The 72,089-nt window shown below is 37.5% G+C and overlaps 1 long non-coding RNA gene across 3 annotated transcripts; it reads left to right on the top strand.

Annotated features, from left to right (window-relative positions):
• Positions 1-11,560: 11,560 nt before the first annotated feature.
• Positions 11,561-67,803, top strand: LOC140512579 (uncharacterized). 3 transcript variants are annotated; one of them, XR_011969842.1, is made up of 4 exons: positions 11,561-12,240; positions 36,801-36,854; positions 38,510-38,613; positions 59,848-67,803. It is a non-coding gene; the product is annotated as an uncharacterized lncRNA (long non-coding RNA). The 3 variants fall into 3 exon arrangements; XR_011969841.1 differs by lacking the exon at positions 11,561-12,240 and adding an exon at positions 12,258-12,672; XR_011969843.1 differs by lacking the exon at positions 11,561-12,240 and adding an exon at positions 12,258-12,672 and having other exon boundaries at positions 38,510-38,658.
• The last annotated feature ends 4,286 nt before the right edge of the window (positions 67,804-72,089 follow it).

Here is a 72,089-nt window from a genome sequence, read left to right as displayed (position 1 = left end):
GAAGCTGGAAATCTGTCGTTCCCCCACGATTCTCCCTCCCTCTCTAGTCTTTTCTCCTCCCTTCCCCCGAAGGCCCCCCCGCCCCCGGCCCCGTCCACAACATCTTAACTCTTAGTGTCCAGCAAAGACATTTGTGTTCCCTAAACGTGAGAACCGAGAATAGAATCTGGAGAGGAGGTGGAAAGGAGTGGAAGAGGGAATGAGGACTGAGAAGGGATAGGGGCTCGGAGGAAGGAGCAGAGAAACCGGTGGGGCAAAATAAATAATAAAAAATAATCACCCACCCTATCTAATAATCCATTCTGTCGGCACATAATTCCAGAGATTTCTAAAACACGCTGCTTAGGATGCATCACTGAAATAGATAATACCTATATAGAGAGGTGTTTTCGTCTGTTTCAAAGTTTTGCCATCCTTTCACCAAACCCTGACCCCCTCCCTCTTTTCGACTGGAGTGCTTGCATTTCCGAAAGCATTGGTCATGGCATGTCTCCTCCCTGATCGAAACACTGCAACTTTCCGCAATCCCCTTCACGCTGTCTGCAACCCCCTTTGTTTTAGTTCTTCGTTGCCATCGACGTGGGAAATCTCCTACTCAGTAGTAGTACTGTGCCCGCGTGTGTAAGGGAGAAGCCTATACAGCTCTCTCTCTCTCTCTCTCTCTCTCTCTCTCTCTCTCTCTCTCTCTCTCTCTCTCTCTCTCTCTCTCTCTCTTCCTTTCTCCCTCTCTCCTCCCCATTCACATTCTCTCTCTCCCTTTCTCTCCTTCCCCCGCCACAGCCCCCGCCTCTGTCTTGTTCTCCCTGCATCCTTCCTCCAGAATGGGAGCGAGTGTTTAGCCTACTCTTGCAACTTTGAGGGTTCGTGTGTGAACCTTACACTGTATTTGAAAACCAAATCAGCCCAACCTTTCCCCAGGTACCGGTAGTATGTGCATCAAACCTGAATGGCCTTCAGAAATTCCCGATCCAACAAGAATGGGGTCAAAAAAAACAGGAACCAATTGCCCTGCTCTTTACTTTGTGGCAGGTACATTCTTATTAGGGTTGTTATCATTATTAGCAACAGTAGTAATATTCCAATACTCTTCCCCGCCATGTTACGTGTGGTTGGAGTTGGAGGGGGTGCTCATATGTGGATGTGAATGTCGGATCTAATGTTTTATTATTCCTTAGCCTGGCTGAAAGAGTTAAGGGGAACGGGAGGGGGAGTGCGTGGGGGAGGAGGGAGAAAAGGAGAGGAGAGGGTGAGATGCGACCAAGCGGAAACGCTGCACAGAGGCAACCTCAGCGAACCAAGAAAAAAGAGAAAGTGGCAACCAAAACAAGGGCAAATTGAACACTCCTCGGGGATTTCCAAAGAAATAACACAATTCGGACATTCACTGCATACATCTTTGCTAATAATTGTATATATGGGGTGTATCCTATATACCCAGCACAACACAGAATGTGTACACGTACTTGCATACAGTGTGCATAGATGCAGACTGTAGGCATATTAATATGAGCTATGTATTCCTCGAGACCTATCTGCTCCTTTGCAGGCAAATACGCAGAGTGCATACATGTGTTGCATGGAGGTAGGTAGAAATTCACATGTGTATTACCACTAAAATGTAACCACAGTACCCTTCTCTCCCGGTTAATAATTTCACTGCAGAATACAGCTAGGTAACTCAGTTTACAGTACAAACTACATCCCAACACCAAGTGTGAACCAGCATATGCGTGATTTGAAGATTAACTGTAGAGCGGTAGAATTTAGTCCACCTCCAGCTCGATCGGTGAAAGATACCATCTTAGGTAGGTTTAGCCAAACCATCAGCGTGAAGTATATAGATCTGAAGGGTAACTAAACCTTAAACATAACGGTTTTTTTTTGTTCCCTTGCGTCCTCCAAAGGTTTCTTTTACATGTGTGTGTATGTATGTCTATAAGAAAGATCTAACACAGATTTCATTGAATAAATCTGAGATCTCCAGGTGCAGACGTTTGAATAAGTCAGTGCCAGAACCCCATGTTTTCCTTTCCAGCCGATTTTGCTTGGATCAGGCTCAAAAACCGAGTGAGTCTCGTGGTTTTGTTTACACTGAATGGGGAGGATAGGAACGGTGCCATGGGGCCGCCTTTCATTAATATACAGTGAGGATTTTGTCTAAATTACTGCTATGAATTTCACAGTACACGCTTTCAAAAGCCGTCTCAGGTGGCCTGATGAAACGTGATAGTGCCTCGGCAAACAGATCTACTTTCTTTTTCTTTCTTTTTTCTTTTTCTTTTTTTCTACGAAGGAGGGTGTGTATATGGGGGGGAGGATGACCCTAAAAATGCTGTGCGCTTTGATAACAGAAATATACTGTTAGATTTTTCCCATATCCCTTTCTTTTTACTTACTTCCTAACTCTACCCCCCCATGCACCCTACCCCCACCCCACCCACCCCCTCCTTTTGAGAAGTGTGATTGTTTTGTCTGGAAAAAAAATCCAAAGTATATAACAAGGGGAGAACAGTTAGTGCTGATTTTCATTTGCATAAATTTTCATATATTTTGGTGAAAATAATAGACTAGTGGAGAGCTAGGCTTAGTGGAGTCAGTGTAAAGGAAAGTCTTAGGATGGATGGTTTCGTTGGAGTTCAGAACATGCTCTTTTTCCCTGTCACCTTATTAAAACCTAAAATAAAGCTACTTAAAAATTCTAAAACCTGGAAGTTTGCTAGGTAAGTGTTTTTCATTTTCTTCTATTTTAATTAATTTGTTTCCTTTACAAGTCTCTGGAAATTATTTTCACTGCTTAGGAGAAGACCGAGTGTTTTGGCAGTTATTTGGAAGGCAAGTAGGCCTAGTCTGTGCATGTATGTGTGTGGGAAACAACCTCAGTGAAATATTACATAAAAAGGATGGATTAATTCCAAAGCTAAAGGCAGAAAAGGACCGTTTTCTGCTAGAAAGTCTGTGACTTACTACAATCTTTATGTCTCTGGGCATTATGCATTATAGTGACTTTTCAAAAAAAGGCCCCAGAAAAACAGTAGAGATATCAAAGTGCGTGTGAAATTATAAATATTTCTTATTTTTGAATGTTCCTTCAGAAAAAAAAAAACCCTCTTATGGATGTGTGTGTGTGGGAGGGGTGGTGGGAGAGATTATAGCTTCAGCCAGCATTGGGGTGGTAAACTACAATAGTGTGACCAGGCTAGAAAGCTAGGAGGGGAGGGTTGGACCCCTGCTGGGAGATGGGGAGTGAAATGAGGCAGCTTAAGTCCTGGAGGGGGAAGAAGTGGGGGGGGAGGGGATAGCATGAGAGAAAGGGCTAAGGGGGGTGCAGAGAAGAGGAAGAGGAGGAGAGCACTCTAGTGCACACATGGGGTTAATACTGTATCTAGGGAACAGACAGTTAAGCATAACATCTACAGCTCTGTAGTGAAAGTCCGTCAGAAAGAGTATAATCCATCAAAACTAACCAGGACATCCCTTCATTTTATTCTCAAAGGAGGTTGGAGCTTCAGAATTACAAACCAGATTTCACTTTGTTTTTCATTTTTGACAACTTCCCGTATCTCTCTCTCTCTCTTTCTCCCCCACTCCCCAATTCCTTTTAATAGAGAGGTGCAGGCTGATGGCTTGAAACTCTTACGGAGTGAAGTTAATTCCATAAATAAAATACAAGGAAATCAGTAAGCCAAATATGCCACGTGAATCTTTGGCCTGAGTTAAAACAGTCAGAAGGTAATTTTTAGGCTTTGTCGGGTCCGTGTGTTGTATTTTAAGGCATGGGAGTGGGGACCGAGTTGGGAGAGTGGATGCAGTGATATTTCATTGCCTGCTGGGACACAAAACATATTGCAATTTAATAGAATTAGTCACTTCTTCGGAAACAGTCAATGTCCAAATCAATAAAATGGCTTGTAAAAGTAGAGGGTTAGAGGGTACAGTTTTAGGAGAGAAGAATCGCTGTTTTCCTACTTTCTTGTGGACGTGCTCGGCAGCGTCTCTTTTGACTGGGGTTAACTCTGTGTGCTCCATTGGAACAGATGCCGTATAGAGCTGCTCCCTGAAGATCATTTGTTTCCTTGATGGGGAACATTTCTGAGCAGAACATATTGGTTGCCATAGAGAAAGAAATAAAAGGAAGAACACTAGTCACATTAAGCTATATGTTTGTGCACTGGGCTTTAGATAAAAGGACCTTAGTTCAGCCAAAGAGAAGAAGCCAAACCAGAGCTTTCTAGCTCCACTAAAACTAGCTTTATTTTGTTTTGGACTTTTACAGTTGAAACATATAAGCTAATTTTATTGGTTGTCGTTAATTTTATATGACACGGCTTACTGAACAAAATAAACTTTTGAAGTGTTCAGCTGTAGCACTTCTGGCCAGCAGGGGGAGCACTGACTCGCTTAAGGCAGAGCTGAGAAAAATTCAGCGAGTTCAACAGCAAGTCTGCTCCTCTAAACTTGCCAGGGGAAAGACCAAACGCCACTTTTATGCATATTCACATTGTGAATTGTACACATTGCACAATGTGTGTGTTTATACAAGAAGCAGGATGACCCCCAAACCATATCTGTGAAGTAGACCTGAAAGAAATACAGTTTTAAAGCTAATCATTTCTTTTTCTCAATAAAGTGGAATTTCCCTAGTTTGTCTAGAACTAGGGCACAGGGTTTAGCTTTGAAGACAAGGATAGTTTGGTGGGACTCTTTAATCTATTATCTAAAAGCTATCCTTCAAGCTACGGATTTTTGAAATATGTTGATGTTTAAAATCCGTAGCAGGAAGCAATCTAGGACAACATAGGCAATTTATTGCAGAAATAACCTGATGAATTGCTCGGTCTTTTACCAGCTAGAGAGCTCAGGGTGCAGGGGCTGGAGATAGAGCCAAAAAAAAGTACATTTTACTTCATTTAATATCTAATTGCTGTTCTAAACCTTGGTATCAGCAATGTTTTATGATAAATGTCAAAATTTTTTATTTAAAATCAATTGTCTTCCCCTTGAATAGGTTTTTTTTTAATTGAAATAGAATTATAAAACATTGACCTTTCTATTTTTGGATTGGGTATACAGGACTTATTTATCACATAGTAACACATTTGGGGAAAACTTTAAAAAGGGACACAAGGTGTCCCGTTCCATAGCTTTTGTAATTGAAATGAAAAGTACTTCATTGTGGGACTATTGTAACACAATGTAACAAGAGCTTTCTAAAATTCTGAAAAGGAAAACTGAACCTGTTCTGAGAAAAGAGTTAATTTATCTTCAACATTCACTCTCCCTCCCCGCTGGGATATATGTAGAGTAAAACTTAGGAAAGGAAGCCATGTATGACACTGAGTAAGAAGTTTCCTTCCATAGGTCAATAGTTGAACACACCTGTAAATGTGTCATGGAGCCCCTGTGAGTACACAGACACATTAAGTGCAGAACTATAATCTGCCTTTGGAAGGGTGAGAAAAGATAATTCATTCTTTCCAGTTGAAATTCAAATTAACCCGGATCAAAGCAGGAAAAGTTTTTATTAACTTTTAAACTCTGTATCTGAGACTAGGTCCATTAAGGACCACATTGTCTCATGCCAAAGCAAGATAGTTTGAAATAACGTGAATAATATTAGCAATGAAATCTAAAAGCATTTTCACTTAATCCTTTTCCTTCATAAACTTCTACAATTAATGTCAGGAGGGTGATGTCATCTATATGAGCAAAATGAAGTAGAGAATTGAGATAATTTTTTACTGTAATTTGAGCCCAAAATACTGCTTTTGCTTTGATTATGTGAAAATTTCAAATGGAAAGCCTTTAGGAAGATGGGATTGAACTGTCTTTAGACTTGTCTCAGAACTCTACTACTAGGAATACACTGCCTAACATGATTAAATACATTTTAAGCAATATTGGATATTTTTACATAGGAATTTATATAGGAATCCAGTATTGGATATTTTTACATAGGTAAAACTTTTCTTCTTTTACTTTTTAAGAACACGTTTGGCAACATGTTCACAAAGTTGTTGTGGTGTGGTGCATATTTAAAGAATGATTTTTTTTGCACAATAACTTGTTTATGCTATCTGGGTTATTATTTTAATTTTATACTGTGTATATACACTCATACACATATCCAGAGACTCGTATATATATTTTAGGGTGACTTGGTTATTTCTTTGATACATGTAACACTATTTTCTTTTGCCAAGTATACTTAAAAATAGAAAGAAATCACTTTTTAAAAACTTCACTTTATTATCACTGCCTTTGTTTTTCAAATAAACAGAAAATAAGAATTCCTCAAGAAGCCACAAGTTAAATTGAGAATGATATTTTATGCAGACTGCTTCGAAATACTGTAATTATTTGGGAATGGACCGATTTAGCCATGTATGAATTAAAAGACAAAGTGCTAGGGAAAGCCACAGATTTTATATTATTGGAGATTGGCAAATCATTTTTGCCAAGTGGTGGTGGGGGGGAGGGGGGAAGGGAAGACATAGCCAATGTAGTACCTGCCCCCAATGCAAAGTGAATATTTTTTCATTTGCTTCCATTTGAGAATGATAAGGTGCCGAGACACTATTGCAACAGTGAACAGCAATTGCCTGATTAGCATTTACAAATTAAAACATTAAGCATACTCACAATCTAGACAGGGAGCTCTATACATGGGGAGCAGGAGGGCTTTTAAAATGGGAACATTTCTGTGAAAATTCACCCTTGTCAGTCTGGAGGCTTCTATGGGATGGGTCCATGTGTTAAATGTTTTTGAAGTTTTCAAATGGAGAAACTTATAAGACTTTAGGCCCCCATTGATAGAGCTGCCCTATCTGATTTTCAGGAAAGTTCTCAGTTATTTTGCACTGATTTATAGGCTCAGTTATAAATACAAAGATATGAGATCTTGCCACCCAAAGTGTAATGTTTTCAGTCTCAAAAGCATTGGAGCTGCTTTTAACCTAACAAAATATTTCAGGTTCTGGAATTTAGGTATGGATATTGTACATTAAAGTGTTCTGGAAGATTAAAGTATACTTTTAAAACAAAATCATCATTATCATCATCATCATCATCATCATCATCATCATCATCATCATCATCATCATCATCATCACAGTCTTTCCACTCTCCTTGGGTCCGTGCACCTGACAAAGTAATTGAAGTCATCCTATGTAGTAGTAGTGTTGACATAATGTAGGCACATTAGGGGAGTGGTGCTAATATTCCTCCCCAAACTTTCATTCACAAAGATTCATAACTTTTAATAGAACTCTTTGACTGGAATATATTTCATCATTCTGATTTATGATGATACTTAGATAAGACGTAATGTCAAAAAACAATTACAGGATCAGTCACTTCTAAAAGTGGGGAGCATTGACTCAGCCTTAAGTAGGGGTGACTTTTTTCTGAGCTCCTCATCCTAATAGAATTTAACTCCCCTTACCCCACCCTCCCTAACAACTAAAAAAACAACAAAAGGTCTCTCTGTATGTGGAATGATTTTCCTTTTCTATGTTGGTGCCCGGCAGTCTCTCAGTGGATAAGGGAGTGAGTAATTGTGGTACACCAGAAAACAGTTCATGCAGTTTGGCAGTTCTGTTTTTTATTATTAGATTTTTTGACATTTGAACTTGTCTATTGTCTGAGGAACTGGGTGCAGATTGCATTAGGTCAGGTTTAAGGCTGCTCTTTTTGGCATTTCACACAAACATGCACATACTGTCTTTTTTTTTTAAGTGAATGCAGGACTTACGATTTTACTGTCCTCTCTTCTCCTTCAACCCCCCCACCCCACTCTATTTCCCCACCCTTTCCATCTTTGCCCATTCTCCACCTTACAATGTACAATATGGGAAATATTTTCATGGCAGTGTAAACTATTGTTTTTCTCTTTACTAACATAAATTTTCAATTGTATTTATTTATATTTGGTCCTCTACAGCATTCCATCCTTTACAGGAGTTCTGTAGCATAATTTCAGCGTCCAATTGTCTGATAAAGGGACTTAAGTGGTTGACGTTAAATGACCCAGTTCCCAGGAGTTTAAGCAAACTAGTCTAACTCCTCAAGTGAAAAGTTATAGGTACCCACATCATTTCTTTGATTGCTAACTTTAACATAGACTCTAACTTCTCAAAAAAAAAAAAATCCTAGTTGTGTGATAGGACTGAAGGAGAAGAGTCCTAGGCTTTATAGGAGCCTTTGATACACTTTCCATCCTAATTCTGTATACTCTGGGGGTGCAGAAAGTCTCTACCGTGCAAATGGTTGCTACTAAGCAAGACTTGGGCTGGGGCCTCTTTATTGCTCGATTAACATCGCAAAATAAATAAGTTTTAAGGCTTCACTTAGGATAGTGACAATTATCAAAATAATCAGAATTTTAAAAGAAGATTTAACTTCTAGGGGCTACTTTAACAGCCAGGGATTCAATTTCAAATAAGAAAGTGACATTTGGATTTCTTACAGAAATATTTAGTTTGTGGAGAACAGATTCCTGTCCCTCCCTTACATCCTGACCAAAATTTGTGACTTTAGTGTTTCAAATGTCACTTTCTTCTGAATTTGCTCCCTAGTGCCAGACTTCAGTAGATTTTTATAAAAAGCTACATTTAATTTCGTTCAGCAACACCATGCATGAATTTTATCTTCTTCCTTCCTTCCTTCCTTCCTTCCTTCCTTCCTTCCTTCCTTCCTTCCTTCCTTCCTTCCTTCCTTCCTTCCTTCCTTCCTTGTCTTTTGAAAGATTTAATAATGCTTTTGATGGTGGTGTCAGACAGAAATGTACTTGACATTGTTTTTCTCAGACAAAAAGAAAAGGAAAAAGAGTAAGAGGTATTGATAAGGAGGGCGAAGGTGTGTGTGACAGAGAGAGCTAGAAAGACAGTGAAGAGGATGTGTGTGGGAGAGGAGAGGAGAGGAAAGGAAAGGAGAGGGGGAGACAGAAAGAGAGAGAGAGAGAGAGAGAGAGAGAGAGAGAGAGAGAGAGAGAGAGAGAGAGAGAGAGAAACGCTGAGTCACTGCAATAGGGTCATTGGGTAAACATGAGCGAGATGCTGGCAACTTATTGAAAAACCCGGGCAAATGGCATCTTCAGGGCTGAAAAGCCCTTCTTCCCTGGATTTATTAGTCCAGACTTTGAATAAGATGGCAAAACTACAGCCAGGGCGCTCCTTTGTCACAGGATCTCCTCTTCAGGCACAATGCTACTGAGACTTGCTTTGTTACAGAGAGTTAAGGCAAATAGTAAACTACCATCACAGCAGCCCCAAATCCTCCCACCTTCTTCTCTTAGCCTTTATTAGAAGAGGGAAGGTGGGGGTGTTTGTGTGAATAGGAGGAAGGACGAGAGAGATGCGACAAGAAAGAAGGGAATGTATACTTGGGCATATCTGTAGTTGTGATTTTATTTCTTTATTCTTTTTCTAATTGAGTTATTCTTTCTTTGGCGGAGGGTGGGGGGGGGAGGGAGAAGGGAAATAAAAAGGGGGTGTGAAATGGAGAAGCATCACGCTCTTCCCAGGGCAGAAAGAAGGAAAGCTCATTTTACTGTCCCTGGGTTGTTTTGATTTTTTTTGAAACAAACACAGTTGAATCTGATCCCTTTTTTAGTTTGTGTCGTTTCTGGTTTGCCTGTCCGTGCTGCTTCTCCGCCTCTGGCTGGTGGATTTGCTTCGCTCAGTGGCCCTTTCTAAGGAGGTGTATTGGCTTCAGGGGGTGGGGGCACTGAGACCCTTGCTCGATACCAAGACTGGTACTGCTGCTGCCGCTGGGGCTGCTGCTGCTGCTGCTCCTCAGGCCTCAGGCTCCCCGCGATTGAACTAAGGGCTAGCGCAATCCATCTGCAGCAAAGGCCTGTGGTGGGAAACAAAAGAAGTAGAAATCCTGAGAACCCAGAGGGACGCACGCGCGTACGCACACATTCCCAGAGAGACTTTCCTTCTCAGTGTGTAACAGAATGGTATCCACTGAACTGGCTGTGAGCTTTTGACTGCCCCCACCAAACCAGAGGCATTGTATATAAAGGAGAATCCACATTGTGTGGAAACCATTGCTCTACATTGTATCTGAGCTGCGGGAGAATGAGTGTTCACTCTCCCCCCAGCCTCCCTCACCCTTTCCCCTTTCTTACTAAAGGTGAGTGCAGATTGCAATAGTTACCGCTCTGTTTTTGTTTGTCAAACAGGGTCCTTCTCTCGGGAGAAGGGCATGTGGCGGATCCCAGCCCAGGATTACATTAATCAAAGCATTATTTCCCCAGAGATGCAGAGCACAAATGATAGTAAATCCTAATAAAATTGGATCGCTGAGAAATTGAACGCTTTAAGTAATCTGCTCTGCCCGATAAAAACCTCAAATTTATACAGTTTGGGTTTTTTTAAAATTCCATACCTATGTGGTATCTTGTATATTTTGTATAATCGCATGTATGAGTGTGGCATGGTGTGCCAAAGTAGGCTGCATTCACACAAACTCCCCCCTAAACCTCCAAGAAGAACAAGAACATTTGTAACACCAAAAATTCTGGTGGATTTATACAGTCAGGAAGAAAGGCTAATTTTTAGGTCATCCATTTTTCTCTTTCAAGTATTTGGAGAGCAGCTATTCAGAAGGTCCCTAGTGCCAAATTCTCACCCTTTGCATTCTATTTGGGAAAGTGAACTTTGTTAATCCACAACCTTCACATGTCGGGAGAACTACACCAGTAAAGTGCTTAAGAGCTTACAGGGAAGTTGAAAGTTCATATATATGTATATAAATATACATATCTATATGGGACACATGCAATACACATATACATACATGCATATATGTGTGTCTGTGTATCGAGGGTGAGGGGTAGCATAGTGGGAAGAGGAAAGGGGAGCAGAAATGGTAGGTATGTATTTTCCCTTCCCCCCCACCTCCTCAGTAATTTGCTTGCCCATATAAACAGGGTGCGGTGCGGTTACTATTATTTACAAATAACTCTAGCCAAGCTCTCAGCCACTTTCCTATCCAGAAGTCAGCTGAGTGAGTCCAAGGAAGTAGCTTGCCACCTCTGGTCCTTTCACTCCCCTGTCTTCACTACTTCCTTTCTAAAGGAAAGACAGTTTACAGTCAAAGTGACAGGACTCCTTTCAAATGCATCTATCTACCACTTAAGGGCGGACAGCACTCCTAGAAATGAAGGGCTGGCACTTTCCAAGGATGTTAGAAACTTCTCAAAGAGCTGCACCATGAGAGATAGGGAGGAGTCGCTCCCCCCACCCCCCAGCTCCCAAACCACCTAGTAATGATTAAGCAAAGCAAAACCAAAGTAACCAACCGGCAAAACCCCAAATGCAATCCTGATTTCATGTTCGAGCCACGTAAAACGGGCTAAGTATACATTACTGCGCTGAAGCCGCCACAACCCCCTATTAGGTAACAAATTTAATCATACACACACACACAGAGACACACACACAGAGGAGAGAGAGAGAGAGAGAGAGAGAGAGAGAGAGAGAGAGAGAGAGAGAGAGAGAGAGAGAGAGAGAGAGAGAGAGAGAGAGAGAGAGCAGGTAAATTAGGATGACAGAAAAGCAAATAAATCAGAAGCGTCTTAATTGCGTTCATCGGCTTTGCTTGACCCTTTCTGAAGATTTGCGGTTCTGGAAAAGCAATTTTGGATGCTCTGTCTTTTTCACCTAAACCAATATTTCTACTTCATTTTTCTCCTGTTTCCATTCTCTCAGTTCCGGCAGTCTCACGTGCGGGAGCGCACACAACGTATGCAATCACAACATCCCTTAACACTCCAGCACTTTTGCACACGGTGTACGTTCAGCTCATAGCAATACAGGCTTGTTTGTGTAGGAACACTCATCAAGACATCTACGTCCATACATCCCCTTTCTCCCTGCCCTTGATGAGGAAAGGACACAGACTAGCTGCAGGAAGGGGAATCCATCTGGGGATGTGTTGTGCATGCGTGTGTGTATGCACGAGATGCATGCATGTGTGCGTGTGCGAGAGAGAACATCTCTCTGAAGGGTGCATCCTCCAGCGGTAGTCTGTAGTTTGGGCTACATTAATTTTCAGATCAATCCGTCCTCCCCCGCAGCCCCACACATACACCCTCCCCCCCATACACAGACACCACCCGCCCATTCTTCACCTTCCCCCCCTCCCCCCCAGTTCATCTCCTCAGGACTGTGGGATGCTGATGAGTCCTGATGAGAGTTGCTTGTCTCCATTTCCAAACGGGAGCTGCTAGGAGCGGTGAGAAGGGAAGGGGGGAAAAAGAAGGGGAGGGGGGCGGGGAGGGAGAATGATATGGGGGATGAAGACTGAGGATGATGCATGGAATAGAGTGAAAGAGTGAGAAGGGAGAAGGAGTCAACTCACCCTCCCCACCAGCACTACGACTCCCCCGACTCCCTCCCCCCTCCCCCCACAATGTTTGCTGCTCTAGTCCTCCCTCGTCTCGGCTCTGGCAGGAGAGTGCTGGCCGCATTCAGCATCCAGGGGACTGCCTGCCTGCCGCCTGCCTGCCGCCTGCCGTCGCTGCTGTCGCTGCCCCTGCCACCGCGGCTGCCGTGGCTGCTCTCGAGCAGTCTTAGCGCTTCCTCGCTTTCGCCACGCCCGCCGTCTGTGCGCTGCTGCAGCTGCCTCCGCCGCGGGCCTTAAAGACCGACTAAAGCAGACCCCCAGGTAGCTGCCTATTTCCTTCCACAGGGGCCAAGTCTGGCGCCGGGCTGCGGAAGGAGACCTGCTTTACAGCCTAACGAAGAGTCCCTGCGTGCAGCCTGAGGGATGGCTGGCCAGAGAAGAGGGACTGAGTTTCCATTCGTTTCTTCCTTCACCTTAGCAGAAGCGTGTGTTTGTGTTTGTGTTTGTGTTGTGTGTGTGTGTGTGTGTGTGTGTGCGCGCGCGCGCGCGCGCCTCGGTTGTAAGTTCCTGCCATAGTTGGCGAGGGAGTATCCTTACTAAGGCTCGTTGTGATGTAAATTTAACCTTTGCAGACTTTGCACCTGCTCTCTGTCTCTGTCTCCGTCTCACTGCCTGTCTTTCCCCCTCTCCCCACCTCCGCTGTAGTTAATACCCCTCCCCTGTTGACTTGATGCTCACAACGCTCTTTTCTCTTCTGCTCTTCTGACACTGTGGATCAGCAAATGACATAATATCTTTGCGCATTTGTATGGCTGAAATAAAGATAGGAAAATATCCTAGGTTGGTAATATTTCCAATAAACAATTGGATAATTAAGACTGTACCTGCCCCTCATCTCCCCCATCCCCCAGTCCTCAAATCATATGAAGCCTGTAGTAGATTGAGTTATGTGATTTCTCTGGATATTTTGCTTTTGTTTGTGCTTTGTGGATGTGGGAGACTCAGAAGGACCCTGTAAATGACTTTGGTGCTTCTTGCTTTTTTGACTCATTTCTGATTCTGATTTGTGGTCAGTTTCCTTAGCTTCTGTCCATCTATTGGCTACCTAACTTTCTAGATGTAAAATATAAACGGACTTTGCGATTGAAGTCTAAACTTTCTCCTTGCCCTAAATCGGGTGAGCTCTAGGATTTCATGCAAAACAGGGGCTGTCAGCAACCTGGTAGCAGAAAAGAGAAAAACCAAGCTGGGAGAAGGAAACTCTCCAGACTTGTACCAAATTAAATCCCTTCTGGCCTTAAAACTCTAAAGCGTTCAAGGTTGTTCAGCTCTCAAGGGAAAGCATTGTAGACAGATTTAAGAGAAAGGCTAACACCTTCCTCTACGCCACCCAAGAGATTAACCCCATTGCCAAAATACATTTTTGGTGAAATTTGATTCATGGTTTTCTTAATAAGGACCTTTATTAAATCTTGCAGTTGCTTCCTTAATTGATCTAATCTTTGAAACTAATGATTTTCAGGGCCTTGGATATGGAATTATCTGTATATTTTTACCTTTTGGAGGGTTAGTGGATGACTTCACTATCATTCCTAATTTCTATCCAGAATTTCTTTTTAGGTAACTATATTAACTACAAATAATAATTTCATATTGCTTTGCTGATTATTAGCATTAGGGAGCATCTTTATAGAGTTTTACTCACCTCAGAAATAATTTCATAGACAGTTAAGTTTTAACATTTGAAAAGTTTTTATCAGGAATAATGACATACATTGGTGTATTAAAAGATGAACTTTTAAAAACCAGAGTTCACTCCTTATTTACACTGATACTCTAGCTCATTTACTTGTAGGCCTTCAGAGCAGAAAGTTCTAAAATGTAGTAAAATTAAAAAAAATATTTAAAACATCTGTTGGCACATAAAACTGGCAAAGGATAATGAATGAAGCTACTTGAAAATGCTTAAATTTGGGATTGCAAATGGAATTTTCAGCCTTGTAAGGAAGAAAAGTTATAGGCAGTTAACTAACATTTTGCACTATGTTCCTTGCCAAAAAAATCATAACAAAACAGAGCACAACAAACAATCCATCCCCTTAGTTATATAATTTACTAGTAGAGTATACACATTTGTATGTGTGATATATATATACATAGGCATATGGCTGAGTATAAATCATAACACAAATATCTATAGTACATCATACACAGAAGTAGATAGACATTCACATGTATCTACTCATCTATATCTTCTTCTACATCTCAGGCAAACAATCAGATTTACAAGAGAAAGACTTTAGGAAGTGAGTTTATATAACAGCATTAATGAGTGGATCTTTATCAAATATCAATAGCCTTCCAAAAATTCCTGGCTTCAAATTTACTTGAACTCACATGATGCTACAAATAGAACCAATAGAAAGAATGTTCTTTTGGATTAAAATACAAACGTCATTGTGCCTTGGAAGCAGGAAGGGGGTGCCAACCTTGGTATACATCATGGGAAAAAGTGCATATATGCCCAATATTAATATTTGAAAGGAACTCTATTTAAAACAACTGAGACAACTTGTTTCACATGAAGAAAAAGGGAACACCCTTCAGACTGCAAATTGAAAATGCAAACATTTTTATCTAGCAGAGCAATTTCATATAAAATTAAAGTCAGAGATCTAAATTTTTTTTGTTATTTTGTATAAATGAAATATAGCTATCTTGGAGTATGAATTCAATTCTGGAAGTAATAAAAAAGAACATTAGTTTTATTTTCCATTGCACTGCAAGGAAAACATTTTAAAGTAGCTGATTAATGAGATGAAATGAACTGACACACTTTAATACTTTCATGGGCTTGTATATGTACTAAAACACATTCAAAAATCTAATGATATAGAAAAATGAAATCATAAAATTGAAGCATATATGCCTATATTTAAGTGATTTATTTAAAATGAAAATATGTAAAATACCTCAGTTGCTTTTTAAACAGTATCTTGAAACACTGGACATTGAGAATGGGTGATGTGTGTGGGGGGGTTGGGGGTTGGAAGGTGGGAGGTTGTGCAGACTGGGGAATTGTAGCTAAAATGAATGCCCTGCAGTCTATTGGCAAAGGGACATCATTCCGATAAAATACAGAGATAGATTTGTGCCGGGTAAACAAAAAATGGCATTTTTATTTGAACTTCTCTACACTCCAAAAGTTATCTGTCCTAAGTGACAAATGAATCTAAAATTTGAAGGACTTAAGAAGTTTTGAAATCCTCTATGAGAGCTGCATAAAAAGATCTTTCATATATAACCTTAGTTTTTTTTTAAAATCAGTTCTCTAAAAAAAAAAGTTTTTCCTTGTTCCTGTGTTTATGTAAATATATTTCTAGACTTGAAAATAGATGCAATATTTACTACTAAATTTCTTCCCACATGCAATTTGCCATTTATTTATTTCAGAGGGAGCCTTTCAGAGGCTCCAGTCACTTCTCTTGGGTTGTCTAAGCATTATTGATGAACCTTTGACAATAAAAATCAGGTTAGCTTAATTTTTTTTGCAAGATTTGTATGTTAATATATTAAGGAACTTGAAACCAAAAGAAACTGACATTTTCCCTCCACTCACTGAGAAGACTCACATCCTCATATTCACTATTCTGTAAGTTAAGGAAAAATATTTACCTCTAGCAAGGGTGAAGATTTATTGAAAAAAAAATATTTTCTTCTGGAAGATAGAGTATCTGATGATGAAATGTGATATAATAAGACCTCAGCTACACAACACTTTAAAAAATGTATCACCCTAAATTTGAAAATTTTGTGACCAAATAATAATTCCTTCCTAAAGAAACTTTTCTTTCAATCTGATCAATGGAATGAGTTAAGAAGGGCTTGCGTCAGCAGGCACCCTGTGAGTGGCTGCTCACAGGGTTTGTTCCATTGTGCATCTGGAAGAATTTTGCCTTCGTGTCCTAGAGCATTAAAGGAGATAGAAGTGCAGTTTGACAAACTAAACCTCCTGAGCATAAATATCAAAGATTTAATTTAATTAGAATGTTTGTCAACTAAAGGAAAGAAGGGAAAAAAAGATAATTATTAAATCAGGGCTCAGGGTTCACACTTAAGTATTCTTTCAGAAAACTGAAAGGTTATTGATGGACTTCAAGTTATTTTGTCAAGTCATTTTTTAATGTTGAATTGTATTTTCAGTACCTTCAAAATTTTAAATCCAACCTAATAGATTCATCATCATCATTTTCTCCCCCTCCTCCTCCTCCCTCCTCCTTCTCCTTCTCCTTCTCCTTCTCCCCCTCCTCCTCCTCCTCCTCCTCCTCCTCCTCCTCCTCCTTCTCCTTCTCCTCCTCCTCCTCCTCCTTCTTCTTCTTCTTCTTCTTCTTCTTCTTCTTCTTCTTCTTCTTCTTCTTCTCCTTCTCCTTCTCCTTTTTTCTTCTTCTCTGTTAGCAGTAGGGTGATTCTATTTAGGACTGTTTAGAATGACACCCTAGGAGAGTTTCAGATCTCTAGCCTCTAAGTAGAGACGTCATAAGATTCCAAGTATCAAGAATACTGAGAGCAACTGTCCTCCTCCCTCAAAACATTTATTTCCTTTCTTTGTCCAAACTTTCATTTTTGAAAGGGAGAATCAGAGTTGTCTACACAAGAAGAATAATTGTCTGCATAAGTCCAGGTAGTTCTTTTCCTCTTTCCCATTCTGCCAGGTAATTGAGGGAGAGGTATGACTTATGACTTAGGTCTGAATGATGTAAATTATCTATAGAAGCTGATTCAACCCAGTATAGACACACCTGAATTATCTGTGAAAATATATAAACATGTACATATGAAGTGAAATGTAAAGTTTAGGCAGTTACTACAGTTATTAGGCCCTAAATCCCATAGTCAAAGACAAGAGAGCTTAGGGGCCTAGGTTAGCAAAACACCAGCTCTCTACTTTGATTGATATAAGAGTGTGACTTTCTATTTCTCTTTGCCTGTGAAGGGACATACACAAACACATATACAATAAAATACCTTAACTTATTACTAAATAGTCCAAGGGGAATCTTATAAGTTATTTACAGTCAGCAATGAATTAAGATGTTAACATTATACATTTAACAAATCAGATCTTAGTATTCTTGCATGCTATGAATTGGAAACATTTGCTAAGCAAATCTTTAGGGCCTTTTTAGGGAGGACAATTTTCTCAGTGTAATTCACTGAATTGAAGCAAGCAGTCTCTTTACTTTCTGTGGGGGACAATAAACAAGAGTGAGAAAAAGAAGATAATATTATGTATTGTAGATAGTAATTAGATATGTACTATTGCCTCTCAAAATTGCACTTCATAAAGCAGCAAAAGAAGATTTAAGGTAATAGGGGATTGGGCAAAGCATAGTCAGTCAAATCAAGACTGGCAACATTTCCCTCCCAAATATTGAGAAATAAAGATTTCTTTTTTTTTTTTAAATCATAGAATCTGAGGTCTACTCTATAAATAATATTTCTTTCTGGCTTAAAAGTCTATTCAAAATTGTCACTGCATCAGAAATACATTCAGCTAAAGAAGCAGCAATATTATAATAGTAGAGTATGTATATCTCTTAACATCTAAAAAAAGATGCTTGCCTGCTTTCTCTCAGTCAATAATATTTTATATGCCACATGAAAGGAAAAAACTGGAAATCTGATTTATTTTATTGCTATATTACCTCCATAGGGGAGAGTGGCATGGCAAAAAATTGTGGGAGCTGATATGTTTTGTACCTATTTACAAGGCTGTTTTACAGTATTCATTCACATAAATTATTCTTGAAGAATAATAAACTAGAAAGAATGCATTTACATTTTAAAAATATTTTTAATAATTTGAAAACATTTTAAAATATAGAATAAAATAATTAAAATAAAAAATCCTATAATTGGTCATACAAAAAATAAGAGTATTGCAACAATCTGAATTTTGCTCAGTTTCAACACTAATTTTTATATTTGGTCAGCACTGAAAAAAATTGAAAAGTTGGATAAATGAATAAAGAAATATGTAACATCTGATGTTTATGTTGAGTAATATGTTTTTATTGTTTGCTACTCTTAAAACTTCCCACTCTTTTTCCTTAAGATGTTAAAAATTTAAAGATTAAGGATGCTGTAGTTTTATGTAAACAGGTTTCTCCCTCTACATCTGTACACAATAGGTGCTTAATAAATGTTTGTTGAATTTGAATATAAGTAAAATGATTACACTAAGAATCAAGAATTAATCTCAAAATGCTATCCTTTTTAGATCATGAAGCGTCTCACTTCATAACTTTTCACAGCTTGACTTTAGTAAAGCGCAAACAAGCTCTCAGAACCTTATCTTCCTTATCTATAAAATGGAGATAATTGCCTTGCCTATATTATTGAAATGTAAATTGCCACACAAATGGAAGGAGGTGAGGTCAGGCAATCAGTAAGCATTTATTAAACCCTTACTATATGCCAGGCACAGTGCTAAGTTATGGCGATATAAAGAGAAACAAAGACAGTCAGTCCCCAGTCTCAAGAAGCTTACATTGTAAAGGGGAAGACAGCATGTAAGTTATTAGTACATGCACTGAACAGGTGGAAGGTAATTTAGTCTGGCATAGAGTAAGTACCACCTAAATGTTAGTTATTATATTTTCAGAGGTGAAGGAGTCATTAGCTGGGGTGACTGGAAAAGGTCTCCCAAAGAAGGTGGGATTTGAGGTGAATTTTGAGGGAAACCAGAGATGAAGAGGGAGAATATTTCAGGCAAGAGGATAGCCAGTGTAAAGTAACAAATGGGAGATGGAGTGACCATAGTGAGGATCATCAAATAAGCGAAAAGACATAGTGGAAAGAGCATTAATTTTGGAATTCAAAGGCCAAAGTACAAATTCTCATGTTGCTCATGCTACTTGTATGAACCTGGACAAATCACTTAATTTCTCTAGGGCTCAGGGTGGTTCCTCATGTAAAAAATGAGGGGATCAGACTTGATAATATCAAGGTTCCCTTTCTTTTTGAAATCTTAATAAAAATAACTATACTTTAAGATTTAAAACAGTAAAAATAACTATACTTTGTTTTCACACTAAAATATTACCCTAATGTCTTCTGGTGTTATGGAGGTGACACTGGTTTTCTTGAAGAGTATGAACTTCCCTGAAGGTTCTGCTAAGCTGTTTTTGTCTGTCCTTTTTCTAAGAAGATCATGACATCAGGGAGATGATGTCATGACTTGCAAGTGAATTGGATTTAAGTGAGGGAGGGCTGTGCAAAGTCACCAACCCCACTTTTTTCCCCCAAGCCATCTGGGTCCAGTGGCCAGATATAGATCAGGATGACTGGAGATGGCCCCTTCTTCTAAGCTAAACAGTCTTGGACTATAGGAAGGTCTGTTGAAGGACTGCTTATTATTATCCAATTAAGTTTTATTGGAGAGCTCATTACTAGGAGGACAATGAACCTTTTGGTCATAGTGACTCTTGTAGTTTTCTCTTTTAAAGTGTGGAGAGATTATAAGTTTCATTTTTTTGGAGGGGATGGGTACAAAGATAAACCTGCACTGATCAAATCACAGTTTTTCTTAAGTTCTGAAGTGAAAGTCTGATTATTGTTATCGTTTTTTATTTATGAAGCCTGGGTTAATGGTATTGTCATTTCCTGGGAAAACCCCCAAACACTTTTTTGTGAAGTGATGTCAGTCATTGAAAATTTAAGATTAGAAAAAGAAAATAATAGATTTGTGGTTGGGAAGTACTCTTTTCATAAAAATTTAATGGTTGTTTTTTGATTAATGCCTTTAGGGATATTTATTTTGATTTCTTACCTTATATCCCTGATTTTGGTTTTAGGGTCCAATTTTCAGTGTTGACCATTGATCATAGTGCAGACTGCTAGAGGTAGGCCTGTAATTTTTATATCTATCACCTACAAATTACACATATTATTTTACCGCTCAAAATAAGCTTTCCCAATGAGTTGCATTCAGTGAATGTCTTTCACAGCATTAGTGCAGAACAGAGGTACAAAAGAATATTAATCTAATACATTCCAAAATTCAAATACTTGTGATTAATAAGCATTATTATCTATAAATAAGGCCCTAATGATACTTTGGCAGTGTTGTAAACACAAGAATCAGAGGCAATTATTGTCATTATTGTTCTGCAAGCACTTCCCACGAATACCAAATGAATTTTGCTGTCCAGCTACTTGGCAAATACAGATCTTGTAAAAAAAAAAAACAGATGTCAGCCAATCAGGATTGGCTGCTATTAACTGTCCTTTGCCCAAGATATAGCATACTTAAAGAAAGAAGCAACTAAATTATTGAAAGGATTTTTGATGACCCCTGCTTGCTTCACTAATAGGAAGGGCATTATTTAAAATGCTAAAACAAACATGAAAATTATTATGAAAGTTGTTTCCTAATATCTAGTTTGGTGAGTTAGATATCTGAGAATCATTGTGTCAGTTGTAAATGAAAGCATAATTTGTGACATGTTATACCTTCAAATGAACAATAAAACTGCTGAGAGAATAGTGAAGGGACCTTTGATAGAACAAAAAAAAAAGCCCTATCCTATAGATTTCATTCATAAAATAAGTAGAATTCTTAAAACAACCAAAAACATTGGAGTTTGGATGTAAAATTATCCCTACTTTTTTCTTTTTTCCAAAGGTTTTATATCCAGACCTAACTAGTCACATTGTCCTCAATTTGCCATGATCAATCCATCAAGGATCCTAACATCATAGTTCTGCTGGGGGAAAAATATGTCCCTTTAGGCAGTGCTATAAGTTTAAACTCTAGGCTTTTCAAGAAAAATTTGCAAATCGGCTCAACACCCCTAAAATCCCCTTTGCCATATACTTTTGAAGCTATTGCATTTATAGGTTTCTGGTAATCTATAGACATCTTTATCAGAACCTGAATACTTATTCTGATTTTTAGTCAGTATTTTAAAATATTTCAGTTTTATTTTTTATATTCACCATTTACTCTAAATATACCAAACAAGAGCATTTGGTCAATTTCCATTCTAGGCTCAATGCAATTTATATACATAGAACTATGGAACCTCCAGCTTGTAGTATATTTGGTGACTGTGTAGGGAGAAAAAACCCCAGAAGAGTTTTATATATATATATGTATATGTATATTTTTACTGTGGTTGTTATTTATGGGCATTCATTTGTATTTTTGGTTCACTGTGTCTGGAGTTTGTATGCTGAAAGACCAGATAATAGATCAGTACAGTAGACTTTGAGAGTTCATTAAATTGGTTCCGTAAGGATTTGGGGAAAGCAGAAACAATGGCTCACCTCAAATTCCTAGTGAATTTAGTTGGGAGTGACATTACTCTGTAGCAACTACTTAAAATTTCATGGGGTGTTTAGCTATTTATATTCAATTCTCAAGGATTTGTAGCTGAAAGGGACCTGACCTTTGAGGTAATTTAGTCCAGGGCCCCCATTTTATAGATGGAGAAACTAAGTCCCAGAGATATTAAGTGTCTTGTCCAAAGTCATGCACATAGATGCTAAGTAAGAGAGCCTGGACTTGAAACCAGATCTTCTGAATCCAATGAAAGTGATCTTTTCCACCACTTTCAGAGGCTATTAGGACAACTGACTCCATTCTGACTTTTTGGTTAAATATGAAATCTCAAGGGACTTTGAATGTGGTCACTCAGGTGTGTATGTAACATCCCTCTTTCCAATGCTGACTATTAACAATAGAATGGTAGGTAGCTTGCCATACAGAGAGCTAACACTCATCACAGAAGGCCCTTGAGTTCAGTGAACCTACTTGGCCTGATAGAGTTTGTCAACAAGAAGCTTTCCCTTACTATTTCATTTTGTTATTCCTCAAACCGTTCTGTCATAGAGGTTGGTATTTGCTTTCTAAGAAACTGTCAATATGCATATCTCTGTTGTCTTATTTGGTTTGAAATAAGAATAGATGAAATGGTTATAAACAGTTTAAGGCTTCTGGATCATCTTTACATGCATTAATTTAAAAAATATTTTTTCCCATTACATGTAAAAGCAATTTTAACATTTTCTTTTTTTCTTCTAGATTTTAAGTTCTAAATTCTCTCTCCCTGTCCCTCCCCCCTTCCCCTCATTGAGAAGGCAAGCAATTTGATATAGGTGCATGTGTAATCAAGCAAAACATGTTTCCATGTTAGTCATTTACACGCATTATTAATAATCATTATTATACTAGCTAGCATTTATATAGTGCTATAAGATTTGTGAAACACTTTATCATCTCATTTAATACTCATAACAATCCTAGGAGATAGGTACTATTATTAATTTCATTTTCCAAATGAGGAAACTGAGACTGAGAGAGGGCAAATGACTTGTCCAGAGTCACTTAGCTAGTTAAGTATCTGAAGCTGGGTTTGAACATATGTTTTCCTGACTCTAGGTCTAGCTTTCTATCTTCTGCACTACCTTGCTGGTTATTAACTTTTCAATAGCCCTCTGAATTAGTGTTATATTCATTATCATTACAGAGGAGGAAACAGTCTCAGGAAAGTGAAGCGACTTGTTTGTCATCATACAACTAGTAAGTGACAGAGGTGTGATTCAAACTCAGATCTTTGGACTAGGTCCAGTACTCTTTCTATTACATCAGCAATGTCAGATATGTTCTGCCTGGGCCATGGGTGGCCAAACTCCCCCTAAGGTGGCCCCAAGCAGATTAAAATGTAGTCTTACCTGATTTGAATATCCTAATATATTAATAAAAAAAGAAATATACAAACATACATGTTTTCTAAGTCAATATTCATCTCACATAGATCTTAATTACGCATGGTTTAATGGCCCCTGTTTCTATGTGACCATTGGGTTACATCATTCCCCTTTTCCTTTAAGAAAAGTGTAGGGTGGAATTCAGCACTTACCACCCTCAAATTAGGAGACATTTGAAACTTTTCACATTATGCTCATATGATTTTTGTCTCAGAGAAGTTGCACCAAGTGTAGAGCAATAATCTCATCTCTGAATCTTCATGCATATCTGGTGTCTATGTATCAGGCAGCTAGGTGGCACAGAGGACAGAGAGCTCCGGACTTGAAGTTAGGGAAACTAAAGTTGACTTCTGCCTCAGATACTCAGATACTGCCTGGACAGGTCACATAACATCTCCGGGACTTAGTTTACTCCTCTGTACAAGGGGGATAATAAAAACACCTATCTTTGAGGGTTGTTGTGAGGATCAAATGCCATAACATATGTAAAGTGCTATAAACCTTAAAGGACTATCTAAGTACTAGCGGCGTCCTACATTTCTCCTTTTGCACAATACTTAGCCGTAGGTGACTGTTTCTCTAAGTATGAAAGTTGAAGGAAAGAAAACAAGATATTGATGAGAAAAGAGCTTCTTTAGCATGCATATTAGTGACTCAAAACATTGGCATTACTTCTGAACCACTAGGATCTGTCTTGTCAATGTGTGCTTGACTGACATAGCAGAATAGAGCTGTGTGGGTCTGTAGGAAAATTTTGCCTTGCTTACTATGTAACTTTACTCAAATGCTAGTCCTGTCCCCATTAAAATTTCATATGGCATGCATGATATGCTGCTTCTCCAATGAAGTTTTGTGATTTGAAAGCCCTCACAAAGGTGACTGTTACAGGGTAGTTGGTTGCAAAGTTCCATCCGGAAATAATGACAGCATTTCAGGTATCCCAATGTATAATCAGTAAGGTTGGAATCCAATCTCAGGTTATCTCTCATAGGAAAACTTGTAAAACTAGAAGTTGCATTTATGCCCATTTCTTAGACAGTAGAATCTTGAGCTGGGGAGGTGGGTGGTATGTGGGGATCCTTGTGGATTGGTAGGACGAATGGGTGGTTTCATTTTTGAAGAGTGGCAAGGCATAGATATCTGTAGAACCTTTGAAAGGTGTTACCAAAGTGACTAACAATGAAAGAAAAACCACATTTTGGAACAAAAAAAAATGGAACAATTGCAACATTTTAAATGAAATATTTACAGTTTCCATTAACTCTCAAGTGGCAAAAGATTAAGTGATGTAATTTAGAAAACTTTTTTTTGACTTTTTTGACTTTCAGAAAATGACGCAAATATAAAACATAAAATGAATACAGAATGAAGATAAAATCTGCAGGGTCTGTTTCAGGGTTGCCTTGATGTTTAAATGAGGTAATGTAGGGAAAGCTATTTGCAAACCTTAAAGTGTCAGCTATTTGTATCATGTAATTTTCCGTTTTAATAATAATAGTAATAATTTACATCCTGCTTAAGGTTTGCAAAGCGCTTTATAGATATTGTCTCATTTGATCCTCGCAGCAGCCCTGGAAGGGAGGTCCCATTATTATCTCTTTTTAATAAATGAAGAAACCGAGACAGAGAGAGATTAAGTGACTTGCCCAGAGTCATATAATTAGTAAATGTCTGAGGCTGAATTTGAATGCAGATATGCTTGACTCCAGGTCCTATACTTTATTTCCTGTACCAGTGGTAGGGTAACTTGTATTTTAGTGGATCTTAACTGAAATATTAAGTATTATTTGGACACATTTGTAAAAGACTTTTGACATCTGTAATGTTAAGAGGATTTTTTTTTTTGATGGGAGAACTTTATGTCTGTTCCATTCATAATGAAAAGCTTAGTCCTTAATACAATGTAGAATTTTATCTTAGCAAAAAGATCACAATAACTTTCTTTAACTCTTTTTAACAATAGCAATGAACATTATTGTTAGTTGTTAGTTATTATATTCCTTAAGAAAAAAGTCACTTTTTTTTTACCATTTTCTGAGTTCTCATGTGATAATGTGTCTATATTTCAATTTTACCAATAACTTCTGAATCCAGCCAATAAGAGGCATCCAATTTTTATAGGTGATTCTACTTATCTGTTTGGGCAGTCAAGGGTACAACACACATACACATACACACACGTATGGAGAGCAGAGAGAGTAACAGACAGACAGATAACGGATAAACTTCAATTGAACAACAGATCGATGTATGTAGTAAGCAGCTGTGTGATTTTGACTTTAGTTTCCTTTTCTTTATAAGGTTCAGCTAGATGATTTGTGAAGTCTCATGGGCCTAAATATCTTTTATATGAATTCTATCTACATGCATGTAGAATCCATTAATATAAGCATGGTATTTTTCATATTGTTACCTTTAAATTGGTATAGAATCTGGGTGTATATAAAGTGTGCTATTATGTAATTTGAATCAATAAAAGGAAAATGTATCAATTGACAACGTTTATATTTTCACCTATTACAATGGTATGCCATTTCTTTGAATACAATGCACTTTATGCCCCATTAAAGCATGCTTGACATAGCTTTCAACTATTTGCAAATGCTGAGATGTTGAGAAACATAACATTTACAAAAGATACATCTGGTGCGTATTTAAAAGACTTAGAATAAGGAATCATTTAAATACTGCTGTGCCATTTCCATATTAGGAGAAAAGGGATTCCATGTCTATATTTGAAATTAGTAGTAAAGTATATGGAGGTCTAAATGTCTCTCACATAATAATTTTTGTTTTGCATTATGTACTTTTAAAAGCAAAGAAGTCTGAGAAGGGTTTAAAGTACATTTGAATTGTTGGAAATTTTTGTGTTAAAATTTTCAAGAACTACGTACATGTAAATATCAGCATATGGGCCAAAGGTGGTTTCTTGATCAATGAAGAAAAAAAGGATCACTTTATATTTGTTCTCATAATCTTGGCTTGAATAAAAATAGTGTCCCTGACAACAACAAAAATTCACTTATGACAATAACAATAAAAAACCAGTCTACTTTGGCTTGTCTACATTTTCTTTCCAGATGAAATTATTTTTAAGGTGGGTATAATATTAAAACTTGATATTTACAGAGCACTTTCAAGTTGGTAAAATGCTGAACATATATTCTCTCATTTGAGCCTCTCAAATACCATGTGAGGTTGGTCCTATAGGTACAATTATCCCCATCTTACAGAGAACCAAATTCAAGCAATTTGCCAGTATTTCTATAGCTCAGAAAACTGAGGAGCAGATTTGATAGCAGGCCTTTCTGCTCTCAGAACGGGCATACCATTCACAGAGACACCTTGCCTTGCCATGTAATGTTCTGCTAAGCAAAGTGTAGAGTTCCATCTGTAGCAAGGAGGTCAAGAAGTGGGGAACACATCTAAATACTGTACTGCTTTTCTAGAACATAGTGTGCTAAAATACAAAAAACATATATAACTTTCACCCTTCAGCTCACACATACTTTAATTAATGTTATGGGCTATGCTTTAAATTGAAAGAAGTGCAAGAAATCAAGGTTAGGGACACTCGATTCTTCATTTAAAGGGACAGGAAAGGGGGAATAAAAGGAGACAGTTATGTAAATGAAGAATTCAGTAATCTCAATGTCAATTTTTTTTATCTCTTGTCAGTTTCAATGATCTCTAAACTGGAAGGTTATGTTTTCTCACTAGTCCTGAAATGAAGGAATCTAGTAATAGAGTTTTACACCAGGAAATATCAATCCTATTTTGAATTTAGTGGGCTCTACTCATCCCTCTCTCCCCTTCCAACCCCAACTGTGCAAGAATTTCTTTATTACAATAGACTGCAGAAGACTCTTACTGGTTTAGGACTCAGTAATTAGAATGGATGGTTGAAGAGGAGCAAAGGTGATGGAAAACCTTTGATCCATGCCATCCTAAATAGGTCCTATTTTGGTGACAAGGTCAGTGGGAGGCTACTTTGTAGAACACAACATTTCCCCAGTAACTTCTCATTGGCCCAAGGCTATGGTAGCTAAAGCTAAGGTATTTCTAAAGTCCCAGATGTTTGGCATTGTGTAGACCCAACATCCAGATGATTGACTGAAGTTTTCACTTTGCTTCCAGATGTTGTGGCATCCTATAGACACAGCCTGTAAAGCTGGTATGATCTATTGTGCTGTAATTTTTAATTTGAGGGGTATTAATTGGATAGATTTTCTCCGTTCCTTTGTAGCCCTTAAGATCTATCATGTCAGTCTGGCAGCTGTGTATGTGAACTAAATCCACATGCATGCTACGAACCAGATTCTAATTTCAGATGCAGGCTCCCTCCCCCACCTTTCTTCCCTTCTGTCTTTCCCTAGACATCTATGCTACAGATCTATTAAAACTATTTCATCTTAACAAGAGGGACTGACTTCCCCTGAGTTCAGACCCCTAGGTAATGTCACATGGAAGAGAGTGGATTTTTTCTTCTATAGGGAATGGGTGTATAGCATGTGTTTGAAACAGAGTTGAAAATGCCTTCAGACTCAAAATTCACATGAAATTTGGATTAAAATGCATTTTGAAGCATACTGATGACATTTGAAAAAACCTGAATATGCTGGATATTTTCATTTTCATTTTGTTAACTCACCAGGAGCAAGCAGACCATATTTTAGAACAACTGCCTGTCAAATTTTGTTTCTCAAAGATGTACAGTTGCAGAAAAGTATCTAGAAAATATGTTTCTACTGGTTGGCATCGCTTTTTATGACTTCTGTCAAAACTACAAACAGCACGGTTATAGACTGAAACACCATAGGTCAAATTTCAATAAGAAAGACAAAGATACTATACAGAGATAATTGCTTTTTTTCCTAAAGGACGTTAACTCTAATGCTCCAAATAGCATCATCAAAAACAGAGGTAGAGCCTGCACTGCATCTTTCCTTAAGCAATTAAGTTACTGATCTGCCTTTTACATTTATTTACCTTGATGGAAAGATATGTTTACTCAACCTGAGTACAAATCAACATGAGGAGGCGGAAGTTCAGAGTAAATTTGACTAATGATGTTGTGTTTTCATCCTTGGAAGAGAGAAAAAAAGGTTTTTTGCCTTTGATGCTATTTTCTCTCCATTGGAAGAGATCTGAGATGATCTAAACTGTCATGTGAGAGCCTCAATGTGTTCAGTTCCTCTTTGATTCTCCCTGAGTGCCTTTCTAGGTTGATTCCTACCTCCTTCTATAAATACAGCATTCAGCACTTCAGTTGCTTAGTAAACCACACTTAAACTTTCCACTCGGCAATGTTTATGTGGAGAAATCTTTGAGGAGAATGTTGGGGAGATAATGATGACAAATTTGAATAGTACTTCTCTGAGAGAATTGACTGGTCTCATTTTGAGTATGACTTCCTCCCCCCGAAGGTGACAATATATTGGCTCATATATTTATTAGAAAGGGTAATATTATGTGAGACATAACCTAGCTGCAGTGGAGGGAAAACAGGCCTTAATATTGGGAAGGGTTCAAGTCCTGCCATGGCATCTTTAACGCAACGTGCATTTGTTTAGGGCTTACTATGTTCCAGACATTTTTCTAGACCCTGGAAATATAATATAAGACAAAAACAAAGATTCTCTACCTTCAAGATGCTTGTATTCTGCTAGAGATTACACTACACAGGCTGGCTATGTGACCCTGGTCTGGTCAAATGACCTTACTGTCTCACATAAGTCTTCAAGATTGTAAAGAACAGACCAGTTGGTTATGTGAATAGCCTTGAATTATCATAAGGATTTTGGAAGAAATAAGTGAATTCACATGTGCCTCAAAACTCCATGGGGGAAAGCTACTTTACAAAAGATATTGTTATTTTTATTGCTTCTTTGTATGGAGGAAACAAAGCATCTTATTCTAGGGAAGGTGTTTTAGAAACCCAAAATATTTCTCTCACTCAGTTGTACCTCCAAAAAGATAGCCTGTCCTGTTCTTCATACAGTACAAAAAATTGAGAGAATATATAATTCATTTAAGTAGATTTGTAGGAAAGTTGAAAAGATTCATCTGGCTTCTAATCCAATATCCTGACAATTTGTCTACATTACCTTTCAAGTGGAAGATACATTTTATGTTCTTTGCATTATTATGATTATTTTGTAAACTCACCATTTGTACTACTATTTAAAAAAAGTATTGCTGAAAAAATAAAATCTATGGAGCTGGCAATCCTAAATGGAAAAAAAATGTCAATTCTGAAACATTATGCTTTATTCCAGTATAAGTGCTGGGTTCAGAAATCAAGGTTGCTGCTTCTTTAGGAAGCAGCTCTTATTTGGGGGAAAAAAATCTGCATACTACAGCAGTGGTCCTGAATATTCCAGTAAATCACATTTTGATGTTCTAGGTAGGCAGTTCTGCAGTTGTCGCTATAGTGTCATTTTATTCTTAGAGTCCACTCTGAAGAGGCCCACAAACCATACTTTCTTGGATAGAATGACTTGTTTTCCATCTTTTTAAGTATAAGGAAGAATTTTCAGAGAGAAGAGATAGTTAAAGAAGATTGGAGAAACACTTTTCCCAGAGGCCTTTCTTCAAGCAAGATATGTGCCTCTGGAGTGGTTTAGTTGTGTTTTTTTCATCTTAAAACAAAAGGTGGGTTAAATGACTTCTCTAGGCCAAGGTGCAACAGCTACTATTTTGCTCTTCAAATTATTTCACTTGATAAAATATTTTGGAGAGGTGTCTAGATCATAGCCATTTTCCAAAGAATATACAGTAAGGAAGAATGAAAATCAATAAATACCAGAAAACTTTTTATAGGTTTTAATGTTCAGATTGGACCATTTTGATGAACTGATCAATTCACCCAAAACACTCAGTGAATTTTATGAATTTGTCAATATAGTCAAACTAGTTTGTCTTATGTTATTCACATTATCATCACTATTACTAGTATTAATTCTTTTGTGAAGATTTATTCAAATTGACCAATTTAATTGAAACAGGGGGAGGAGGAAGAGAATGCAATTGTACACAGAGATATATAGACAAAGATAAAGCATTTCTTATGAAATAATTTGCTAGGTAGTTGTTGTAAAGTGCTTTGTAATTGGAATCAGTGTCATACTACATTTATAAGAGCAGAAAAATATAATATTTGAACTGGAAGGGATCTTAGAGAGATTTCAGTTCAATTTTTTTATTTTATAGCTAAGGAAGATAAAGCCCAGAGAGGCCCAAAGTTACACAAGTAGTCCATGGTGGAGTCAGGATTCAGAACAGGTCTTCAGGAGTCAGATTAGGACTTGTTGCACTATACTTCATTGTCAAACATTAAAAGTGAGAAATTAGTAAGAAGTTGTAGGAGCAAGGGCATTTTAGATAACTTGGAAATATTCTTGGAGTATTAAAAGTATTCTTTCCCTAACTTTAATTTCATTTCATATCTTTTTTCTTCTTTCTTTTCTATCAGCATTCCTCCAGTAAGTGAGTGATGGGCTTTTCTTGATCTTTTTAGCATACCTAGAACCCCGTGTCAGCTCTTTTATCTTCCAGTGACTGACATCACTATGGATTTTCTTTCAGCAGAAAGGATTTTGACTGTTTTTAATGCCATTTCATCTTTTTTTTCTTAGCTCCCTAGTTTCATCCTGTTTTTGTCTTTTTCTATTCAACCAGACTTTTATTCCCCAAACTATTTCTCATATGTCTTATTCTCTTCTTCAGATTTCCCTAATGAACTTCCTCGATTTTTGTCCTTTTCACCTTTCCTGTTATTTTAGTTTCCCATTCTTTATCTTAGCATTCTTTTAGGCTCTTCTCTATCTCCCCTTCCTGAATCCCTATTTTTATTCTTTCTTTTACTTGTATATATATATAATATATATATATATATATATATGTGTGTGTGTGTGTCTACACCGACATACCAATATATGTACACACATACACATATACATGCATAAATACATATGCACACATACCAATATATGTACACACATACATATATACACACATAAATACATATACACACATATATAAAAATATGCACACACACAACATGAGTTTTTGTCAGAAAAAGCCCAAACAATTGACTTAAGTAATTTCTGTTAATTTTCACATGATTTTGTTGTTAAATGTCACCATGAACTCCTCTACCCAGCTTCTTTCCCCTCCCAAATTCCTATCATGTGCCTTCACTAAGTTGTTCAATATATGTAATATTTATAGAACATGTCTTATGTACAAAGTCCTTCTGTTTGTTCTCAGTGTCTTCACATTCTACCTCTTGCTCTCTGCTTCTTTCACAAACCTCCCTGTCCATCCCACTTTCCCCCCGTCAGTCTGGGTAGCATTGAATTGGAAAATCATAGGATCACAGAGCTATAGATTTAGAGTTAGACAGAACCTTAGAGGTCATTGAGTCTAACCCTCTCCTCTTTTATAGATGGGGAAACTGGCAACTAAAAAGGTTAAGGACTTAACTAAGGCTACTGTGTCATATTGAAGTGCAAGTTGAGTTCTTCCTACCACACTTATTCTAGTACATTCTTCTTGGTAGTATTCCTCATTGTCAAGATCAGTGAGTCCCAAACCTTTTCAACTATGGGGACACCTTTATTAATGTGAAAAAATTCTGAGAACTCCCACATGGTAATAGTTGTATTCTCAGTATCTATTGATTGTGAAAAAAATATGTCGAAGAGAAGCTAGAATAACACTTTAAAGATACAGTAACACTTAAAATATCAATTTGTATTTTATTAACTACATCACCCACAGGAATCTGAAAAAAACAGAAATATATGTGAGGTGCATTATTCATTCGGTGCGTAGAAAAAATGTTTGCTTATTTGTGTATTTATGCAAATTAATACGTGGACCCCTTGCAGTAGCTCTGTGACTCAGAGACTACTATTATAGCTGACTTCTCACACCTATTCCATTTGGAGTAGACAGTAGAATTCATAAGTGGTGAAGGGCATTGGGGCATTGGAGGGGCAGCATGGTGGCACAGTGGATATAGTGCTAGGCATGGAGTCAGGAAAACCTGAATTTAAATCCAGTCTTGGACACTTCTTAACTGTGTGACCTCGGGCAAGTCACTTAACCATATTTGCTTCAGTTTCCTTATTTATAAAATAAACTGGAGACCCCAAATAGGGTCAAGAAGAGTCAGACATGACTGAAACGACTGAACAACAACAGTGGGCACCAGAAACTTTTAAGGAAATTCTAAAGCTCTATCTCAGTAGTCAGACTAGGAGCCCGTACTACTACTAATCATAATACCTAACATTTTCATAGTATTTTAAACTTTCCAAAAAAAGTGACTGGGAATTTTTTTTTCATTTTATTTTCACAATATACCTCTTTTCCTTCAGAAGAGAGCTGAAACTTACATGTTGGATTGACTGAATTCATAATATACTCTCTGGCTCATTTAGGAGAAAAGAAAAGTCAATTGCAAATCTATGTGGTTATTGTGAAGAGGCTGGCTAGTCAGAAGTTGTATGGAGTGTGGAAAATTGGAGGCAGTCAACCTTATAGAAAAGAAAAGTTTTATTTTTCATTCCTGAGTTCAGAGAAAAAAAAAACTTTTCTTTTCTCACTTGTTGTTGTTGGCAAGAATCTGTAAGGCTTCCACTCAAGATTAAGACAAACTGGGCCAAATTTTTGAAGAATTTCTTTATTTTTTATGTGTTCTATTTTCATGAAGTTAGTTAGAGTTGTGTGTGTGTATGTATGTATGTCTGTATGTGAATAAGTATGTAAAAATGAGAGGCCCACTAAAATCTGTCCAATTTGGCTTTAATCAATGAAAAAATCTTAATTTCCTTCTACCTCTCATTCCTAGGAAACACTATGAAGAGCAGTTGTGGTAGCAGTGTTGATGAAGACCATGGTGATTTCATATATATATATATTTCTATGTGTGATAATAAGGAACTGGTTTATCTGAAATAAGATTCATCCTAAAGAAAACTGGGAAACCTGCTATGGTTTGTGGAGGATACATTTACTCAGAATTGCTTACAAGTACGAATAGGACTTTCTTTTTATGGAGACACAACTGGCCAAGAAGTGTTGGTTTGTTAGGTGGATATAGTTCTGTCTCTAAGTTAGGAACTGGGTTTCATCAAAAAAAAATCGTTAGCATTTGGTAAGTTTTGGAAGAATTGTCTGATCTGGAAGTTAAGGTTTCTCTACATTATGGTTATGTAAAGAGACTGGATTTCTATTTGGCTATGGTATGCAGGGTCTTCTGAATTAATCTTCTAGCTCACTGATATTTTTGAACAAGAAGGAGAAGAAAAGTTATTTTTCCCATTATAATGATTTCCATGCAAACTCTTGTGTTTTTATAACCTTGTTGGTCCTGACACTCTGAAAACTAATGATACAGAGTTAGAAAAGATCTTAGATATCAATTGTCATATAATCTGCTCATCTTTCTGAAGATGAAAATCTTCCAAATGATGATTATAGCAATAAATGGTTACAAAGAGCAAAAATTTGCTTGGTTAGTGAGACTAAAATATCATCTATGAATTCTTCAAGGTTGCTTTTTTAGGGGGTGTATTTGTTCCCCCTCCTCCTCACCCTCCAGGGATGTATGCAAAATGCTTAGCCAAGAAACAACATCTTTGTGGACATCTTCATCCCAGTTGTATAAATGAGGAAATAAAGATCCAGAGAGAACTGGTGTATAAATAGCCTCTCAAGGTCTTGACAAAAGCTAATGGAAAGAAGCAATGGGGCTGGAACTCCAAGTTCTCAATTGGTGCTTCCATCTGTCAGTATTATCCAATGAGATATAAAGAACTTTGAAACTTTAGAGTCTTATATAAATGCTCTAGCACCATCATATATGTGACCTTAACTGGGGTCTTTTTTTCTTTGTGGGAGAAGACTGGGCTATGAAAGTAGCTAGATTTTGCAGGAATGAAGTTTGGCTCTCCCTGGGGTGTGGAGGTGGGATATTAGAGGACTTTAGAGACTAATGCCCCAGGAGTCAATAAGGTTATAGAAATAAAAAGAAGGGGAAGCAAATAAAATATTATTACAACTGATAGCTGTCATTGGCTTAGGGTTGGATTGGGCCTCTCTTGAATGTGTGTTCTCTTTGTCCCACGCTCACTCCTTTTCTCTGGCGTCCTCTCTCTTCCTCTCATTTGAAGTAGAACAGTATTCCATTGATAGCTTAAAAGTCAGCAGGCTGTGGAAAAGGGTCTATGTGAAACTAGGGCTCTTCTAAGATATGTGTGTGTGTGTGTGTGTGTGTGTGTGTGTGTGTGTTTGTGTGTTACAATAGCTTCAAGTCAATTTTATTAGGTTAGCTGGATGCCTAAACCTACAGCTAAACTTTGGAAGGATGAGATTTTCAGTAATATACAACTAGTTGGGTTAAGTTCAGAGTTCTAAAGCACATAGTAAGGAAGACTAGAGAACAATTATACTATGAAGAGCCATTATCCAGTGAATTTGAATGTAGTTTGGATTAAATTATCCAAACTGGCTGTCCTCACCATCCAAATTCACTAGATAACTACTCTACTGTCAACTTCAATTTGGGGGGAGGCATGGGAGTGTACCCTTGGACTAAGGGAGTTGTTTGCAGAGATAGGCTTTGGAGGTGACTCTTCATGTTTCCTGTTGCCCAGAATTCTGATCGAGACTTAGATTCAAAATGAACCCTTGAGATTCCTTGGGGATAGATGGCATCTTGGGCCACTTCCCATAGCTTGTGTAGCTCTTGGCATCTGTGGAAGGCTGACAGGAATTTGTGTCTTTGAATTCTTCAGTTGGAAGTAGTCAAGGTGGGGCAGGAGAGTGGAGTATTCCTGGCCTAAGGAGTTCTTTTGTTCAGTCTCAGAGCTTTTTATTCATTCTCTCTTCCATTATTAATAAAACAAGGGTGTTATTACGTTACTGATCCTGGGCCCAATTGAATATTTGCCAAGAATTCCATGCTTCTACCTCACACGATGCTTTTCCTTTCTGGGATTTGTTTGTTGAATCAGTTTATTTCTTCGTGGTCCAATAATCACTAACTGGAATTCTCTCCATCTTTCATCCTTCATCATTAGAAAAAAAATGTAGTATCACTTTCAGTCAAGAAATAAATATCCCAAAATGAAAAGCAATATTTACTGAACGAAAACAACCCAGTGCCTTGCTTTTCTGATGAATAGGAATGAGAGGTGATTTAGGGCTCAGTGCATTAAAACAATGAGTTACTCACATCCATACCTCAATCTTCATAAGAAAATCAAACAACCCCTTTTATGTAAGTGGGGGGTGGTTTGATGAACTCTTCAAGTCAGTTATAGAAAAGTGTATTGGTGAAGTTTAAAGGAAATACATAAAGGAGATCAAAAACTATTTATTTTATTCTGAATTTAGATTCACAGCTGGAGCTTCAAGAAGCACTGGAGAGAGTAACCAAGCAATAGATACTCTTTACTCATATGAGTTCTGTTTATTTAGTTCCTTCCTCTCATGACCTATAGCTTTAACCTTCTACTCCAAAGCCAAAGTTGTCCTTTCCATCAAAAGGGTGTTTTTGGACCCCTTGGATCCTGAAGTCAGAAGAGATCACAAATGATTATGAATTCTAAATACAAGAATCAGAAGATACAAAATCATATGTTGTGGGGCTGTCACATAATAAATCCAGTTGCCTCCAGGCTTTAAGATCTATGCTTTTTGAAAGCTTTAAACACAGTCACATTATCTGTTCTGCCTAGAGATACAGAAAACATCGACTAACTTCTACTTAAACTGAAAATAAAAAAAGATCTCTTACTAGAACATTATTTGGGTATAAAGTGGAGTTTTATTTTGGTGCATTTTTAAATGTCATATTTAAAAATGTATTCAATTTGCATCTCAACTAGTGACTATCAGTGCTGTCGCCCATGGAAGAGAATTTGTTAGAATCTTGAACTCAATAGAAAATTCCTTGGAATTTAGGGAGCTGCATGAAACTAACGTATTTTTACAATATCTTTTAACGTGTATGGTTTAAACATTTTCTGACTGGATTTTATAATGCATTTGATAAGAAAGAGGAAAAGGCACAAAAGGTCAATTTATAGCTATTTTTCCTTTTGAAAGAGGAGTGTCTTTTCCACTACTTGAATCAAAGTAAACTTGCTAAATTCCATTTAATACTGTACTTTTTTGGTAATGCTTTTGTTTTAATAATGTTGAACTTCAATGCAATCAACTTAACTTTATTAATAGCTAGTTACGTTTCAATTAATTCATTTCAATGGATAAAGTATATGGCAATTTTTCAATCCCTTCATCAAATTAACTATCTAGATCCTTTGTCCATTCATTCACATTCACTTCTCCTTTTCTATGGTTGTTAAATGTACTTTTGTGTGTACTTTTTTTGGTTTGTTTCTTTTTTCAAATTCTGTTGAAAGTTCTTTTAAATTATCTTTGCATTCCTTATACTTTTTGGTCTTAAATGCACTTCATTACATTAATGTAAAGTGTTCCCCTGCTAGTGGAACTTTAGATTGCTTTAATTACAAAAAATATAATGTTTCGATGAAATTAAAACTCTCTCTCTCTCTCTCTCTCTCTCTCTCTCTCTCTCTCTCTCTCTCTCTCTCTCTCTCTCTCTCTCTCTCTCTCTCTCTCCTCTCTCTCTCCTGCAGGGCCATGTCTTCGTTAGAGATGGGGGATCATAATACCTAACATCATTGCAATAGGTATGCTTCTATGGTTTGGATAGCTGAGGGGTGGGGCGGCTGGAGTTGTTTGCTTGTTTTGGTTTACCTTGCTTAGTCCAATACCCAGAATTCTATGTGAATGTTGAAGGAAACCTGTTTGTTGACAATAGAGTGGGAATCTAGTCCTCATGGAGAGCCTGGGACAGAAGGTGATAAGTGCAAAATGTCAGGTCAGATTCCCATCTTCCTTCTCTTTATGCAAATTCTCCGGCGAAACCATTATACATCGTAAAGCAGGTTTTTCCATGGAAAAGCTGGCTGTGGGCACAAATTCAATTGAATTCCCGAAGAGATTTCCCACAGAGGCTCCTCCATAAAATTACAAAGACTGGGAATGCTGCCCACTATTATTATTAATTTTCTTTCCTTCTTGGTAAAATGTCTTCTGGCTTCTTTCAGAGCCATATCGTTTTCAAAGATCTGCTGTCAGGGTGAGAGCAGCTGAAGTTGAAATAGCCTGAATGCTAAATGTAGCTACAGAATGGAAACTTTTCTTGAGTCAAAAAAACCAGTGGAATATTCATTGGAACTTAATATGATCCTGGGACACAGAGTCAATGACTAAAATTTATTTGAACTATGAATTTTCTTCCCTTTGGTTGTTTTTCAGCAGTGACAGGGTAGGGGATAAGGTAAAATGTCCAATTCAGTCTGTATGCAGCATGAGAAAGTTTGAAAGGGACCCTCCAATTTTTGTCCATGTTAGGATATGTTGGGAGTGATACTGTAGCAACGAGAGCCACTGGCTTTATTAATCAGGAAACGATGCCCTCAGTGCCTAGTGCCTCTGGCTTTATGGCTTGACTTGTTTAGGGATGTTTGTTGAATGCCCTAGCATATTCCTAAGATTCATGTAGAAATGTGGAAACAGAAATCTAATGGACGTCAGGCCTTATTGCCAGCTTCAAGAGTCACCCTTTAAAGCTAACCAGTAGAAGTTATTTATGTATTTACAGCATAAAATCCCTTTTGAGAACTAGTAAACCATTTTCATTCCTTCCTTTCTCCTTCCTTCTACCCCCCCCCCCCTCCTCAGAATTCTATTCTAGTCTATGGTTAATTTAACATTAACCATTTAGCAAATTATTGCCTCAATGCATTGACTGAGAGCTCTGTCTGGGAGACTTGACTGGTTAGAGCATCATGCTAATGAGGTCATCAATTCCATTGCCATTGGGACTAGTTAACTTTACTCTATTCTATTGACCAGAGACTTCACCCCTAACCTTTGCCATCTATCCCCATATAAATGTTGGTCTCAAGTAGGCTTGGGTGAGAGCTATTGGGTGAATTAGCAGAAACCCATCATGCCTAGAAAAACAACTCAAAACACATACTTTATCGATATTGGGTCAGCAGCAGCATCTCAATAAGTGAAAGAGAACATACAGTGCTCCAAATGATACCCAAGTGGCCTTCGAGAATTCGTGTAACTTCGTTCTTTAGAAGTAGGGTGAGCACTGGGCAAAATCTGTCTGAATATTTTTAAGCATTCTAGTTCCTTTAAATCAAAGGGCCATGACATAGAGTTTAAATTTAGAAAAGAACAAGAGTTTTGAATGTAATAGCTCACATTTATGTATTATATGATGGCTACAAAGCAATTTATGTATATCCTATCTTTCCATCTTCAGAACACCCCTGCACTGCAGTGCCAATATTATTATCCCCATTTTACAGATAAGGAAGCTGATGCAACCCAAAGAAGTTAAGTATCTTGCCCAGGTTTGAGCAATTGGTAAGTGACAGAGTCAGGATTCACTTCATGTCTTCTGAGCTCCAGGTTGGTGTTTCTTTTATTAACATTCCGGCTCATGTGAAATAGAGGTTGGGAGAATTTCTTGTGGTTGGGTATGGAGAACAACTTATTGATCTTTAGCTTTTTATTACATATATATTTTAAAAAATGGATTTATTAAAAAAGGCCTTTGATAAACTTTTGAGTACACAATACCTGCTTTTCTCCTTTGTGTAAGTTGCTTCTTGACACAATATTAAATACAAAGTAAAGCAGGTTGATTTTTCCATGTGAGCAGAGTACCATTTGTGTGCTGCCACCTTAGAGGCCTTAGGACACGGCGAACTTATGTTGTTGATGCTTTTGCCAATTCATACACTCCTTAATGGATGTGCTCTTATTATCTTTCTTTGCCTTTTCTTTCTTTGTCTACCTTCTATTTTGTTCTTCTGCCCTCCTACCTTAAAAATAATTTTATTGATATCCTTTTGCTTTAACATTGCCAGTATTTGCAAATATGTCTTTCTTCTCTCCTCGACTCAGTGATCAATTAATTGCAACAAAGAATTAGGACCAGAGGATTATTGACCTGGAGTCCAAAGGAATTTTAGAGGACATCTAGTCTAACTCATTTTACAGATGAGAAAACTGAGTCAGAATCACAGATTTAGAACTGGAAGGCCATTTAGCCTTCCCCCACTCATTTTAGAGATGAGGAAACAGGGCCTCATGGAGGCTAAGTGACCTGCTCAATGTCATACAGGGAGTAAATATCAGAAGGGAAATTTGAACTCAGACCTTCTGACTCAGGAGCCACTACTCTTCTGCAGTGATTAAAAATCCCAAACAAACCCATAGACATAAAACATTTAAGCAAAACATTTAAAAAAGTTAAACCCATCAGTAGATCGTGACAGTATTTTCTCTTGCCTTCTTTTTTGACAAGCTTTATCATTGTATTTATCTAATTTTGTTTGTCTGTTCCATTTACATTGTTGTCATTCCTGTTTCTGATTGTTTCACTTTCCTTCCTTCCTTTTTTTTTTTTTTTATCCTATTCGTGTTCTAAAATTGGACAACTAGAGGGGCTCAGTGTATAGTGTGCTGGGCCTGGAGTCAGAAAGACCTGAGTTCAAATCTAACTAAAGGTACTTACTAGTTGTGTGATCCAGCGCAGGTGACTTAACCTTGCTTGCCTCAATTTCCTTTTCTGTAAAAGAAGCTAGAGAAGGAAATGGCAACCACACTTTGCCAAGAAAATCCCAAATGGGGCCATAAGGAATTAGACATGACTGAAACAACGAAATAGCAACAACAATATTCTAAAATTATAGTCTAGCTTATTTAAGACAGCTTTACTTCTGGCCTGACCGTTAACTAGCTGTATGTTTAACCTTAGGTAAATCACATCACCACTTGATGTGGTGATCTGTGAGATGCTGGGAATTGACCATATCAGAACTATCAACCTTGAAATCAAAGGCTGCTACTCCCAAGCAGGTTTGAAGAAAATTAAGATATAATTGAAAAATGTTTAACAAAATTAATAAAAATGCAATACAACACAGATAATGTTAATTTGTGGCTTTCTAAATCAATATAAATTGGCAAGGATTCTTTTCTATTTGAGTATGATGCCACTGTACTAGATGATCTTTAAGGGGTCTTCTAACTTTAAAATTCTATAATTCACTCCATTAACATTTAATTTTAATTTCTTTTTTCTTAGTTTAAAGGGTAAAAAAAGAAAAATATCACTTAAAACAAAAACCAGTAGCCAAAGTGCAAGTTAGAAAATGCAGCAATTACCTTCTTGCAGTGTTGTCTGATCTGGCATGAGAGTAAATTAATCATGTCAGATAAAAACGTCATTTGAGCTTACCGATTACTGTAGTATATTTCACTGGCACACCTTGTAGTGCCAATTATATCATTTCCTACTAGGAAAGTACTACTAGGTAATTTTACTGAGTCTGTGAGGGGTTTTGCTAGAGCATCTTGCTAGAGGACAGAGAGATCAGTAACACCAAGTCTTGAGTTACCTAATTTAGTAAATTATTAGGGTTACTTCCTATTTAGTCTAGCCCATACCTATCATTCACAAGATTATAGATTCAGAGTTGGAAAGGACCTTAAAATCTAGCTGGCCGGACTCTTATTTACAGATGAGGAAACAGAGGCCTAGAGACTTGCTTGAAGTTTCCCTCTCAGATGCAAGATTTCCATTCACTCTAAATTTTTAGTGCTGTTTTCACTAGATGATGCTAAGAATTTGAGTCAGAACACTTCAATCAAAGTCTAGGCAGCCAGTGTGAAATCTAAAGAAATGAATCCTCCTCTACAGGGGAGGAAGTTAGATTATTAGCTTCATTTATACAACAAATGCTGGGTTTGGAATCAAGGATCTGGGATTGACCTTCAGCATGGCCATTTTTTTAGGAAAAATACCCAATCTCTCTGAAAGTCAGTTTCCTTATCTGCAAATTGAGGGAATTAGGCTAGATGACCTCTAAGTTCGTTTTGGGTTCTGAGTCTATGATCATATGATCCCATTATTTAAATATCCAGTTAATTGAAGAAGAAGATTGGAGAGGGCATAGGAATCTTACTGACCCAATAGTTCGTCTGAATCAACTCTGGCACATGTACCCTTTTAATTCTTAACTCCCCACCTGACTCTCAGATTCTCTCTCCCAACAATTTCTTCTAGGAATAAGGAATAGGACCCTATACATAGTGTCATTTAGTCCAACCCTCTTGTTTATAAAAATAAACACACTGAGGTGAAAGAGGTAAAGTGAATCATTGGAGTTTATATGGGCAGAAAGTGGCAGAACCAGGATTTGAACCCAACTCCTCCAACTCCAAAGCTAACATTCTCTTTCCACTGGACCATGCTGTCCCTAGAAGCAGAACAGTTATTTTTTTTAAAGTTTATAAGAGGCTCATGGGACTTTAAAATGTACAGTGCCTAGCACTATATGAAGACACTTAATAAACATTAAACAATTACAGGCTGTAATAGAAACCAGATTTAAGCATGTCAAAGGATTTACAGGATAACCATCTGTCAGAAAGGCTCTGGACAGCTGGGCTACCCGGCCAATGCATGAATATCCCTCGAACCACACCTTGGGCCTTGCTATATATGTTACTCATCATCATCTCACACCTGGTCCTGAGTCATTGAACTGACAGAACTGAACCTTGTCATTTTAGCAGGCAAGAGCTGGAGCCAACCAATCATGCATGTCTGCAAGCATGGAACAGACAGGTCTATATCTCCCTTAAAGTACATAACAGTGGTCTTCCTATAGTGGAGACACACTATTAATTGAGCTATTACTAAAAGGGAAAAACAAAAATTGAGTTGGGGAGAGGGAAATTAATAGACTTTTATTGACTTTTAGAGACTCTTGGCCATACCAACAACTCCTTGTCATCCAAACATAACCAATACACTTTGTCATCCAGATAGAACCAATACACCAATAGCTAGAGGAAATGAAAGGTTTAAGAGACATATTAAATAGCTATTGTTTTTCATAAGATTTATTTAGAGCCAGAAGGTACTTTAAAGATTATGTAGTCTAATACTTTCATTTACAGATAAGGAACTGCTGTCTGGTGTTGTTCAGTCATTTGTCCAACTTGTTGTGACGCCATTGTGGGGGTTTATCGGCGAAGATAGTTTGCCATTTCCTTTTTTACAGATGAGAAAATGAGGCAAATGGCTAAGTAACTCACCAGGGTTATGTAGCTGGTAAATATTCGAGGCTGCGTTTGAACTCAAAAAGATGAGTCTTCCTGACTCCTGGCCACCTAACACTGTGCCACCTAACTGCCCTGAGGTCTAGCAAGCTTATGCCTTGCCTCAGGTCTCACAATAAGTAAGGAGCAGAGAACCTGGGTCTTCCAACTACAACAAATACAACTCTTTGCCATTCTACAAGGCTGTTTTTCCTTCTTTTGGGGGCTCTTTTAATTTTTTTAAGAAGATAACCTACCTGAAGACAGTATTATATCATATTCTTAGTAATATTGTCTACCAAAATGAGTTTAATAAAGTAAACGAGTCAGCCCAGTTCAAATAACAAGTGAAGTAATCACATTTGCAGAGGATGTGTAATTGGAAAGTATAGCTAACATTAAACAGTACAATTTGCATAGAAGAAGATCTTGACAGACTGAAGCAGTGGTCTAAATTTTTTTTTCTTTTTTTAAACTAACATGTATTTACTTTCTCATTTTCCTGCCTTATTTCCTCATAATGAGGAAAAAAAGAGAGAAAAACAAAACTCTAGCAAAAACATATAAAGTAAAGCAGAACAAATTCACACATTAACCATGTTCAAAATATGTATGTATTGATCTATACCCCTAGTCCATCTCTACTCTATTAGAAGGTGGTTAACAGACTTTATTATATGCCCAGTGGAATCCTCATTTGTCAGTAGATGATCAAGGTTCTTAAATCTTTCAAAGTTCGTTGTCTTTGCAATGTTGTTATTATAAAATAAAATGTTCTCCTGTTTCTGCTTACTCCACTCTGCATAGAAGTTTTGCCAGGTTTCTCTGAAGCTGTAAGTCATTTCTTATAGCATGATTGCATTCCATTACATTCATATGCCATAATTTGTCTAGCAATTTCATAATTGATGGTTATCCCATAGTTTCCAGTTCTTTGTCACTACAAAAAAGATTTGCTATAAATATTTTTGTGCATATGGGCTCCTTTCCTCTTTCTTTTAACTTCTGGGGATTTAAGGCAAGTAGTGGTATTGCTAGATCAAAGTTTAGTTTAGTAATGTTTTGGGCTTAACTTCCAAACTGCTTTTCAGACTGTCTGGCTCGATTCACAACTCCACCAAAAGTTTATAACTCCTCCAATATTTATCATTATTTTCCTTTTCTTGGTCAGTTTTGTCAGTCATATAAGTGTGAAGTAGAACCTCAGAGTTCCTTAAATTTGCTTTTCTCTAATTATAAATGATACAGACCATTTTTTCATATGGCTGTTGAAAGCTTGCGTTTCTTCTTTTGGAAACTGTTCATATCTTTTCACCAATTATCAATTGAAAAATGGCTCTAATTTTTATAAATTTGATTTAATTCCTTAAATGTCCTGGAGAGGAGATTTTTATTAGATAAACTTGCTACAATTTCTTTCCTTTAACTGTTTCCTTTCTAATTTTAGCTGTATTGGTTTTGTTTGTGCAAGAACTTTTAAATTTTATGTAATCAAAATTGATGATATTTTCATTTCAGGGATCAAATATCTAAGAAGCTCCAGTTTAATAGGAACAAATATGAAGACTTCGACTTGGGTTAAAAAAATCAACTTCACATATAGAGGATGGGATAAATGGGCCTGATAATAGTTCATAGGAAAAGGATCAGGGAGTTTAGTGAACTGCCAACTTTATGTGAATCAACAGGACATTAAAGGACATGCTTTTGCATGATATCTGCAACAAGGGAGGTTAATACTTAAAGTGGACTCTGTTCTGGTTAAAACACTTTTGAAACATTATATTAAGTTCGGGGTATGACATTTTAGGAAGGGCATTGAGATCTTGGGTTGTTTCCAGAGGAAGTCACCCTAAAAAATATAGCGAGAGTGACGGCTGAACTATAAAGATTGGTTGAAGAAACTAACAATGGTTAGCCCAGAGAAGAGAAGACTTATGGGGACAGGATAGTAGCTTAAAACTATGTCAAGGGCTGTTATATAAAATAATATTAGACTCATTTGGCTTGGTTCCAGGAGGCAAAATTAGGAGCAGTGGGTTGTTGTGAATAAAGTACTTCCTAAATAAAAAAGTACCATGTGAATATATGACAATAATACAACTTATGTTATTGTTAAGTGATAAATTTTGGCTCAATATGAGGGAAAACTTCCCCCAAATTTGGCATAGGGCAATATGGAATGGGTTTCCTAATAAGGTAGTAATCTCCATTGTTAGAGGTTGGAATTAGTGAAGCAGATGCCAGTTGTTAAGGATTTTCAGTAGGAATTCCTGCTTAAGTAATAATAATGAGGATAATAGTTAAATTTTGTACACCCCTTACTATGTGCCTGGCATTGTGCTAAGCACCTTACAATTATTGTCTCATTAGATCCCCATAACAATCTTGACAGATAGGTGCTATTATTATCCCCATTTTACAGATGAGGAAATTGAGGCAAACAGGATAAGTGACTTGCCCAAAGTCATAAGCTTGTAAACATCTGAGGTAGAATTTGAACACGCGACTTCATGACTCCAAATCCAGAGCTCTAAACATTGTATCACTTCGCTGCCCCAATTAAGGACTGGATTAGTTGGAGTTTGAGGTTTCTCCAATTCTGAGATTTAATGATTTTGTGCTATATAAATTTGGTTCCTTAATTGCCAAATCTAATGGCCTTTTCTCAGTCTTCATCCTTCTTGACTTCCTTGTAGTCTTTGACATTGTCGATCACTTTCTTCTCCCTGATTCTTCTCTGGGTTTTGGGGATACTACTTTCTTCTGCTTCCCCTAAATATATAACTTCTTTCTCAGTCTTCTTTGCTGGATCTTTATCCAAATCACCCCCAATAACTGGGTATTGCACAAGGCTCTGTCCTGGACCCTCTTCTCTTCTCCCTTTATAGTATTTCACTTAGGTGATCTCATCAATTCTAATGAATATCATTTATTTGCTGATTTATCAAGCTGTTTATCCAGTTTTCCTTATCTCTGTGCTAACTTTGAGTGTTCCATCTACAACTGCCTATTGGATATCTCAAACTGGATATCCTGAAGGTATCTTAAACTCTATATATCTAAAACTGACACTCGTCTTTTCTTTAAAACTCCCCTCTTTCTAACTTCCCAGTTACTGTCAAGAGTATTACCACTCTCCCAGTTACCCAGGCTCACAATCTAGGTACCATCCTCAACTCTTCATTTTTTCTTACCCACCCACAACCAATCTATTGCAAGACCTGTAAATTTTACTTTCACAACATCTCTCATATATGCCCCCTTCTCTCCTCTGACACTGCCACCACCCTGGTGCAGGTCCTCATTGCCACATGCGCAGACTGTTAAAATAGCCTACTAGCTTGTCTCCCTATCATAAGTCTTTCCCTACTCCAGCCCATTCTCCACTCAGTTCCCAAAGTGATCTTCCTAATGTACAGATCTTAACCACATCACACCTCTGCCCTGTTCAATAATTGCCCAAGGGATCAAACTTTGATAAATTCAGTTGACTCCTTATAATCTCTAGGACCAAATATACATCTCCAGCTTGGTGTCCAAAACCCTTCATAACATAGTTTCTCCCCACCTTCCTCATCTTTGTAATCTTCTCACACCTTATACATCCTCCCTCATGTACTCTTCAGTCCAGAGACATTAGCTCCCTTCTAGTCCCTTAAACAAGACACTCTCTCCTGACTTCAGGAATTTTTTTTTTTTACTGACTATACCTCATGCATTGGATACTCTCCCCATGTAGCCCAATCTCCAGGCTTTTCTAGCTTTTTTGAAATCTCAGTTAAAATCTTACTTTTCACAGGAAGTCTTTTCTGATCCTTTTTTAATGCTATGATCTTCCATCGCTAATTTAGTTTATACATCTTGTTTGTACATCGTTTTCATGTTGTCTCTGTCATCAGATATGGGAGAGCTTTGAAAGCAGTGTTTGGCTTTTGTTATCTTACTGTTCAGTAGTATCTAACTTTGTGACCCATGGACCATGGAGTTTTCTTGGCAGAGACACTGGAGTGTTTTGCCATTTTCTTTTTTTTCTTTTTTTATTAATTTATTTAACTTTTAACATTCATTTTCACAAAATTTTGGGTTGCAAATTTTCTCCCCATTTGTCCCCTCCCCCCACCCCAAAACACCGAGCATTCTAATTGCCCCTATCACCAATCTGCCCTCTCTTTTGTCATCCCTCCCTTCCCTTGTCCCCATCTTTTCTTTTGTCCTATAGGGCCAGATAAATTTCTATACCCCTTTACCTGTATTTCTTATTTCCTAGTAGCAAGAACAGTACTCGACAGTTGTTCCTAATACTTTGAGTTCCAACTTCCCTTCATCCCTCCCTCCCCACTCATTCCCTTTGGCAGGGAAGCAATTCAATATAGGCCATATCTGTGTAGTTTTGCAAATGACTTCCATAATAGTTGTGTTGTGTAAGACTAACTAGATTTCCCTCCATCCTATCCTGCCCTTCATTGCTTCTATTCTCTCTTTTGATCCTGTCCCTCCCCAAGAGTGTTGACTTCAAATTGCTCCCTCCTCCCATTGCCCTCCCATCCATCCTCCCCCCCCACCCTGCTTATCCCCTTCTCCCCCACTTTCCTGTATTGTAAGATAGGTTTTCATACCAAAATAAGTGTGCATTTTATTCCTTCCTTTAGTGGAATGTGATGAGAGTAACCTTCATGTTTTTCTCTCACCTTTCTTCTTTTTCCCTCCACTAAAAAGTCTTTTGCTTGCCTCTTTTATGAGAGATAATTTGCCCCATTCCATTTCTCCCTTTCTCCTCCCAATGAATTTCTCTTTCACCACTTAATTTCATTTTTTTAAGATATGATCCCATCCCATTCAATTCACTCTGTGGTCTGTGTGTGTGTGTGTGTGTGTGTGTGTGTGTGTGTGTGTAATCCCACCCACTACCCAGATACTGAAAAGTTTCAAGAGTTACAAATATTTTCTTTCCTTGTAGGAATGTAAACAGTTCAACTTTAGTAAGTCCCTTATGACTTCTGTTTGCTGTTTACCTTTTCATGCTTCTCTTCATTCTTGTGTTTGAAAGTCAAATTTTCTTTTCAGCTCTGGTCTTTTCATCAAGAATGCTTGAAAGTCCCCAATTTCATTGAAAGACCATTTTTTCCCCTGAAGTATTCTATTCAGTTTTGCTGGGTAGGTGATTCTTGGTTTTAGTCCTAGTTCCTTTGACTTCTGGAATATCCTATTCCACGCCCTTCTATCCCTTAATGTAGAAGCTGCTAGATCTTGTGTTATCCTGATTGTATTTCCATAATACTTGAATTGTTTCTTTCTGGCTGCTTGCAATATTTTCTCCTTGACCTGGGAACTCTGGAATTTGGCCACAATGTTCCTAGGAGTTTCTCTTTTTGGATCTCTTTCAGGTGGTGATCTGTGGATTCCTTGAATACTTACTTTGACCTCTGGTTCTAGAATCTCAGGGCAGTTTTCCTTGATAATTTCGTGAAAGATGATGTCTAGGCTCTTTTTTTGATCATGGCTTTCAGGTAGGCCCATAATTTTTAAATTGTCTCTCCTGGATCAATTTTCCAGGTCAGTTGTTTTTTTTTTTATGAGATATTTCACATTATCTTCCATTTTGTCATTCTTTTGGTTTTGTTTTGTGATTTCTTGGTTTCTCATAAAGTCATTGGCCTCCATCTGTTCCATTCCAATTTTGAAAGAACTATTTTCTTCAGTGAGCTTTTGAACTTCCTTTTCCATTTGACTAATTCTGCTTTTGAAAGCATTCTTCTCCTCATTGGCTTTTTGAACCTCTTTTTCCAATTAAGTTAGCCTATTTTTCAAAGTGTTATTTTCTTCAGCATTTTTTGGGGTCTCCTTTAGCAAGGTGTTGACCTGCTTTTCATGCTTCTCTTGCATCTCTCTCATTTCTCTTCCCAGTTTTTCCTCCACCTCTCTAACTTGATTTTCAAAATCCTTTTTGAGCTCTTCCATGGCCTGAGCCCATGGTATATTTATTTTGGATGTGTGGGATACAGAAGGTTTGACTTCTGTGTCTTTCCCTGATGGTAAACATTGTTCTTCCTCATCAGAAAGGAAGGAAGGAATTATCTGTTCACCAAGAAAGTAACCTTCTATAGTCTTACTTTTTTTCCCTTTTCTGGGCATTTTCCCAGCCAGTGACTTGACTTCTGAGTTTTCTTTCCACCCCCACCTCACCTCCAGATCTGCCCAGCCAGGGCTTGGGGTTTGAGATTCAAATGCTGCTTGCCAGCCTCAGGGCTTTTGGCAGGGGTCGGGCTGCTATTCAGTGTGAGATTAAGTTCAGGTGCTCAGGTGGGGGCAAGGTCACTTCAGGGGGCTCAGTTCTCTTAGGGGGTTTATGCAGAGACCTTTAACAATGGATCCAAGCTCCTGCCTGCTTTGGGAGCTCCTGTCTGCTGCGCCCCTGCCGCTGCCTCCTGAGGGGACCTAAGCCACAAGGACACCCCATTCCCCTGTTGGCCACCCAAAAAGACTCTCTCACTGACCCTTGTCACCTGTGGGTGGAGAGACCCATGTGGCCACCGGGGATTCCATCCCTGAAGCCCGCTTGGATCTGCTTCTCTCAGTGCCGCGTGGCCAAGGCAGAGCTGGGCTCTTCTCTGGGTCTGGGTGCAGTGCACTACGGACCTTTTGCATCAGGTTTTCAGGGCTCTCTGGAACAGAAATCTTGTCCACTGTGCTCCAGAATTTGTTGGGAGTTCTTCTTTACAGGTATTTCATGGACTGTGGGTTCGGAGCTAGGATATGTGTGTCTTTCTACTCCGCCATCTTGGCTCCTCCCCTCTTGCCATTTTCTTCTTCAGTGAATCCATCACCTTTTATCAGAACTCTCTTTTATGACCTGTCTGTGTTGGGTAATGTGGCATAGTATTGCTTTTTATCACCGTAGATAAGTCAAGGAAACTTGATATCTTTTCCTCCATTGGGAGTGGGAAGCTTCAAGCATTCTTGTAATCTCCCACAATTCCAAGAGAATTCCAAGAGATTCTGATGCCTAGAGAAACTCTGCACTAAACATACCTTTCTATCAGGAAGTATGGAATGTGCTTCATTCATAAGGAACCATGGTAGGAGATATCAGATTTCATAACACATTAGTACTAACACTTCTAAGAGTATGAAAACCTTTTGGCTAGATTTACTGGGAAGTGGAGAAGAGCAAATGGACAATTTCTTTCTTTTTGAATTAAATGAAATAATGGTTTTGTAAAGTGTTTATCACTGTATTTGTCACATAGCAGACATTTAATACATTGTTTTTTCCCTTTGCTTCCTTCCACCCCCTTCCCTGTAGAGTTATTCTACAGTTCAGGGGAGAGAGTTGAAATTCTTGAAGCAAACTCTCTCTACTTCCATCACTTTCAAGCTTGATGTTATAATTTAAGCTCCAGTTCACTATACAAAGTGGAATTCTGAGTCTTATAACCCAGGGTGGCCATGTTGGTACCTTGATCCCCTGCCACCTTTCTTCCTTTCTCTTTATACTGATAACATCAAGCTCCTTTTTTCACTTGAGATTCATTTGAGGTTGTACTTCATGAGTATAGCACGAAGATATTATTCACTCAGTCATTTAATAAACATTTATTAAGCACCAACTTTGTGCCAGGCACTGTGCTAAGCATTGAGGATACAAAGAAAGGGAAAAATAAACAAACTTTGTTATCAAGGAATTCCCACTCTAATGGGGAAGATAACATTCAGATAACTGTGCCAACAAGCTAAAAATTGGAAATAATCCAGAGATGAAGGGCATTAGAATTAAGAGAGATTGGGGAAGACTTCCCATAATGGAAATGTACCTAGGACATAAAGTGAGCTAGGAAGTGGAGTTAAGGTGGGAGAACATTCCAGGAATGGGGGACAGTCAATGAAAAATGCCTAGTGAGGAGATGGAGAATCTTGTCTGAGACACTGAAAGAAGGCTAGTGCTGCTCCATTAAAGAATAAGGAGGGAGGATGTAAGGTGTAAGAAAATGTAAAGGCAGTGGGAGGACAGACAGGTTATGAAGGATATTGAGTGCCAAATGGAAGATTTTATGTGGCCAAGTATGACACTTGAATAGTGCAAGGTATGAATTTCCAAACATCATGAGTTTTTAATTCTAATAATTCTCTTGCTGAAGGCTCCCCTAGATCAGTCTTTGTCATCCCTCATAATGCCAACTTCATTAATGCTTCAAAACTTCAAAGACCTATAATTTCATGTGGTATGGATATCACCTTCATGGACCTGGACTGTGGCTCCTTTATAATTTAGTAGATGATCTTCAAGAGTTGCTATGGCTAAAAATTCATCACTCGGAAGCCAATCTGGTGGTTTCTCTGAGCCTAGCTTGAGATTGGTCCTTGGATAACAAAGATACAATCAATCATTGGGCCATGCTCAATAATCAAAGATATATTAAGTTCCTACTATGTGCCAGGCATTGCACTAGCTGTTGGGGATGCAAAGTAAAAAAATGTGAAAGTTCTTGCCCTCAGGAAGCTTATATTATATAGGGGATACAATGTGAAAAAATATAATTATATGCACAGGAATTACAAGGCAATTTCAGTGGAGAAACTGGGGCTAAGGAATTGGGAAAGATCTCTTTTTTAAAGAAATATTTTATTATTCCCCAATGACTTGTGTTCTACTAGTATAACCTGTGAGAATCCACAATAATGACACATCAAAGGAGGGTATTAGCGGAGAGAGGACTTAGTATAGTACAACTGATTAATTGGTGACTTTTAGGAGGGAGGAGAGTAATAGTTCTGAAGTCAAGATCACCTAGGTTCAAATCCCACTTTTGATTTTTTTTCTGTCTGTGTCATTTAACAAGTATTTATCAGGCATTTACTATATGGTAAGTACTATGCTAAGGTTTGAGGATGGAAAGAAGGGTTAAAACATAGTCCCTGCCCTTAAGGAGCTTACATTCTTATGGGTGAGACAACATGCGAACAACCAAGTGTATACAAGATATATACAGTGCAAATGGGAAGTGATTTAAGGGCAGAAGTACTATTAATGGTGAAATAAGAGGGAACTGGGTAGTCTCTTGAAGAAGGTATGATTTAAGATGAGTTATGAAAGAAACCTGGAGATAAAAATGAGGAGGGAGAGAATGACAGTGAAAAGATGAAGACTTTGGCAATGATGTGTCATGTGTGAAGAATTGTATAGAGCCTAGGTTGTAGAGTATGTGTAGGAAAGTAAGGTATAAGAAGACTGGAAAGGTAGCAAGCGGCCAAATTGTGATCTTGAAAAAAATCTCTTCATCTCTCTGTAAAGTGAGTGAGTTGGTTGGACTAGATGACCTCTGGGGTCCCTTCCAACTCTAGATGCAGTTACAACTTAAGAATGATCATTGTTCATTGTAACAAGGACTCTCTGACAAGACCAAATTTCCAAAGGAATGTGGAAGTCTTTTATCTGGCTTTCCTCCTTAAAATTGTGTGTGTGTGTGTGTGTGTGTGTGTGTGTGTGTGTGTGTGTGTGTGTGTGTGTGTGTAGATCCTCTAAATTCTCTAGAGCTTCTGACAGTGTTGTTTGTAAGAGGCAGTGCTTGGCACCATTACTGTAGAATATTCTTATTAACATGCTTTTCATAAGCAAAGCACCACTCATCAAATATTTATAAGCCATAGACAGTGAAACTGATGTTTTGCTTGGCATCTGTGGGGACATTTCCCACATGCAGTTGGGTGGAGTGTGGGCAGGTGAGAGACCCTTCAACTTGATGTCATGGTCTAGGCGCTCCCGGGTGAGCTGTTCTTGGCATGGTTTCTTCATGGCTGTGGGCCTGATTCTCCAGTCTCTCAGAACTCCCACTTAGCCCCTCCTTGCATGGAGCTCCCTTTGAAGTCCACAGGAGCTCTTTGAATGGAAAACATACACAACGGGGTGTTGATGCAAATAAGAATCTGGCCTTATATGCACAGTGAATAAAGGTGATTCTCACCCTAAATATTAGCTCTCTAGCCCAGAAAGTATAGTTTGATCATTAAATAAAAGAACAAAAAAAAAATCCTCCAAGGAGATAATAACCAGCTGATTATTGGAGAGTTTTAATTAAAGTAACAGATAAAATAAGTGGAATGCTTTGTTTTTACTCTTATCATATCAATAGGATAAAGCATTCTCTTTTTTCTGGGGCAACTTGCTAAATGAAAAAGTAAACATTAACAGCTTCTGAACCCTCCCTGATATAGGATGATAATTTAGAAAAAATATCTCTATTAAGGATAGTTATAGACATTTTTTGGGGGTTGGAAATACAATCCCCAAATGAGTATGTAGCTGCAATCTATAGACAGGCTAAGTAAATTAAATCACTTACTGTCTTTTTTTTTTCAATAGCTCTAAAGTTAAAAGTAATTTGCAAAGAAAATACTCAGTTTGAATTGGTTTGTAATATCTGTTAATGATCTTAAAAAAGAAATCTACTTATTCACAATCCCATCCCTGAGGGAGCTTCGATGTGCCATCAGAAAAATTTCCCAAGTCTGAAATGTCATTAGCTAGTGATTCCTTTGAAGTAAAAATCTGTTAAAGAATAAATTGCATCAGGTATACAAATGTATGGGACAATCACTTTGATGAACAATATGCTTCCTCCCCGATGTTTCTGTTCCCAAAAGCAACAATTTAAAATCCAAGCTGTTAAATGATGGAGATGTCTCAGAATTACATCAGTGTATGTATATCTTCTCACTCATATCGAATCTTTCCATATATTTGTAGACTGTTGATATAAAAACAGTGCAGTTGGAAACAGTTTTGATTGCCTTCATTGTAGGTACCTCTTGGAAACATAGCTAAGTAAAGGTGTTACCATTCTGGAGTAAAACAATAGATCATTTAATACTGAATCCTGGAGCTGAGAGCAGCCCTGGCCAGATGCTTTGAATGAAGGTGTAAATGCTACACAACAGTATGAATTGTTCAGCACTAGATAACGGACCAGGGAAACACTACACCAAAGGGAAAATTTTCTTCCTGACCCCAGCTGGCGATCAGTTTGTGCCTGGAAGTTGGACAGCCTTTGTAATCCAATTCCAGCTAGTATAACTGCAGATACTAGTTTTAGGTCTATAAATAGCAAATCTTTTTTTTAAATGTTGTTTTTGGACAAGAGAGTTAGATTTTTTTTTCCTAAAAAGTCATTTACTGCAGTGATTTCTACAGGTTAATTATACATTGCATGAAAAGACATCTCCTTGGAGCCATTGTAAATTTGTTACCTTTTAATCTCACTTCATATGACAAAGCAGGGGAAATGAGGGCTTCTAACTGGCCATCCAAGTCATCATTTATTATTTTGTGTATCGCCACCATTAGCTTTGTTCACCCTCACTTATTTACTCATTTTCTAGATAAGCAAAAGGGCCTTAATTTTTAGACATTTCCCATCTCAGAGAAGTGTTTCTTTACTTCTTAATTCACTCCTCCAGAATATCTTTTCAGTCATTTCTTATGACTTCCCTTTCCTCACTCTCTATTCTTCTAGGTCTTCCCAGTATATGATATTCTCTCACCTGCCTGTTTCTGCACACGTAGGTCCTCATGCCTGTAAGATACTCATCCCTCCCCTCCACCTTGTAGAATCTCTAGATTCCTTTATTTATATCATCACTCAGATATCACTCCTTTCAGTACCTGGGATCCTTCCTGATCCTAATCTCCACATCTTGAAATTACTTTGCATAAACTTAATTTGTATAAATGCTTTCTTCCAATAGCACATAGGCTCCTTGAGTGTAGAGATTACTTAATTTATGTCTTTGTATCCCCAGAATTTAATATATTACTTTGTGCACGGTGGTTATTTAATAAATGTTTTTTGAATTGAGTTGAACAACCACTGCTTGTCTGCCTCCCAATTTATTGCCTGGCTATAGACCTTTTCTAATTCTGACATTTCTTTCCCCAGATAAAATGACCTAATTTATGGAAAGGACAGACCATTGCTCTTAATAAATAAATAGTTTATCACAGTTTGTGCATCCTTTCCTAATTCCCAGTAATTTTTTACAGACACCAAAGCCTGTTCCAAATTTGACATTATTTTAGCAGTCATAGCTTCCTCTCATTTAAGGGTGACAGAAAAGGAACTCTTTATGCTGAAAGATCTAGTATATCAGCTGAATTTCAGGGAAGAAGTAGTTTAAATGTATATTATTCAAAGAATAGAACACAGAAATTAAGGTAACGTGACTGGTCAGTGTAGTCCTTGTTTAGCTCAGTTGTTTTTCAGTTGTGTTTGACTCTTTGTGACTCCATTTGGAGTTCTCTTGCAAAGATATTGGGGTGGTTTGTCATTTCCTTCTCAAGTTCATTTTACAGATGAGGAAGCTGAAGCAAACAGGATTAAATGGCTTTGCCAGGTCACACAACCAACAAGTGTCTGAGGCTAAATTTGAACTCAGGAAAATGAGCCTTCCTGATTCCAAGCACAGTGTTCTATCTATTGTATCACCTACCTTCCCAGTGTGGTCTTAGACATTCATGAAGCAACATCTGGCAAAAATATGTTTGCCAAGGCAGTGGCCGTGGGCTAACAGGCAGCAGATCCGACTTCCAGTTCTTTCCCTATCATCAAATTTCTGGGCAAGTTACTTTATATCTCCAACACCCAGTTTCCTTGTAGAGATGACAGATTGATTCAGAGGATTGTTGTCAGTAGGACTGGGAATCAAGAAGCTATGGGTTTGCATCCCACCCCTGACGCTTTTTGGCAGTGTGACTATGAGCCAATTACTTAACCTCTTTGAGACTCAGTTTATTTATTTGTAAAGTGGTGCTGTGAAGCTTAAAGGAGATAAAGTATCCAAAACACTTTTCAAATGTTGAATCATGAACAAATGCTAATTTATTATTTATTATATTATCTCAGTTCCAAATTAAGATTTGCAGAGAAGAATCCACAAGTTAAAACTTCTTTTCAGAGACAAAAGTTTACATTGTATATTTATAGCTGCCAGGAAGCTCATCTATATGACGACCCCTTTTTTTTAACAATAAGGACACAGAGGCCTGGGGATGTTATATTACTTGCCTTAGGTTACATGGGTAGTATTGGCAAGCTCCAGGTCCTCATATTCCTGATCCATGCTACTTCTCTGAATAGTATTTTTTTGATTATTAAAGTAGATTATTAAAGTAAATAATTAACATTATTATTATTATTAAGTAAAATATTACTTATTAAAGTAGAGCAAAGATAATTGAAACTCTTAGAAAGCTTCTGCAACTAATTTTAGCCTCATTTTTAAACTCTTTTTTCCCCTTTTAAAAAATTAATTTAATTTATTTTTTGTTATATTTTAAGTTCTGAGCTGTTTTCCTCTCTCCCAACCCCAACTGGAGAAGGTCACCATTTGACTCAGATTAATGTGTATAAATATATATACACACATAGACACATACATACATATATACACACATACATATATGACCATACTCTGCATCCTTCTTTTTTATCGGTTTTGAATTTATTGAGTTGTCACTACTGAGAAACATTTTTACATTCCTTATTCAATTTGCAACTATACCTTGTCCCAGCTGTAAAGACAGGGAGAATGTATTGGGTGAGGGGAGAAATAAGAATTTAAGGTCTAAGCAGGCAATGCCGTAAGTCTTCATGCATTTATCAGTTCTTTCTCTGGAGATGGAGAGCATCTTCCTTCATAGTTCCTTTGTAGTTGATTTGAGTATTTGTAACACTCACAATAACTTAGTAATTCATGGGTTACCAAATACGATGTTGTCTTGGTTTTGTTCATTTCACTTTTCATTATTTCATGAAAGTCTTTCATGTTTTTCTAAAATCATCCTGCTCATCATTTCTTGCCACATTCTTTTTTCCCAAATCTTTTCACTAAATTCATATAACCATAGGATCATACCATTATAGATTTGGAGCTGGGAGAGACTTTCATTGTTCATAAATAGCAAACTTGACCTATCTCAGATTCACATTGTCTCTCACCCCTTTGGTGATGATTCGAGAAAGTAATGAAACAATCAAAAGGTAATGAGTAGGGAAGCAAGGATCCTGGATGACTGGGAGTTGAGTATGTGTTGATTAAAAGCCTCACAGAAAAAAATCAAATTGTTATGGAACAGGTTGGTAACAACAGAGAAACCAAAAGGGCCAATTTGCCCAATAAATCTCAATGCAAAAGATTATTTTATTTTGGAGAGAAAGCAGGCCACTATGTTTCCTTTTTCCTGTTATTAATGAATTAGGATGCACAAAAACTCAGTAGGAAATTACTCAGGACTCAAAAGAATCATTTTGATCTGCTTTCCTAGTCAGTCATTTCCATTTTGTAGAACTAGCATTTCTGTTGAACTGTATTACAGAAAAATGGGCCTTGCTATATTTTTATGTGTCAATGGGTTCTGGCTATACAGTGGAGCCATTCATTTTGTGTGGCCCATTTATTGCAAGGGCTTTCTAAATTTGGCCTTAATTATTTTTCCCTTTGCAAAAATATTTCACGGAATCTTTTTGAGCCCTGCCTGCTTCCTCCTTGCCCCTTAAAACAGAAGCCAGGAGTGTTATTTTTGTTCACTTCTAATTAAAATAATTGCTTGGTTCTTTTAAACTGGGTTCTTGCAAGTCATTAGTTTAATACATGGATAGATGCCAGGGGGTGTTTGAAAAACAAAATGAAAAGTAATCATGTAGTGTCACAGGAAAAAGATTCCATGGTGCTGGGGTACACTAATTCCTTTCAACCAGTATTTCCTAAGGGCTCTTTAGTAAACCAGGAGCCCATATTCTGTGAGGGGATTGGCATGAGTGGTCATAGTAAAAAAAAAGATTATCCCAATTTAATGGATTGAGATGTTCTGCTAACTTATTGCTATTGAAATGGTAGAGAAAGAACAAGGATACACCAGCCTTTGACTTCAATCGTCTTAGCTTCACTTCTTTTTAAAGGAAACTATGGTCAGGAAGCGGATACAACTGATTTTCCATTCAACCTGAATGTTGTGTGGTGGAGTAGCCAGAAGGCAGAAGGGTAGAAGAAAAGCATAGGATCTACTCTATCTAAATCATTTACTTAACAAGTATTTATTCAGTGGCTACTATGATCAGGTTATACTTTATTAGTCAATCAATCAAAAAGGATTTACTAATCACCTCTATGCAGGTGTTGGGGATACAAATACAGCCAAAAAATAGACGATTGAGAGCTCATTGTATACAAATAGCACGAGATCCTTTGGACCTCTAATATTGCTGTGGAACAATTTATTCAATTATGACAAAATAGTAAAGACAAACTACACTGAGAGACTTAAGAACTAGTCACCATAATGACTAACTGTGATTCCAGATGATCAGTGGTGAAGTTTTCTACTAGCCAACTCTTGACAGACAGGTGATGAACTGAGGGTATGGACTGAGACAAATATTTTTTGGATATGGCTGATGTGGGAATTTATTTTTCCTGACTATGCATATTTGTTATAAGGATTTTGTTTTTCTGATAGAGAGGGTGGGAGGGGGAGAAAATTGCTTTTTGATAATTGAAAAAAATTAAATTTTAAATTAAAATCATGACAGTATTTCACCTTTATACAGAACTTTTCTTGCAAGAACTCTATGAGGTAGATATTGTGGTACAATTAGGCACGTACGCAAAGGGCTTTGTTTTCCATAATACTTTGGGTCCCAGAAAGATTCATTTATATGGAAAATACCTAGGTTGTGATTTAGATATAGAAAAACACATGATGAGTATGCCTGCCTTGATATGTTTTGCATATTACTATTTGATTTTATTGATGAAGACTCTCTCCTAAATTCCTATTCTGATACTTCATCATGGTAGGAAGGTGACAACGGGTTTTTAGGGGCTATGTTAGCAGAGCATCATGTATGATAGTTCCTTTAAAACCTGAAGGGCTTGGAGTAATGGGTTCAGTCATATATTGTTTGTCCATTATCTGGGGGCCAGCCTCACTGGAAAATATCATCCTCAGTTTAGCTGCAGAATGATGATTTTTTTTGTCAACAGAAACTTATAGACACTATTTACTAAGATCTAAAGAACTCGTGTGGGAGAAGACCCGTATTAAGGAAATAATGAGTTATGGAAGCATGAAAGTATAGTGAATACAAAGTTCAATGACTTGTCAAAGGTTACACAGCTTGTAAATGTTGGGGTATAGTTTCCAACCCAATTTTCCTAACTCTAAGATGATAACTACACTGTTCTATTGGCTTTGGATATAATCTCAAAGTTGATATATTCAATTCAAGAGCTTATCGAGTACCTTCTTCATGCCCAACACTGAGTTTCTCATCCTGTTTTTGTCATTACTTTTCAGTGTGATCTTGGAACAAGTCTCTTAACCCTTCTGGATTTTAGTAGCTTTATTTGGACTAGAATGTTTGACTATATTAAAGACCTCACATCTATACCTGATAGGTTTTGCAGGCCCCTAGTTAGTAGCCTCATACCCTACTAGTACCCTGGTATCCCAGTGTGCTACTGTTCAACTTTGTTGTTCAGTCATTTCAGTTATGTCTGACTCTTTATGACCCCATCTGGGGTTTTCATGGCAACAATACCAGAATGTTTTGCCATTTCATTCTCCAGCTCATTTTAAAGATGAAGAAACTGAGACAAATAGGCTTAAGTGACTTGCCTAGGATCACACAGCTAATTAGTGTTTGAAGCCAGGTTTGAACTCAGGTCTTTCTGACTCTAGGCCCCATGCTCTAGCCAATGTGCTCTCTAGCTGCCCTTTGTGCACTGTAATTAAAACACAATTGTAAAGAGAAATAGAGATTTAGACAGTAGTGGTACAAATGAATTCAGAGAGAGATGGCATGGGATTCAAATCCTACCTCTGACACGCGCTAGCTGTGAGACTTCACAAATTCCTACCTCTCAGTATTCTAGGCAGTTATCTTACCCTTTAGATCACAGACAACATACAGATTGTGTCAATGCAGAGAGTTCTTCCACCATCATGTTCATGCACCAAGAGAAACTACCATTTTGGACCAACAAAAAAAAGTAGAGGTGCATGAGTGTCATCACAATTAAATTATTAATTTTAGTTTGAGGTTATTGTGATGTATCTGAAAATCCTGGGAGTTGAAAGTAAAATGTAGCAAAACACTGTAGGGATTCCTTTATAAATATTTATCTAATTAACCAACAATGGTTGGACCTGATATGAATTTTTGCCAACAATTTAAAAAATGTACATTATCATTGTACTTAAATTAGATTCATGGAATAATTTAATCTACCCTATTTGAAAGGATTGTTTGCATTTTCTCCCTGCCTCCTTTAAAATATTTGTGTTCACCCTAGTCATTAGTAGGTGACAAGATACCTTGAATATTCTTACCCAAGTCATACCCCTTGCCCATACCACAGCCAAAGATTTTCTGTTAGTATTTGCTCTCTATTAAGGGCAACTTTCATTACATGCTTGTTTCCTCTGTGCAGGTTCTCCCTTGAATGTGGAAAGAGAAGGATTCTCTGAAACATTTGACCAAGATGGGACCCAAACCAACACCCTTAGCAACTGGACTTGCCATACGGAAGACTACCTTACTAGAATCTCCCATTTCATCTTGTCTCCCATACCAGTCCCAAGAGGCAGATCAGCAGGATGACCTCCATTTATAAGTTGGAGGGATTTCTCTCAGCACCCTATCCTACCAAGAGTCACTGTTGGAACATGAAGACTTTCCTATCTACACATGCAATCAGTCTACTCATCCATGCTGTCTTCTGATGTTTCTGAAACTTTGCTGTTTTAAGAAATGCAATTTGGTTCACTGAACAAAAAGTGTAATCATACTAACACTTAGACAGCACTTTTCCTCTATAAGGAATTTAAAAACATTACCTAATTCATTTAACTTTCCTATAAAGGGATCAGTTTTTGATTGCTGTTTGCCACAAAGTATTCTGGAAGTTCCTTCTTTGAGCACATTATTCTTTTAGCAGGTGTTCAATTGAAAACCATTGCCGCATTTGTTTTTTCCCCCTTTTTTAATGGGGAAAATGTATCTTTCCAACACACACTGTCAAATCCCATTGTGTTGCTTTGTTTTTCGTTGCCATCGTATGTACTTCCAAGTGGAAGCAGGAAGGAGATATTCCACCTGGTTTCCCTAATACCTTGGTAGTAAACTAGGCCACTTTGAAAACTGCTTGGTTTCTCTGGGGACATTAGGCTATCATGAGGAAACATTTGCCTATTTAACAACACCCTAAAGGCTTAAAGAAATTGAGGCAGATTCCAAAGGTACAAAATTAATGATGGATAAACTATTCTATTTAGAGTACAGAAATGTCCAGTATTTGGTGGGGGGGAGCATCAGTGATAATCCCAAGGAAAAATAAGTATACGCTATAAGATTATGAAAAAATTGCTTTCTTGAGAATCAGAAAATTTAGTTTGTAATCTTGAGTGCAATTAACTCATGAGACCTTGGACATTCTTTTTGACCTTCATTTTCTTTATTTGTTAAATAAGTGAATTGTACAGTGAGCAGGTTGCACATGTGTTTTATGTAAATCATGTAGGAATGCTTTAGTGTAGGTTTAAATGGAGGCATAAGGATGACTACATTTTCTGTATACCTACATTATGCTCCATTACAGAAATATTGTTAAATAGTGGAAAATCTACCACATTTGAAGTTTGATCATCTGGGTTTGAGTTAACATTCTCAAAATCTACTAGGTGGATGACCATAGTGTAGCGCCAAGGTAGTACACTATGGCAGCCATGAATATGCTGGTGAAATTCTGAATCATGAAATACACCAGAAACTTCACATGGAAGAAGACAGATCCAAAACATTTATTCAAACACCAGAAAGCCAAATCCATCATAGCAACAAAGAAAACCGTCATAGTAACCAGGAAGTCTATACACATTATCAGGCCTTCCCATAAACAGGCTTCTCTAAGCAAAATCACAAACGATCTCTCTCACTCATGCTAGTTAGCTGCCTTTCCCAGATCTGATTGATCTCTGACTAACTTCCTCTAAAGCTCTGCCTCTTCCCATTCCACCCTTCCTGTTCTACCCCTTCCTTTTTCCATATGCCTTGACTCATGTGACTGAGGTTTCCATATGACTTAAGCAGGTCACATGGGCCTATTAATGGATGGGAAAGATTTTCCTTCTAAGAAGCAAAATTACATTAACATTAAGCAAAAATGTATTATTAGTACACATAGTTAAATCACTAATGTAAAGCCTCAACTTTCCCTTATGTGAAATGGGAGTAATAAATGCTTTGTAAATTTGAAGTTTTATTATCAATAAGTAATGTACTATGTGAAGTCAGGTTCTCAGGTTTTAGCTATTTCTGGAGGTCTGGCCAAGGTGAAAGTCATTTTAAATGAGCAGAGCTGCTCCAGTGCTCACGCTGGCATCCTCAGGGGGTGCCATGCTATACCTGATGCATTACCCTCTCTAACAATGGCTTTTAGAACAACCCCATTGAATGCCTGAGTGATTCTCTCTTGCCCAAGACTTAAGTGGAGATTCCAGAGAGCATAGGAGAGGCTTTTATCCCTCTGAAGCCTGATAGAATATTTTTTGGAACCTCACAAAGATGTAAAGAGAACTGGGCAAATTTTTTTGGCTTTAAAATGGTTATAATTAAACCCAGTCATTCACATATTTCAAATGCATTAAGTTTGTGAGGAAGCAAAGCAGGAGTCCTTTTCTATTAAGCTTCTAACTTCCCTGGCCTTGGTTAAGCATCTCTCACTGTACAGAAAAGACCAAATACATGTCTCCCTGTGGGGAATGCATCTTCACAGCACAGCTCTGGATTCTAGAGAAAATAATTAGATTGCTAGTCACAGACTTAACAATTCACTTCAGGCAATCAGATGCAGTGAACAACAACCACCACCTCTTTGGTGTTAAATTAGATGGTGGTAATAATTGAAAGTCCCTGCCTTTTGATTAGAATTTCATTGGTTTGGAGAAATATAATTTTTATCTCTTCCTTTGACATCCATTTCTTGTGGTATTCTTTCAATTATGAAATAAACAAACATCAACTTTCATATGTAAAGAATAAAAAAAGATTGTATAGGAAACTGTACTTCCGTTAGGCAGTTTTAAAAAGTACGTGTTAAACTTAATAAGGTATAAGCAAAAATACCCTGCGTGTCTGTGATCCCTTCTAAACTTTCCTGTGCTCTATTCTGCATTTTTTTAGTGATTCATCCTTTTCTTATTCTATTTTTGTATCACTTTCACCACCCTCTTCTCTCTCTCCCCAAGACAGATTCTCTTATGATGAAGAGTCAAGAAAAACAAATCAACCCATTGGTCATGTCTGAAAATGTCCCATATGTCTCATTCTGTAGCTCTTTGTCAAGAAGTGCGAAACATTTCTCCATTATCAGTCTTCTGGAGTCATAATTGGTCATTGCATTGATCAGACTCCTGACAGCTCTCTTTAATAATACTTGCTAGAATTATATAGATTTTGAGGTTTGCAAAGCACTCTGTAAATATTATCTCATTTTATCTTCACAATAACCCTAGGAGGTGCGTGTTATTATTATCTCTATTTTACAGATGAAGAACCTGAGACAACTGAGGCAGGCAGAGGTTAAATGACTTGCCCAGGGTCTCACAGCCAGTAAGTGTTTGAGGCACGATTTAAATTTGGCTTTTCCTAACTCCATCTCCAGGACTCCATCTTCTCTACTACCTAGCTCCTTCTATCTTCATGATGATTTCAGCTACCTGTAGCTTCATCTAGTCACATTAGATGATGCCTAATTCTTGTGACTCCTTCCTGCCAGGGATTTGGCTAATCTGGCCATTGATATAGAGCATCACAGCTTTTGACAGTGAATTGAGAATCCTCAAAATGTTTTTAATGTTTACCACTTATTTACCTCTATTACTCAGTTTAAACTTTAGTAAGACAAACTTTCATAATTTCAGGTCCAGTCCTTCATCCCTTTCCCATGAAATATTCTCAGTGAAAAGCCATTTGTCTCATTTTGCTCTGAGCTCTCTAATGGTTGGGAGAGATGCACTCTACGGTCCTGAGCTCTGATGAGGTCTTTAGCTTCATCCATTGTTCTAAAGCCATGTTTTCAAGAGATTAGAATCGATGCAGTATCCTGGGCTGATGTTACTTTCTACTGCTTTGCCTATATTTTCATAAAGTCTTTGTTTTCTGACAGGATACCCAGTCACCCAAACCATCAAAAACAAATTTATATGTCTAATAGTAAGAGGAGGCTCCTATGGCAATTTTTTGGGGAGAATATTGCTATAACTTCTTATGTTGAGAGTAAAAGTATTAGAGTTGATATCAGAATAAAAATTGCTTAAAAAAAAACCAGGTTGGATATTCTTTTTACTACTTACTTCACTGACACATAGATTTAAATGGTACATCAGAACACATGTTACATGGAAGCCAAAAAGGAGGAAGAAACTGTTGATTTATTAATATTTTTCACTTGACTGAAAAGACTGAAAAAGATAAAGTGAGAATTTCCTTTTTTTTTTTTGGTAGTAGGAATCTGTTCCCTGAAATTTTCACTCCAAAATAAGAATCTGAAGAAATCATGTCAATATCTGGGTCCTTGTCTATTGCCACCCTCAGTAATCTTCATTTCCCTTTTCACTTGCAAAAGGGCAGGAACTTACTCAGTTACACAGAGTTAGTGGCAACATTAATTGCAATTTGGATCTTTTAATATCTCTCCCTTCTTTCAGAACTTTTTGGTTTCTGAAAATAGAGCTTTAGAGAAAATGAGTGCTTTAAGTAGGTGAAGGGAGAGAGGAAGAGAGGGAGAGAGCAAAAGAGAGACAGAAATAGAGAAAGACAGGAAGAAGTTTTTATGCTTGGGATTTCCTTTCCTTTCAGATTTTACATTTGGGGATAACTAAGTTTCTTTGCTTCGTGGGAAGAAGGGCCATATAGATGTTTCAGGCACAGCTCATTACTCTGCTAATCTCTTCATAGGGCTAAAGAATCATTGGATACTTGGGATCCTTGATCCTCCAATCCAGGAAAGGTAGGAAGGCGGATATAAAAAAATGGAATGAGAGGCACCTGGGCAAAGGTGGAGGAATAAACATTAACTAAATTAGTCTTCTTTTTGTCTGAACCAAGATAGCCCATGCTGCTCCTCCAGTTTAATAATAATCCACTATGTTAAAGAGGTTCGAGGTATCAAACGGGTTCCAGAATTAAGTATGTTGTTTTATAAATTGAATTGGAGATGTGATCCCATTAGGAATGCCTTATAGTTCCAGTTAATTTGAACAAGCACTACATAAACTCTTGATTCCAGTGAACATATGAGAAATTTATGTCTACAGATTTTGTAGATATTGCATAACTTAACGATTTAGACACCTTGAAGGCAGGGAGAGTGTCTTTTATTGTTAACCATTCTGTGTTTACTGTTCTCCGCATCTAGTGAAGTGCATGATGGAGGAGAACTGAATTAATATGAATTGAATGGAATATTGACTAATCAGGAATCCAGATAAAAATACGGCAATCGTTCTGCTCCAGGGACTTCACGTCCCTGGGCCTCAGTTTCTTTATCTATAAAAAGATTGGGTTGGACTAAATAAACTCCAAATAAACTCCAAGGTCCACCCCAGTTCTAATTCTAAAATTTTAAGATTCTACTGAAGACCCAGAGCTCAGTGGGTCATTGAGCTCTGTAATAGAGGACTCCGATTTTAACCATACCAGTAACCTGCTGCTTCTGAGAATTTTCAAACAATGCAACACGGGAAGCATCTGGTCAAGGTATGCAATGGGGGAAACAGCCACTGAAGCCTGAAGCCCTGAAGTAAGGGATTTGATTACTCTTATCATGATCTTAGCTTCCATCCATACAAATGCTATTAGTTATATAATTAGATAATGTCATTACCTGTCATCAAATCCAGACAGCACAGTCTCTGAAACCTCCTGTGGCAGTAAATTCCACAGGTTGACAACACATTGCTGAAAACTGAGTTGCTTTCATGATTTTCAATAATTCCGGTGATTGTCTTCTGGTTCTTAGATTGTGATGCTAAAAAGTTTGAAGAAACAAATCACTTTTGGGTAGCTCTCCATTTAAAACAATATGTTTCTCCCTTGGTTAATTCTTCCTAACCTTTCTTCTCTCTGTGTTAAAAACATTTTCTTGGCCAAACTTTTCATCTCCCTTTATTTTCCTGTTTATTGGTTATCTTATAGGTTATGGGATCACAGGAAGGAAAAAATAAACATCTATATAGCACCTCCTGTATGCCAGGCACTGTACTAAGTGTTTTTGCAATTATCTCAGTTGATCCTCACAACAACTCTTCAAGATAGGTCCTGTTGTTATCCCAATTTTTTAGTTGAGGAAACTGAGGCAGAGGTTAAGTGACTTACCCCAAGTCACACATCAGCTTTGAAGCTAGATTTAAGCTCCAGTATTCCTGACTCCAGCCGTGATGCTTTCTATCTGCTTCACCACCAGCTGCCTCTAAATCATAGTTCAGAAATCTGTGACTGGAAGGGATTTAAGTAGTCATCAACATCCAGTCTCTTATTTTTAAAGATGAGGAATCTGAGGCCAGGAGAAGTTAAGTGACTCACATAAGATCACAAAGATAGTATGTGACAAAGCTTGTGTGATTTGAACTCAGGTCTTCTAAATCCAGAGTCAGTGTTCCTTCAAACAACAACCACCACCAAAATAATAACCATGATAGGTAAGCATTTATATAATGCTCTAAGGTTTGCAGAGCACATTAGAAAAATCGCATTTTATTCTCACAACAACCCTGTCAAGTAGCTTCTGTAACTATCCTGATTTTGTAGGTGAGGAAATGAAGGCAAATAGAGGTTAAGTGATTTGCCCAGGATCACACAGTTAGTAGGTATCTGAGGATGAATTTGAACTCAAGACTTGCTGACTCCAAGGCTCTAACCTAATCAACAGTGTCTACTCAGATACACTGACTAAAATGGGATTTTGATAGAAGGTGACATCCTCCACTTTGGTCATAGTGTTGACACTTTTTGTATACTTGTCCAGGTCTGTGATGACTGGGAGAGAGTGAAGAGACTCCCTCTACCAATGGAGCCTGGCATCTGTTCTGCAATTTATAGTCTCAGAGTTTGCCTGGGGTGGGGGAGTAAGTGACTTCCTAAAGGTGATGTAGCCAGGAAGCATTAAAGGGGGAAATTGAACCCTGGTCTCTGAAATTGGATTTCTGTCTACTATTCTATGGCGTTTTTCAACTGTTTCTAATTTAAGCTTCAAACAAATGCCATGTATATTCCACTTCTTACTTGTTGAATGCTAAGCAGGAATATAGCTGACTTGTTAATATCATTTCTTTGAGTTCCCTTTGGTTTGTTTGTTTTTTTTTTCTGGTTAACTTAGGCTTCTATAGCATTGTGTTTAATCTGGTAGAGGGGTTCCCCAGGGATCCCAGGTCTCACTGATGTATCTTACAATTTGACATCAGAAGCAGAATGGTAGTAGAATGAGCACTCAAATCTTTTTTTTTTTAATGTTTTTTTGTTGTCTATATCAGAATAATTTCCTAACAGAGCATTCTCCCCTTGAACCTTTCTTTGTAATAAGGAAAAACTGTGAAGCAAGATAACTGGATTTGACCGTGTATACATTGTTCTGTTCCAATAGCTCTCCACCTATTCACTGGGAGGAAGGTAGTATGTGCTGCAGATGACAGCATGGAGTTGTTATATGTTACTACCAAGTTACATGTCACTCCTCCTTAGCCTGCCAATTGACTCATTGCTATATATTTAATTGTATCCTCCTGAGCTCTATAGCTATCTAGGCGTATGTTGTAATAATTTATTTCTCATTAATTAACTTGTAATCTCTTTCTCATCAGGCTATTAATTAGGTATAACCTTCATTCTAGTTAATTAAATATTAATTACTTAATGTAATGAAGAAAGCTCATTTCCCAATAGTATTTTCATTTTCTGTATTTAAACAAATATTAATGGAATTAATAATAAACATAGATACAATATAACTATTTGCAATACTTTGGCTGTGGCCAATGCCAATCTGGGTCACTTCAAATCCTCAACATATCTGTACATGATTCTTCTTACCTTATTTAGAAATAGTCTCAAATTATTCAATTCATTCCAGATAATGATTAAAGTTTCTTTAAGCTTCTTATTAATATTTTTCTTCAGGATTAGTGCTGCGTCTTTTTGTCTTCTCTGCAATAAGCATAAGAAATAATCTTTTATTTTCTGTCAAGTTTTTCATGTTTTTTTCCTTTGCATTAAAATAATGTTTCTTTGTAATGTCTGGTGAAGCAGTTTCAACAAAGAATCTTCCCCTCACTTTCTGTCCTCTGCAGAAATTCTCCCTGAATCATCAATAAAATACACATTTTCTCTCTAAGTCTGTATCAAGAAATATTTCACATTAATCCATTTTGTCAGCAACTTTTCATATATCCCCCAGACCAAAAATAAAACACCTTCTCCATGAAACCTTTGGGACATCAAGAAAATTTTCTCGACTAACTTTGCAAAATGCTGACAGTTTTTCTCATCATTCTGTGTGAACTCTTTCTGACTCATAATCTTTAATAGCTACAGTTTCTTTAGCCACTCTCTAAGACAGATATTTGAAGGTGAATGTGTTTGTTTCACATTAAGAATACTCTTAATTAATTTATGTTAAACCACATTTTAGTGTAAATTAAAAAAAACACTGCTGTTATTGTGTTTATGTTTCTTCTGTTTCTCCTTCTTTGCTTTGCATCAGTTCCTGCAAGTCCTCCTATGTTTCTCCAAATTCCTCACATTAGTTATCTCTAAGTATACTAAGTATTCTGTTCCTTTCATACACCACAATTTATTTTGCTGTTTACAGTTGTTTGGCATTCACTTCATTTCTAGTTAGTACCATGACTTTTTGCCCAGATGAGTGTTTACAGCTTTGCATTTCATCTACCATCAGGCTATGGTTGTTCTCCAATGATCTCAGATTTAATTGGTTCATCTCACATCGCACTATGAAAAGCAATGTGATATAGTGTAAAAGCATTCAATTTTGAGTCTGGGTTTGAGTCTCAGCCCAGCCACTAACTGGTTTTGTGATCTTGTTAAAAGGATATATTATTCCCTCTGAGCTTCAATGTTCACAGCTGTAAAATGGGACATGCATGCTTGTAGGACCTACTTCATGGAGTTGTTATGAGGATCAAATGATATATGTAAAATGCTATTTAAAAGTCAGCATTTAAAATGAATATTTGATTGACTGGAAAGTTAGATTCTCAGATCTCAGACAATGACCATGGCTTATACTTATTTAAAATTGTACTGGGAACGAAATAGGTATTGAAGTAAATAAATGATGAGTTGATGAGTTGATGAGTTGACTGGAAAGCTTAGCACAATGATGACCCAGGTCTGCTTTGTAACCTTCCAGGGTTTATCTAGTTTGGGACAAATCTTTCAAAACAAATGTAGCAGGGACTAAAATTTTTCTTCTTCCCCAAAATTAGAAGCTGGCTCTGAGTCTCTCAATCCTCCATAGATTTTTTTTTATGAACCAACCCCCTGGTAATTTAAATAACCCTAGGGTGTGGGAGTGATGAGACAGAATGAGTTTTATTCTCAAGATACCCAAGACTGTGTAGGATGTACCAAATTAAGTGGGAGGATTATCACCTAGACTATCAGTTTGCACTGTACATTTCATTGAAATGTGCACTCACAAAATTGTAGTTTTAATTTTTTAAGGTGAACATGTATCAAATGCTCAAAGAACATTAGTTGTATTCATTAAATGAAAGAAACTGAAACTTAACCAAACTTAAGACTGAACAATGCCATATAAAAATATAACCTTAAAAACTTATATACACAATATCATTTGTCTGAGCCACTAGGGTATGTTTGGACACATCTGACACATCATGTGCACATACCTATGTGTTGGGGAGACAGGAGGCAGGCAGCAGTAATTCACCATGCAACTATAAATGGTTCAGAGACAGAGACTTAACCTGAGGTGTAAGATGAAGAGTCATAGAAGGGAAATTCAACGTGGGGGAACAAATCTCAGCTACCTCCAAATGTTGTCTTGCCAAGGGCAATACTTTAAGTTGCAGAGACTGCAAGCTTCTGGGAGAGGTTTATTTGTTTGGGAGTGTTGACATAGTCACTTTATGTGAACTCAGATCTAAGTCTTATCTACTTCCACTAACTAGTAAATAAAACTGTAGCTTTGTGCCTGGGGAGTGTGTGTGCTTATTAAGAAGCCTACCCTTGAGAAATGTCATTCCATGATCAATAGAATGGGGACAGTGAACCAGAGATACGAGACGAACTCAAGGAGTATGTGAGTCCTTCCATGTTAGGAGGGAGCCCCTCTGATACAAGGTTCACAAAAATTTCAAAGCAAAATAAATTCACTTTATGCTTTCTTAAAAATAAATATGCCATGTGACATCTTTCATGGAATAGTGGTAAAAAATAACAAAATATAATAATAAATAAAATAATAATAGATTTTCAATAGGAATAAGTAATAAAAATAATAAAAACAAACTAGCCATTGCAACTAATATTCCATTTCCTTAGAGAGAAGAAATCACTGACTTAGCGCCTCTCCAAAGCAAGTGTCAATTTTTTGCTCACTGTCCACGTTGAGCTTCCAATAAATAGAAAAGAGATCTTCCTTAAGCTTAATTAAGGAAAAAACACAAAACATAGCTTGATTTAACCATGTATTAGGAATACTCAGAAACTGTTCTAGTGGATACATGTTCTCTAGACACACATGCACGTGTATTTGGAGAATTCAATACCACCTGTTCAAACTCTGTTATTTGAGAGGCAGTGTGGTATAGTGGAAAGGATGCCAGTCTTAAAATTAGAACTGACAAGTTCTAGTTAGGACATGTTTTTAGCTAGTTAACCATGAGCAAATCATTTCAACTCTCTCAAGCTTGTTGCTTAGTTGTGTGTTCCATTTGGTTTTCTTGGCAAAGATATGGGAATGGTTTGCCATTTCCTTCTCCAGCTCATTTTAAGCTGAGGCAAACAGGGTTAAGTGACTTACCCAGGGTCACATAGCTAGTAAAGCATCAGCCAGATTTTAACTTAGGAAGAGGAGTCTTCCTGACTCCAGGCCCTGCTGGAGTCTGTGCCACCGAACAGTGTTCTCCTTTAAAATTGGGGCTACACCTGCATGACCTGATTCATGGGATTCTTATTATTAGTTTATCATATAATTATTATTATGTTAATTATTACTGTTTATTCTAAAATTTAGGGATCCAAGATAGTTTCATTTTCAACTCAATTATACAGATCCTCCAAAATAACAATCACTTTTTAAAAACACTTCTCTGTTTTTTAAAGATAGATTTAAACTATGTGACAATCACCTCTTTCTGTCCCCATTGCTCAGCAATATACATACCATCAGTCCATGGAAAATTACATACAATGAAATATCAATTCTAATTTTTTCTTAGCTGAAATGTTACCACATTTCTTATGACACTTGCATAATTAAGAGTTATATCTAACCTCATCTGTCTTTTCCATCTCTCTTAAGCTTGATAGAAATCAATACTATCACTTACAAAGAACAACTCAATTGCTTAAAACTCCCATTTCTACTTGCTTCCATTACCATGTGGCCCTACAAGTAGGACTAATATCTAGAACAGGAGGGAAATAAGATTACATAATGGGCAAATCATGGAGTAAACTAACATAGCCATAGACTAGAAACCAATGAACTTGTATATTAGCTCTCTGAGTCCTTTACTTTTTACCCTGTGAGGATACTCTGATTCTTTCTTTAGTTGAATTTTACTCTAGGGTTAGGCTTTCCTCCCTTTTCTTTAACAACTATTTGGGAGCAAAGATCATAGAGTTATAGGCTTGGAGCTGAAGGGGACCTTAGAAGCCCTTTTGTGCATACCCCTCTACAGATGAGGAAACTGAAGTTCAGAGGAGTTAATGATTTGCTGAGCATAGCACAGTTAAGGATTGGAGCCAGCATTAAAACTCAGAACTCTACCTTTTAATCCTGTGGTGTCTATTACTGACCTTCTGGAACCTTATACTGAGCTTTGCGAAAATTTAAGCACAGTTAGTTGTTGTTGTTGTGTTTGTCCTTCATTCTCAAAGAGGACCATGACATCAAGATGATGACATGACTTGCAGTTGACTTTGATTTGAGTGAGGGAGGGCTGTGCAAGGTCACCAACCTCACCTTCTTCTCCTGTGCCATCGGGATCCAGTGGCCTGATATTCATCAGGATGGCTGGAGATGACCCAGGATGCACTGGGAGACCCTCACCCTTTCAGGCTAAGGTTTTATAGCATTCTAACTTTGAGTGAGATATATCCACTCAATGAATAGGCTTCTTTAAGTAGTTGCTCAAGGGTGGAATGCAGAAAGTGTATTATACTGAGACATGACTTGAAAATTCTTCTGCTCCAACATTTGATCTTGTACTGACCACTTAAATGTTCCTTCATCAATAAAATGAAAATAATAATTATTGCCCTATCTGTCTTCTAAGGTTGTTGCAAGTTAAATAACCTGTAAACTGTTAAGCCTTATATAAAGATGAGCAACTATTAGGTTCTTGTGTTACCTTTCTCAATTATTGCATCAAATTTTGTTATTTTGGAAGTCCATCATAGCCTGGC

This window comes from Notamacropus eugenii, chromosome 6, assembly GCF_028372415.1.
Source record: "Notamacropus eugenii isolate mMacEug1 chromosome 6, mMacEug1.pri_v2, whole genome shotgun sequence".
Lineage (NCBI taxonomy): Eukaryota > Metazoa > Chordata > Mammalia > Diprotodontia > Macropodidae > Notamacropus > Notamacropus eugenii.
The sequence above is the reverse complement of the archived record's forward strand: the minus strand, read 5'-3'. Positions and strand labels throughout refer to the sequence as shown.